The sequence below is a fragment of the Mustela putorius genome, unplaced genomic scaffold (assembly GCF_011764305.1).
Source record: "Mustela putorius furo isolate JIRA1106 unplaced genomic scaffold, ASM1176430v1.1 tig00000633_pilon_pilon_pilon, whole genome shotgun sequence".
Lineage (NCBI taxonomy): Eukaryota > Metazoa > Chordata > Mammalia > Carnivora > Mustelidae > Mustela > Mustela putorius.
Window position 1 is genome coordinate 239024 of NW_025421430.1, and position 72089 is coordinate 311112.

Genomic DNA, 72089 nt, shown 5'->3' on the forward strand with positions numbered 1-72089 from the left:
ACATACAAATGGCTAACACAGATGCATGAAAAACTGTTCATCATCATTAGCCTTCAGGGAGATTCAAATCAAAACCACACAGATACCACCTTCCACCAGGTAGAACCGCAAAAACTGACAAGGCAAGAAACAACCAGTGTTGGAGAAGTTGGGAGAAAGGAGAACCCTCTCATACTGCTGGTGGGAATGGAAGTTGGTACAGCCACTTTGGAAAATGGTGAAGAGGTTCCTCAAAAAATGAAAAATGAAGGATACGATATTTTACACCAGCGCTGAACCTGTTAAGAAAATTACATGTGGCCAAGTGATTCATGTTGGCTGGCTCAATTGTTCTCATGATACCTCATTTTTCTCTTCCTCCCCTTCATCCTCTTCAGCAGTAACTAGACAATCAAATATTTCATTTTATAAAGACATTCCAAGACTGGAAGGATGTAGAGTGAGTTCAATGAGTTTCAGGCGGAAGGAAAATGATGTGACAGCAACATGGAACCCCCATATCCTGGGGGACTGACAGGTTTGCAAGAGGGGTGGCCCATCACAGTATTAATCCTTTCAATACTGGGGATATTGAAGTGAGTACACATGAGCCTAAGTAATGTCTTTCTGCAACCTGGATGGGGTGCGGGGTTTCTGCCTCAGGGATTTAGAAGGCCAACAGTTGTTCAGGGTCTTTTAGAACTGAAGGATTAATCTGGATTGCTTGATTGACTCACTGACTTTATTTATGATAAGAAAATGTTGGTCACAGTTTCACGACATACAGAATTGAGACAGGCAGTCAATACCTAAACATCTGCTCTCCAGGGTTATGTTTTTAAAAGACTGGATGTGTAGAAAACAAATCTGACTTAGGTACCAGTCACAAGTCTTTAGCTCATGGGTTGCAGCCTGCCAATACACAGGGGCCATCTCTGGCTCACTGATATCACAGAACAGAAACAGATTCTGTTACAATGAAGATGTAATATTTCACCATGAAGGTTTTTTTTTTTCCAAACAAAGGTCACAAATTACTCAAACTCATAATTTATTCTGTTGTGCTTTGTAGCAAATGAAAAAAAAATATTTTAAAATGAAAGATTATTTTAGGAGTGATTTAGATGTTACGTTTTGTGCAATAAACAATTTACATCTTAGGGGATCACAAGAAAATATTGAAAGCCCAAACTCTGGAAGGATTCTGAATTTGAGTATTATAGATTATTATAGTGTTTATATGCCTAATCATATAGTGATAGTAAGATCTAGTCTTATATGTATAACAAAATTCAAAAATAATTTGTAATGCTACTACAACATTATATTAGACCTGAAACACTATTGAGGATATTCAAAGAAAAATGCAATCCCCTGGTTACTGACGGGAAACAGGTAAAGCCCATCAGTGAGGAAAAGCTTCAATTATAAGAGATGTCATATTAAGAATGTCATAAGGGGGGCGCCTGGGTGGCTCAGTTGTTATGCATCTGCCTTTGGCTCAGGTCATGATCCCAGAGTCCTGAAATCAAGCCCCACATTGGGCTCCCTGCTCTATGGGAAGCCTGCTTCTCCCTCTCCCACTCCCTCTGCCTGTGCTCTCTCTCTCTCTGTAAAAAAAAAAAAAAAAAAAAAAAAAAAAAAGAATGTCATAAGGGGAGCACCTGGGTGGCGTTAGAGCCTCTGCCTTAGGCTCAGGTCATGGGTTAGAGTCTCTGCCTTAGGCTCAGGTCATGATCCCAGGGGTCTGGGATTGAGCCCTGCATCGAGCTTTCTGCGGAGCAGGGAGCCTGCTTCCTCCTCTCTCTCTGCCTGCTTCTCTGCCTACTTGTGATCCCTGTCTGTCCAACTAATAAATGGAATCTTTAAAAAAAAAATGTCATAAGGGTGTGCCTGGGTGTTTCAGAGGATTAAGCACCTGCCTTCTGCTATGGGCATTTCTCAAGGTCCTGGGATCTAGCCATGCAGCAGGCTCCCTGCTCAGCAGAGTCTGCTTCTCCCTCTGCCTAACCCCCTCCATACATGCTCTCTCTTTCTCTGTCTCTCAGATTAATAAATAAAATCCTAAAAACAAAGAATTGGGTCATAAAGATAGATGATACATTAGTTGATTTTCTTAGCATGGAGAAGAAATAAGGCTATGTTAATTTATGAAATCAATAAATGGTTAAAAAAAGGATACCGTCAAAAGATTGCTTATATCCATACACTGCATGTTAACTAAGTAGAACTTAAATAAAAATTTGAAAAGAAAAAATAATTGCCCATATCCAGACATAAGAATATGGAGCAACTGCAGCATGTTTGGAAAAGAATGGAAGACATTTTTTTCTTCCCTCACAATGATTACGTCCACTTGCACCTTGCTCAGAAACTAACCTTAAGAGGGACATCATCTCCATTTAGGAGATGCAAACATGCATCTTTCATATTCCATATTTCAATATGCAAACTTTCAAAATTTCATACTTAGGATATATGATTTTTCCAAATTCAATGGACTTGGGAGATATTCTCAGGCCTTAGTCATAAACAGAAAATCTCCAATAAATACACTATAATTAAATGAAATCATATGGATGCATATAGATTACACTTCTTTTGTAATATGTCAAGGTGGCATGATAGTTTTAAATGGGTGAGAAACGTTAATAGAGATGTAAACAACAAATCCTGAAGGGACACAAAGTTGCACGCTCACCACAAGGTCTGTTTTTCTTTACAAGTCACAAAGGAACCTAAAAGTACGTGTGAGGCATGGAAAACTCAGGAAGAGCTATGAATATGATATCTGAATTAGAAATAAGCAACAAAGGAAAAGAAAAAAGTGGGAAGTGCATGAATTGGTCGATCTAAGCATCTATTTTAATATCTTCCACAAATAGCAGCAGCTTTTTTTCAAATGCTGATTCACAGATTTTGCTTAGTACAATCTTTCGCATATTGAGAAGTGGTCTTGACACTTTAAACAGAAGAAATCTCAGTGGAATCCTGCGAAAGAGCTCTTCCTGAACTCTTTAAACCAATTAAAAACTGCTGAAGATTGTTACCGACTCATGACAAAATTAGAAAACATGGCAAATCTCAGTTGAAAAGAGATAAGCAGGGGCACCTGCATGGATCAGGTCTTGATGTCAGGATCCTGGGATCGAGTCCCACGTTGGAGTCCCCACTCAGTGTTGAGTCACCTTCTCCCTCTGCCTCTGCCTCCCCCTCCTCACCACTGTACTTGCATAAAATCATTAAAAAAGAAAACAGAGAAAAGGAGATGAGGTAAAAGGCACGTTTTGAAGATATTATTGATGAGTTTCCTTCCAATGATCACGAGAAAGGATCAATAAAACAATTCCTGTTTTCCTTGTAAATTTAACCTTAAAAAAATGAAAGGTTTATGGAATCAGGGACCTGTCAAGTTTGCACTTGTTTTCCAACTACTGTAACATTGTTGGAAAAAAATAAACACTGAAAAGTAATAAAAGCATCAGTGCAGGACAGTCTGTGCTTTTACCTGGGGTACTGGGTCTAGCAGAACTCAGAGAGCAGGATCCCAGCTCCTCCTTCTAGAAGGTCCTGAAGGTCAATGGTTTTTGCATTCCTGGCCCAACCCAATGTAGCTCCAGTTTCTCTGAAGCTGAGTCACGATTTCTCCCCAGAAACAAGTCGGCATTGGTGAAAAACCAACCACAGTATTTCTGTTGCAGTGTCCCGTGACCTCTCAATCCAGAGACCCCTGAGTAAAATAGGGTCTTCAAATGTCCTCAGGGACAATGAGGACCAAACCCTGGGAAGAGCCCCAATATGTCATTGCCTGTACTTTCTCACCTACCAGCATGTTCTGGGGAAGCTCCCAGAGCCCCCTACTCAGCACTCAGCCAACAAGGCCGCTTCTCTGTCACACCTCAGGAGGCAGGAATTTACTGCAAAGGCCCCAGGGTCTCCCCAGGGCATCAGGTGAACTGGCTGGAAATACAGCTCTGGCTCTCTATCCTGGGGCAGTGAGAATGGAGCTGGACCCCATGACCTGGGAAAAAGGAGGGCTCTGCTGCAGAAGGGACTGGGAAAAAAGGGCCTAAAAGGGGACAGAAGCATACACACCCAAATCCTCCTGCTGCTGAGGAAGGGATGGGTCTCCTTTCGGGGACCTCTGCCCTGCCCATCCCTCAACAGGGAAACTGTGGGAGGACTGTAGGGCATCATGGGTCTTACCACAAACACTGCCACCATCAGCTCCACTAAAGGCCCCCCTGTGGTTGGGGGGCAGCTGGTTAGGTGAAAACCCTGCACAAAAGCTGGTTTAATGCAGGGCCTCCTCACCAGGCTCTCAGGGCCTCACAAGACACTTCATTCTCTGCTCACTGTCACAGTAGACCACTGCATAGGGACAGCCACCTGTCCTGCTGATCACTACCCCCCTAAACAAGCAGGTGCCATGTGCTCAAGAGGATCTGTCACCAGAGTTAATACAAACACCATCAGATCTAAATTCAACCTGGGCCCCCTCCCCAGAAAGTCCCTTGCAGTAGAAGTACCACGAAGGGTAATCTTGCTCTATCCTCCATTCCCCACTGCTGCCAGGGTGTTATCTGTGTGAAGGCTTCACCCTGTGCCCTCGAAGGAGAGGGACTGTAGGTCCCCCTGAAGGGAGATGCTGACACAGAGACAGAACCATGAACAGTTTATTGGGGAGATACCAGGAGAGACAAAGCACAGGGTACAGGATGGGCAGGGAAAGCATTCAGACCACCAGGAAGAAACATTCATATCTTGACTAGATATAAACTCATTGGAGCCTGGTTGTTGGAGGTCAAGGAAGTCTTCAGATTACAAAATGATTACCCTGTAAGGCAAGAGGATTTGGGTTAGTACAATGGGAACTTATGTTTTCCTAAATGCTCTCTGCCTTCCATACTGTATCTGAGGCCTTGGATGAACACTTGGGTGTGTGGCCACATCTGTGAGTCTGTATGTAATAGACAATAACTGTCCTCACATCTCACATAGAAATATCTGATTGTACCTGTTCTCTGAACTATATTTTACTACATTGTGGCTAGGACCTGACATTTAATAGAAAAAAGGGGGCTCTTTGCCTTGTCTTTAAAATGAGAATTGCCACTACCGGGGCTGAGGTATTACACTCTTAGTGTATTTTATGGACTTAAACAAACACTTTTTGATGCTCATTGGCATGGAGCTATTTTCATTTAAACAGTGAGAATGGTGAATGGTCAGAGCCCAGATTCTTTGCCAATTATTATTTTTTTTTTCTTTTTGAGACAGAGACAGAGAAAGCACAAACTTGTGAGCGAAGAGGGATGGGGGAGAAGGTGAGGGAGAGAGAGAATCCCAGATAGGCTCCACACTCAGCACCGAGCCCGAATTGGGCCTCAATCTCAAAAGCTCGAGATCATGATCTGAGCAGGAATCAAGATTCTGCTGCTTAACCCACTGAGTCGCCCAGGGGCCCCAGCAGGTTCTTTATGTACTTCAACTCCTATTGTTCTAGTGACCTCAGAATCCAGTATGTTCTCTCTATGACAGATTAAAATAAAAGCTGAGGCCCTGAGAAGGTCCCACTGAGAGCTGGTATTTGGACTGAGAAATCTGGAATACAGGCAAATCTGGACACTGGGACTGAAGTCCCAGAGAAGTGCACAGCTATAGGCAGGGTGGTGACGCAGATGCGGAGGCCTGGTGACAGGGCTCCAGCTAGGGCTGCTCCTGGCCAACCCTGACTCTCCCACTAACAGTCTGACTCGGGCTGAGGCCAGGGCGGCCACCATTCACTGGTTCTCCGTCTTGTCTTCATGTTTTCTCGCTGCTGGACTTAAAGTCAGCCAGACAAGAATCCCCAAAGGCCAAGTTAAATTTCCAAATCTCCACAACACTCTTTCACATGGTTCAGAATTTTCAGAAATTCAGGGAAACAACGCTCTTCACAGACTATGAGTGAAGGGATTCATGGCAAAAACGACATTCTGAGACAAATAACGGCGTGATCCACACTGTGTGAGTGAACACATGCTGCAGTCGGTGTGGACGGCATGGTGTCTTCACACTCACTCTCAAGCTGCTGGCCTGCCAGGAACGGCCTCACCCTCCCTGAGAGAAGCCCAGCCTCTCCCTGAGCACCTCGGGCCTTCTGGGCATCCACAACCTCCTGTTTCTGTGTGACTCAGGGCTCCCTCCCTTCTTTCTGGATACATCTCTAGTTCTTCCCTTATACAGAACACACGGTCTATGTCCTGTCATCAGTGTGTCCCTCCCTTCTCTCAGACACACACCTTCAATTCCTCACATTAAGGCCTCATCCCTCCCGGAGCACAGAGCATCATCTCCATACCATATGTGTGTGAAACCTGCTGTGCCCAGCATTCGGAGAAGGGCAGGTCTCTGCCACCACAAGGAACCTACAACCCTCTCAGTATGACTGGAAGACAAGGTCCATCAATTCTAAGTACAGAACAACCAGAAGAAAGTTACCATGTCTTTAGCAGTCTTCACTCCCTCATGCCACGAGAGGCCTGTGGGCAGCACCGCTGGTCCTTGTGGAGGACGCTCCAGCATCTGTATCTGACCCACACCATGGAAAAGACAGAAGCTTCTCCACCTGGAAGTGGAAGTGACTGAGCAACATTCCAGCAAACCCTCTACACCTGCCTCCGGCATCTGCCACTTTTTCTTTCATTCTCACCTCCCAGACCAGACAAGAGCATTATCCACAAGTTTCTAAGCTACAGAGGACAAGGGCAGACCCCTACGCTAATGAACAATGAAGGGACCACTTCCCTGTGTCAGGCGTTTATACAACTAAGGAAATGACAGCTTAAACCCTACACACTGCAGATGAAGTGAGAGGTGTTTCATCCCTCCCAGAACAACGTATGCGGATGCTGGATGTGTACGACGGAAGAGACAGATGTCTGCCATTGTGCAAGGGAGACACTTCCTTTCCAACAATGGCAACTGCCCACTGCTTAGTGTGCGCAAATAGCCAGGCACAAGCACGTGTGTCCTGAAGAACTTCAGAATCATACAGCGTCCCCAGCCTGGTTTCCCCTTGAATGTCAAGCCCTGAACACAAACTCTGCCTTTGCTCCACTGACACAACCAGAAGGTGATGATCTGGAAATAGACGCCTGTAAGCTCTGCATGAAGACTTGCCACTTTGAACGGGAAACGACACCACACACAGACCCCAGGATATACCCAACACACAGAGGTCAGGACACTGTGCTGCCCAGAGAGGAACAGGACTCCAGAAATGGGTACAACTGAAAACGCCCCAGCATTTACTTGGTTCTTCTCTGGGACCTTCTTGGGCATGGTGCTGCTATTGTCCCCTTGAGCTCCACAGGCTTCTGATTGGGACCGAAGGCCGAGAAGGGACAGAGGTGGTTTCAGACTGACCGATCACACAGGATTCAAGCCAACCCTCTACCCCTGCCCCAGCCTATTCCCCTCTCTCCTTCCGGAGGGTCCACTGTGTTTCTCACAGGACTCCCCGGACCCCTGTGGACGAAGGCGGGAACTGTCCATCACCCCCTCGCAGATACAACCACTCTTCCTGGGACATATGTTTCCAGAACTAATCTATAATGCTGGACAACTGGGGGTCTCCACATGTGAGACTGATGTGAAGGTTGTGCTTCGTCCAGCCCAGAGCCCAAAACATCGTGTCTGTGTAGTGCACCTGGGCAATGCTTCTATGTCTGTCCTCTGTGGAATGTCACTTTTCTGCTCCATAGTAGATGCCTGCTGCCCAGTTCTGTATGGTGAACCAGACAGTCCATGAGATGGACGTCAGACAAAGTGGAGGAATGTTACCATGTCCTCACTTGGGCTTATTGCTGCATTGCAAAGCCTTGTGGTACCACCTCTCCATCCTCTCCACCGACAGAAGTGGTTCAACTATGAATAAGCTCTATGACCCATGTCAATTCAGATCATCTCACCTTGTGGTGGAGGAACGAAGTGTGGCCGAGGCCCCCATGTCCACCACTGTGGAGGTGGATGAGGAGGAGGGAAGTCTGGTACATTCCACCCCATGTGGTAGGGCATACGGAGGAGCCCTGGGCAATGAGGGAACTCTCTCACACCTCTAGCAACCTGCAGAACAGACAAGAAAATATTTTAGCAAAACAGACAAAAGTTGCAACACCAAGAAAAGAAACCAAAAGAAAGAGCTCCCAGCATCCGGCTCCTTCTCCAATATCACCTTCCAGGAGAGCTGCATCATGCTAGAAACTTACATGTCCCTCCCAGCTGGGGCCAGTACAATGAGGGGGGAGACGGCAATGGCTGTTACAGGAATAGCCTGTCACCACACATCACTGCCCATGTTGGCCCACATTATCCAGCAAGAAGTAGTGTCTTCAAGATGAAAAAGGATCATTGCAAACTAAAGCAGCACATTCCAGACACGGAGGCATCGACATCCTGAACAATACTTCCTCTATCCTCCTCAGACACCAGAGAAGATTTTGCTTTGGGCAGAATAGAGAGAATGTGACGAAACTGAATGCCCTTTCTCCACAAATTTTCCAAGCCACTTGAGGGGAATCGTTGGCGTATAAGTCCCTGACTCTCCCCACGCTGCCCTGCTCCTGACAAAGGGGTCCTCTACTCTCTACAGTTTCTGTCCATGGCTACAAAGACACTTGAGGAATTAGGGCCTTGTGGTCTGACAGGGGCACTGGAAAAGTGTCGTCCGAGGGACATGATATCAAAAACCTTTATTTACACTGAGCAGCTGTGCTTGTCTTTTTTTTTTTTAAAGATTTTATTTATTTGACAGACAGAGATCAGAAGCAGGCAGAGAGAGAGAGAGGAAGGGAAGCAGGCTCTCTGCTGAGCAGAGAGTCTGATGTGGGGCTTGATCCCAGGACATAGGATCATGACCTGAGCCTAAGGAGAGGCTTTAATGCATTGAGCCACACGGGCATCCCCTGTGGTTGTCTGAAAACACAGTCATTTGGAAATTTCAACCTACTGAGTTCCAGAGTAATTTTGTACAATGGGAAATGAAGATGGGAAGGCCATATGAGAGAATTCACAAAAGGGTATATGCTTCCCAGTGGAAAACTCCACACGTGTGATGAGAAAAGAAATCAACTCTCACAGTAACTTAGGACCCAATGACCTGCTCCTGGAAACCCAGCTGAAGGGCTGGGAGGCAGTGATCATGCACGTAATCACTGATGTCCCCCTTCAGAACGTGTGACCCAGTGTGCGATTATGACAGTGCACATAAGAGCTTTGACACTTCAAAATACTTGTAGAAAGGGTCTTAAGTGGGCTGGTTCTGCAAGGCACGTTTTCCAGCAGAAGTAAAATGGAGATGACTTGTGAAACATGCCCTGAGAACATTGCAGACTGCAAAGGAGACAGTATAAAATGCAAGGAGAGTTTTCCCCAGTTTCCGTTTGTGAGGATTACCAGACCCATCTATCCCCAGCATGAGCACAACACCAGTGCACCTGAACGTAACCTAAAGGGAGTCAGGCTGGCCAGAGGACTTCACTGTGGCGGGAGGGGCCCTCCTCCCCCAGTTACTTCCCCAGAGTGCACTGTGGGCAGGCAGGGGTACACATCCGCACACACATCTTCCTCACCACCATGTTCCAATACTATAGCATCTGTGCCAGAACGGCTATCCGCCCCCTGGGTCTCACCTAGCACCTGGGGTGAAGAGATTCCATGGGGAAAACTACTGTCACCACATGTTAATATAGATCTGCACACCTCGACAGAGACAAGAGTGTGACACCAAGGATAATCAACTAAGGAAAAAACTCCATTCACGACAGGCCAGTATCTACAGCTGGGACCACACCACCCCCATCACAGCAAACAGAGCAGCTCCTTCTATACATTGAGAACAAACAAAATGATAGGTCCTGGAAAGCCTGTTGTCCACACGTGGAAGTGCATGTGCTTATGGGTCAACCGGAAGCCCACCAGCATCCCCCCTGAACAGCTCTGCTTCCCTCCCTGACAATGGGATCTCCTACACTCCACAAGGGCTGTCCATGGCCACAGACACCGCTGAGGAGATAGGAGTGTCCGGAGTCCTGCAGAGGACCTGGAAGGAAGAGTGCTTTCTGAGAGTAACAGTACCCCTTTGAGTGAGCGAGACCAGCTCTGTGGATCTACGTCCCCGACATTCGGACAGTCCTTAGCTCAGGCACAGAGCAAATGCCTAGTCTTTGGTGCTGAGACCCACTGATGGGCCGATTCGATACCCCCAAATGGGAACCAGTGTGTCTGGAGAGCACAGGCAATGCTCCCAAGATGGGTCGGGAGAGACCCTATGAGTTGGCACAGCCATCAGACCCCATCAGAACCCGCTCATGGAAGCACGAGTAAAACACGTGTGAGGTGTGGGCCTTGCAGAGAGTCACTGGGATTCCCTCTTCAGGGCTGCTGCTCCAGGGGGTGTTTTCTATGACACACCTGGCACCTGCCAGAGTTCATCATCATCTCACCCAGGGGCTAACTGGAGGGATTCCAGCTGTCGTCTTCATCCACTCAGAAGGGACGCACGGGAGGTCACAGCTCACCTTCCCCACAAACACTCAAGCTGCCCAAAGCATGTGGGGCAAGTGTGACGCGGTCCTGGCTTTTCCCATTTTCCATCTGAGGACCTCTGCAGATACCCTCCCAGGTTAGTCTCCTGACCCGAATACTAAAATAGCTCCAGCTCCCGCAGGAAAGCAAACCGCAAGGAGTCAGCCGGACTAGCTGACTTCACTGTGGGGTGAGATGTCACCCTCCTCGAGTTATGTACACATAAACATACACGCACGTCCACACACACACACACACATACACACACAGATGCATGAGGTGAGCATCCTACCATCACGTGTCTCAAAGCATCTACAGCTTTGGGAGGAAGCACAAAATTGAAGATCTCTAACGGAACAGGCGGAGGCTCCTGGGTGAACAGCGTGCACTCTGAAAGGGATGATCGCAGGACACACACCAAGGCCACAGGCTAGGACAGGGACCTGTCCACACTGCAATCCATTTCAGAAACGGACACAACTAAAAATGCCCAAGCACTTACCGTATGCATCTCTGGGTCGCTTTGAGGGCTAGTGCTGCTGTTCATCCTGGGAACCACTCTAGATGCTAGATCAGACAAAGGTCAGAGTTTTATATTGGTTTCGTGCCCTCCATGCCTTCCTCTCCCCATCTTGCACTCTTTCCCACACTTGGGTCCCTTATCAGAGGGTTTTCACCCGTGACTCAAGTGAGTCCTTTGCAACGAGAGACACCAGTCTCCTCTTGCCTGAGACACTCCAGGGCCCTGGTTCCAGTGTTTCTGTAAGTAACCCATCACGTGTAAACAGGTCGGGGTACAACTGGCTATCAACACTAAAATTGGGGTGCTCAACACACATCAGAAAAAAATCACTTTATCTTCATAGATTAAACACCTAAGTGAGAATAGCCTTGCGTGGGGACATCCACAAACCCTCAACATGAACAGCCCATGTTCTCTTCTCAGGCCACAGGTGAATGGTTCATTTGTCCATCCTGCATTTGGGACCTAGAATGCGTGACTGGCCAACAAATAAACATTTCAGGGAAGAAACAGACTTTGACATTTGTATAGTCACGAAAAAAGAAATCATAGACAGATTGAGCAATAAAGCTATGGCATTGCACCGATAACATGAGAGGAGTAAAATATATTTCATTGCTCAATATGGTCCTATAGATGACAAATAAAACAAAAATATAGAAACCTCCATAATGAGTAAATAAATGCCCTTTTTCACAAAAATAGTTTTTTTTTTTTTTGTCAAGGTTTGACCACTGAGTCAAGGTGGAAAGGGCGCTCGTCTCGCACCTTCTCAGGCTCAGCTCTTCCAAAGGGGGGGGGGTAGCAGGGGGAAGGTGTGGAGTGGCGTGAGCTCCACCTGTCACGGGGGCAAGTGTCCTGCTGCCTGGGGACATATAAGAAAAGCAACCTCCTGTCACCCCTTCAGACAACCTGCAGGCTGGAGGTGGACACACAGCAATCACCCACAGGAACAGGAAGGACACCGTGTGGTTTTCACAGCAGAAATCAGGCTGCTGCATTTCACATCGTGCTCCCTACCTTGCCACACAGGCTTCTGCGACTCAGGCCTTCCCGGCATCAGTTCCCGCCTCACGGATCCCACAGGCAGCATCTCCCTTTGCATCATGCGCAGTCTTGAACACAGAAAAAGAATGGACATCTCTAAGAATTACAACACCACGTCCTCTCCTAGGCAGTAAACAGCATAGCCGTCACCTCTCCAAACACCCGTAAAAACGCACGTCAAACTCTCACACCTGTATTTCAGGTAGGCGTTCTCCCTGCTCTGCTGCATCATCCTTGTTTCCCAATACCGAGCCTTCATCTGCGGCAGAAAAACACGCCCACCTTCAGTTGTGCCCGACTGTGCCGCAAACGAAGATGAGGAAAAGGAAAATACTTACCCAGTTAGCCAGAGCGTTCCTCTCTTGAACTGCGATCTGAAAAAGCCAACACACCAGAAACCCATGTTCAGGGCTCTAAGGGCCACGACCATCACCTGCAGGGGGCGCCAAGGGGTCAGTGTGTTGGACACAACTCCCATTACCTTGTGGTTGAAGGTGAGGTTAGACTCCTGCAGCTCTTCCCGCATTTCTTCCACTTCTTGTCTGTGAGGGGGATAATTGTTTTCTTCAGACAAAACCCAACACTGGGTGTGATTTTCAATCATCTGCCAATGTGGCCATCCTCCTCTTATCTGTCCCCTCATACAATTGATCCTGACACAGGAAACACTTTCACCTGACTATAATTGGACTGTGGGATCAAAGCTGTTCTTACAGCCTTTCCTTCATCATTTTTCTTTGCCTGCGGGATCAAAACCGACAAAACTTCCTTACCCGTTTTCAATCCTTCCCTCAGTTATCACATGACAAATGTCTTTTGTCATGAAGCTCTATTCTCCTTTAACTTCTATCCTCACTATGGTTCCCAGGTTTGCAAAGACCAGCACCATCAGATGCCACTACTGGGCTTATGGGAAAGACTCATCCTAGGACAAACTGTTTTCCTCCAAACACCACCTCAAGGACGCTGGTATGGAGCTAGTTTCCACAGTCAGGCCAACACTGGGGATCCGGATATGTTTAGTAACGTAATTGTTTTGTGCCTTATCTTTCTGTGTCAGTTAATTCGCTCTGGATACATCCTCTGAATTTTAGTGTATATTACTTAATTGAGTCCTCAAAATGTACAAAGATTAACAATCCAAAGGGAGGGAGGAGTCAAGATGGTCGAGAAACAGCAGGCTGAGATGACATCAGGTAGCAGGAGACGAGCTAAATAGCTTATCAAAACATTCCAAACACCTACAAATCCAACAGGAGATCGAAGAGAAAAAGAGCATCAATTTGAGAAACAGAAAATCGACTACTTTCTGAAAGGTAGGACCCACGGAGAAGTGAATCCAAAGCGACGGAAGAGAGACCCTGGGGGGAGGGTCCGGCTTCTGACAAGCAACAGAGCACAAAACCAGGACTTTTAAAAGCGGTGCGCACTGAGGGACGTCGCTCCAGAGGCTAAACCGGGCTGAAGCCCGTGCAGGGACAGCGTGCCCCCAGGTCCTGCAGGGTCACAGAAGGCCCGGGGGGGTGTCTGAGTGTCATAGAACACGCAGGTATTAGAGCAGGGAAGCCGGGAACAGAAAGAGAGCCAAGGAGTGACCTCTCAACTCAGCGTTACCTTGAACCGTAATCCATGGCACAGGATCTGGGGAAATCCCCCCAAAAGAGCTCAGCGACCTAAGGGTTTCGGAGACTCCAGGTGGAGCTGTGTGCCAGAGACAGAGACACTTGGTCACAGCCTGGGTGAGGTCTGAGCGCAGCCGGAGGAGGCCAGGGAGAGGGAAATGATGAGTGCTTTTCCCTGAGGGCGCACTGAGGAATGGGTCCCTGAGCTCTCAGCTCCTCCAGGCCAGAGATTGGGAGGCCACCACTTTCATTACTGATCTCTGGAACTCTACGGAAAGTGTTCAGGAAACAAAATCTCCTGAAAGCGACCCCAGCGGATTACTTAGCCTGGCCTCTGGAAAGGGTGGTGCAATTCTGCCTGGGGCAAAGAGACCTGCGGATCACTACAACAGGCCCCTCCGTGAGAAGACCAACAAGAAATCCAGTCAAGACCAAGTTCACTTACCAAGGAGAACAGCGGAATACCAGAGGAGGCGAAAGCAAACCATGAATTCACGGCTTTCTCCTCATGATACAAAGTTAATTTTTTTAACTTTACTTTTTTTATCTTCAGCTAATTTTTTTTAACTTTTACCGTATCTTCTTTTAACGTTTTTTAAACTAGTTTATCTTAACAATACTTTCCATTAAAAAAATCTTTTTTGAACCTTCATTATTATTGTTAATGTTATCCTTCATTGTATCTAACTTCAGTTTCTGTATACACGTAGGGTTTTTTCTTCTAAAAAATTTGGGGTACAACTTCTTCTAATAGATGAAACTACACCCTAAATCTACCACCGGGCTTGTTCTACTCTCCAGCCTGAGCAATTCTTCTCCACTTTCTTTTTCTTTATTCTCCCAACCAACTTACATATCAACTCTTTCTTTAGAAATTAAAAAAAAAAATTCTTTCCATCTTAATAGTCATATTCTGTCCTTTCACCTTTCATTGTGTTTACTCTTATATATGTTTTCCATTCTTTAAAATTTTGGGAGGTAATTTCTTGTAAGAGACAAAAATACACCCAAAATTAAGTGAATGACCCTGTTCTAGTCACCAGTCTAATATGTATATATAATTTTCTTTTTTATATTATTTCATTATTTGTATTCTTTTAAAATTTTTTTCCCAGAACTTCCTTTTACCCCCTTTCTCTCCCACCATGATTTGGGGTCTCTTCTGATTTGGCTCAAGCACACTTTCCTGGGGTCTTTGCCACCCTTTTAGTATTTTATTTGCTCCTTCAAATATTCTTATCTGGACAAAGTGACAAGGTGGAAAAACTCACCACAAAAAAAAGAACAAGAGGCAGTACCGAAGGCTAGGGACCTAATCAATATGGACATTGGCAATATGTTAGATCTAGAGTTCAAAATGACAATTCCCAAGGTTCTAGCCACGCTCTAAAGAGGCATGGAAGATATTAAAGAAACCCTATCTGGAGATATAAAAGCCCTTTCTGGATAAATAAAAGAACCACAGTTTAACCATGTTGAAATCAAAAAAGCTATTAAAGAGGTGCAATCAAAGATGGAGGCTCTTACTGCTAGGATAAATGAGGCAGAAGAAAGAATTAGTGATATAGAAGACCAAATAACAGAGAATAAAGAAGCTGAGCAAAAGAGAGACAAACAACTACAGGACCACTTGGGGAGTATTCCAGAGATAAGTGATACCATAAGACAAAACAACATTAGAATAACTGGGATTCCAGAAGGAGAAGAAGAGAGAGCAGAGCAGAAGGTCTATTGGAGAGAATTATTGGAGAGAATTTCCCTAATATGGCAAAGGGAGCAAGCATCAAAATCCAGGAGGTGTAGAGAACCCCCCTCGAAATCAATAAGAATAGGTCCACAACCTGTCATCTAATAGTAAAATTTACAAGTCTTAGCAACAAAGAGAAAATCCTGACAGCACCCCGGGACAAGAAGACTGTAACATACAATGGTAAAAATATTAGATTGGAAGCAAACGTATCCAAAGTGACCTGGCAGACCAGCAAGGAATGGCAAGATATATTCAGAGCAATAAACGAGAACAATATGCAGCCAAGAATACTATATCCAGCTAGACTATCATTGAAAATAGAAGGAGAGGTAAAAACATTCCAGGACAAACAAAAACTGAAAGAATTTGCAAACACCAAACCAGCTCTACAAAAAATATTGAAAGTAGTCCTCTAAGCAAAGAGAGAGCCTAAAAGTTGTAGATCAGAAAGGAACAGAGACAACATACAGTAACAGTCATCTTACAGGCAATACAAGGGCACTAAATTTATATCTCTCAATAGTTCCCCTGAATGTAAATGGGTTAAATGCCCCAATCAAAAGACACAGGGTATCAGAATGGATAAAAAAAAAAATACCCAACCATATGCTGCCTACAAGAAACTCATTTTAGACCCTAAGACACATCCAGATTTTTAAAGCGAGGGTGTGGAAAACAATTTACCATGCTAATGAAAATCAGAAGAAAACTGGAGTGGCAATCCTTCTATCAGATCAATTAGATTTTATGCCAAAAAGACTATAATAAAAGAGATGAGGAAGGACACTATATTATACTCAAAGGGTCTCTCCAACAAGAAGATCTAACAATTTTAAATATCTATGCCCCTGACATGGGAGCAGCCAACTATATAAACCAATTAATAACAAAATCAAAGAAAGACATCAACAATAATACAAGAAGAGTAGGGGACTTTAACACTCTCCTCACTGAAATGGACAGATCATGCAAGCGAAAGATGAACAAGGAAATAAATGCCTTAAATGACACACTGGACCATCACAGATGTATTCAGAACATTCCATCCCAAAGCAACAATACGTATTCTTCTCTAATGCACATGGAACATTCTCCAAAATAGATCACATTCTGGGTCATAAATCAGGCCTCAACCGGTATCAAAAGATTGCGATCATCCCCTGCATATTTTCAGACCACAAAGCTCTGAAGCTAGAACTCAATCACAAGAGGAAAGTTGGAAGGAACTCAAATGACAGAGAAAGGAAGCTAAAGAGCATCCTATTAAAGAATGGATGGGTCAACCAGGAAAATAAAGAAGAATTGAAAAAAAAATTCATGGAAACAAATGACAATGAAAACACAATGGTTCAAAATCTGTGGGACACAGCAAAGGCAGTGCTGAGAGGAAATATATAGCGATACAAGCCTTTCTCAAGAAATAAGAAAGGTCTCAAATACACAACCTAACCCTACACCTAAAGGAGCTGGAGAAAGAACACCAAAGAAAACCTAAACTCAGCAGGAGAAGAGAAATCATAAAGATCAGAGCAGAAATCAATGAAATAGAAACAAACAGGGGCGCCTGGGTGGCTCAGTGGGTTGGGCCTCTGCCTTCGGCTCAGGTCATGATCCCAGGGTCCCGGGATCGAGCCCCGCATCGGGCTCTCTGCTCAGCGGGAAGCCTGCTTCCTCCTCCTCCCTCTCTCTGCCTGCCTCTCTGCCTACTGCCTACTTGTGATCTCTCTCTCTGTCAAATAAATACTTAAAATCTTCAAAAAAAACAAACAAAACAAACAAATAAACAAAACAATAGAACAAATCAATGAAACTAGGAGCTGGTTCTCTGAAAGAATTAATAAGATTGATAAACCCCTGGCCACACCTATCAAAGGAAAAGAAAAAAAGGACCCAAATTAATAAAATCACAAATGAAAGAGGAGAAATCAAACCAACACCAAAGAAATACAAACAATTATAAGAACATATTATGAGCAACTCTCGCCAACAAATTTGACAATCTGGAAGAAGTGGGTGTACTAGTAGAGACAATATTATCTACCACAAGTGAGCCAGGAAGAAATAGAAAACCTTAACAGACCCATAACCAGTAGGGAGACTGAAATAGTCATCAAAAAATATCCAAACAAATAAAAGCCCAGGGCCAGATTGCTTCCCAGGGGAATTCTATCAAACATTTAAAGAAGAATTAATTCCTATTGTCCCGAAACTGTTCCAAAAAAAAACTGAAATGGTAGGAAACCTTCCAAACTCGTTTTATGAGGCCTGCATCACCTTGATCCCCAAACCAGACAAGGATCCCATCCAAAAAGAGAATTACAGATCAAGATCCTTGATGAACACAGATGCAAGAATTCTCACCAAAACACTAGCCAATAGGATCCAAGAGTACATTAAAAAACGATTATTCTCCACCACCAAGTGGGATTTATTCCAGGGCTGCAAGGTTGGTTCAACATCCGCAAATCAATTAATGTGATACAATACATTAAGAAAAGAACAAGAACCACATGATACTCTCAATAGATGCTGAAAAAGCATTGGACAAAGTATAGCATTCCTTCCTCATCAGAACACTTCAAAGTGTAGGGATAGAGAGCACATATCTCAATATTATCAAAGCCATCTATGGAAAACCCACTGCAAATATCATTCTCAATGGAGAAAAACTGAGAGCTTTTCCGCTAAGGTCAGGAACACGGCAGGGATGTCCATTATCACCACTGCTATTCAACATAGTACTAGAAGTCCACGCCTCAGCAATCAGACAACAAAAAGATATCAAAAACATCCAAATCGGCCAAAGAAAAAAAAAAAGTCAAACTCTCACTCTTTGCAGATGATATGATACTATATGTGGAAACCCCAAAAGACTTCACTCCAAATCTGCTAGAACTTGTACAGGAATTCAGTAAAGTGTCAGGATATAAAACCGATGCACAGAAATCAGTTGCATTGCTTTACACAACAACAAGACAAAAGGACGAAAATTAAGGAGTCAACCCCATTTACAACTGCACCAAAACCCACAAGATAATTAGGAATACAACTAAGCAAAGAGGCAAAGAATCTATACTAAGAAAACTCTAAAGTACTCATGAAAGAAATTGAGGAAGACACAAAGAAATGGAAAAAGGTTCCATGCACCTGGATTGGAAAAACAAATATTATGAAAATGTCTTTGCTACCTAAAGAAATTCACACATTTAATGCAATCCCTATCAAAATCCCCCATCCTTTTTTTTTTTTCAAAGAAATGGAACAAATAATCCTAAAATTTATATGGAACCAGAAAAAACCTCGAATAGCCAAAGCAATATTGAAAAAGAAAGCCAAAGTTGGTGGCATCACAATTCTGGAATTCAAGCTCTGCTACAAAGCTGTCATCATCAAGACAGAATGGTACTGGAACAAAAACTGACACATAGATCAATGGATCAGAAGAGAGAACCCAAAAAAAATACACCCTCAACTCTATGGTCAACTAATCTTCAACAAAGCAGGAAAGAACGTCCAATGTCCAAATGACAGTCTCTTCAACAAATGGTGTTGGGAAAATTGGACAGCCACATGCATTAAAATGAAACTGGACCATTTCCTTACACTACACAGGAAAATAGACTCAAAATGGACGAAGGACGTCAATGTGAGAAAGGAATCCATCAAAATCCTTGAGGAGAATACAGGCAACAACATCTTCAACCTCAACCACAGCAACTTCTTCCTAGAATCATCATCAAAAGGGAGGAAATCAAAGGCAAAAACAAACTATTGGAACTTCATCAAGACCAAAAGCTTCTGCACAGCAAAGGAAACAGTTAACAAAACCAAAAGACAACTGACAGAATGGGAGAAGATATTGGCAAACAACATATCAGATAAAGGGGTAGGATCCAAAATCTATAAAGAGCTTCGGAAACTCAACACCCAAAGAACAAATAATCCAATCAAGAAATGGCAGAGGACATGAACAGACATTTCTGCAAAGACATCCAGATGGCCAACAGACACATGAAAAATTGCTCCACATCACTCGGCATCAGGGAAATTCAAATCAAAACCACAATGAGATACCACCTCACACTAGTCAGAATGGCTAAGATTAACAAGTCAGGAAATGACAGATGCTGGCGAGGATGCATAGAAAAAGGAACACTCTTACACTTTTGGTGGAAATGTAAGCTGGTGCAACCAACTCTGGAAAACAGCATGGTGGTTTGTCAAAAAGCTGAAAATAGAGCTACCCTATGACCCAGAAATTGCACTACTGGCTATTTACCCTAATGATACAAACGTAGTGATCTGAAGGGCCACGTGTACCTGAATGTTTATAGCAGCAATGTCCACAATAGCCAAACTACGGAAAGGACCTAGATATCCATCAACAAATGAGTGGATAAAGAAGATGTGGTATATATATATACAGTGGAATACTATGAAGCCATCAAAAGAAATATCTTGCCATTTGCGACGACGTGCATGGAACTAGAGGGAATTATCCTTATCGAAAGAAGTCGACCGGATAAAGACAGCTATCATAGGGTCTCCCTGATATGAGGAAGTGGAGATGCAACGTGGGGGGTTGTGGGGTAGGAAAAGAATAAATGAAACAAGATGTCACAAAATAAACTGAGGGATGCTGGGGGGAAGGTTGTAGGGAGAGGATGGTGGGGTTATGGACACTGGGGAGGGTATGAGCTATGGTGAGAGCTGTGAAGTGTGTAAGCCTGGTGAATAACAGACCTGTACCCCTGGGGCTAAGAATACATCATAGGTTTATAAGAAAATTAAAAAATTTAAAAAAAAATCCAAAGGGAACTTTTCAGGAGCCAACAGTATGTAGTGTCTGAACTTACCTGTACTTCTCCATTTCTTCTTCAGTTACTTTCAGATATTTATCGGCAGCTAACAGCTCATTCTTAGTTGCATTCAATTCATACAGTTTCTCTTCTAGCTTCCTAAGATGGGAGAGATATATACATTGTCCAGTAGCCACGGTCCTGAATTTTTGCCATTTATTCTCTCTAGCACACTTGATGGCCTATGTTGGAATGTCCCTGCTAAAAGCACAGACTGACAACACAACAGGGAAATGAATGAAGGCCCCATTTAGGGTTGAAGAAACATCAAACTTTTGCTGCTGGCCAAGCTCCCTGCAATCGGGGCTGTCTTTTTACTTGTCTACTTTAATTCATTCACCATGTCACCAAATAATATTGCACTCTGTGCCCTCTTGGAATGCGTCTTTGGTTTGAGATGGTGAAGGCTCATTTCAATTCAAAGTGAAAAGCCAAGCCTGACGAGCTACACTCATTAGGATGAATAGGGGCCCATCATTAGGCTCTGTGGGGAGCCCTGATCCTCAGACCAAGGCTGTGCCCCCACATTCAGCCCAAAGGAACTTCCAGAATATGGCTTCACTGGTATGGAAACTCACTCCCACACATCTCTAGGCTTTAGAAGTACAACCCCTGGCCCCTTGTGAAAGATCCTGGTATAGGAAAAGGCCAATCTTAGTGCCGAAAATATGTTCTCATATAATCCATGTGAACTGTCACATACTCAGGGTGTTATCTCAGTGGAACATAGTTCAGATGTAAATCTGTCAACTCCAGTGACTCTACCTTTATTTAAAAAAAAAGATTTTATTTATTTATTTGAGAGAGAGAGATCTCAAGTATGCAGAGAGGTAGGCAGAGGGTGGGGGGGAAGCAGGCTGTCCACTGAGCAGAGAACCCAATGCTGGGCTCCCTCCCAGGGGGACCATGAACTCAGCCGAAAGCAGAGGCTCTAACCTACTGAACCACCCAGGCCCCCCAAGTCAACCTTCTTGACCAAAACCAGCTTCATGGATGGTGAAGGCAGCAAACGGTGATGCTTTAGAAAGTTTGGTCTGCTGGGCTGCCCTCAACTCTTTTGTTCATGGTGTTCATTCACAAGGTTTCAACAGGACACTTGTCAAGAATCTCATGCAGAAAGACTTAGGGACAGACAAAAGCTCTAGAAAGAGAAGGACAGGAGCATCTGCTTCTGGTCTCTCAACCATCCTTCAGCAAATGTCTTCTGGAGCGGCAGTCAGTGTGTGGCTCAGGGATATGGTGTTGAAGAGAGAAAGGTGGTCAGGACATTGGGCCTGCCCCAAGAAGGTCCTGAAGTACGTACATTAAAAGTAAGACTCCTTTCTTTGCCTGAATTGTGTTCTAACAGCAGAAATAAAAGTAATGAAATATTCTTATTATTAAAATTAATATTATTTCAAAGATTGATTTGAGAGAAGGAAAGAGTGAGGGGAGTGGGTCTTTACCAATGAACAGAACCCAAGTGCCTGTGAGAGAGAGTGGCCCCCACCCCCGATGTGGGAAGGAATAACACAAAGCTGAGTCTCCAGGGTAGACAGGGAACAGTTTTGCTTTTCCACATGAATGAGGGACTCCAACGTCCTTATCTCTCCTGAGAAATAAAAGGACACACTGGACAAGAGAGCAAACTTGTGAGTGAATGCACCCAATTTCTAAAGAGCACATGAAGAAACATGATAATCAGATGGAGAAGAAGGAAGCCTAGGAGAAAGCCAGCCTGGCAGTGGGAGCCAGTTTCCGGAGGACACACTAGTGAATTCTAGAACAGGCAAGTGAATACAAAGTAAATGAACAAGCAACCTTTTGGGGACAGTTTGGAATGCAACAAGTGAAGCTCTCATCCAGCCAGCAAAGATGAGACTTAGTGAAACTGCAGGCTTTGGTTGGGATCCAAGAGACATACACCTAGAAAATCGTGTGGAGGGGCACCAGGATGGCTCAGTAATTATCTGCTTAAAAGTATTTGGTACAGGTCATGATCCCAGGGTCCTGCAATAGAGCCCCACACTGGACTCCCTGTTCGGCAAGAAGCCTGCTTCTCCCTCTCACACTCCCCCTGCTTGTGTTCTCTCTCTCGCGGTGTCTCTTTCTGTCAAATAGATAAATAAAATCTCTTAAGAAAGAAAGAAAGAAAGAAAGAAAGAAAGAAAGAAAGAAAGAAAAAAAAAAGAAAATCAGGTGGTCAGGAAATACCCTGGCCTTCTAAGGTATTGGGCTGCAGCGAATGATCTCAGTTGTACACCAGATAAAGGGACCCAGTATTGCTGGAGCCCCAGCACACTTTCCACAAAGAAACTTTCCCTGTTTCTGCAGGAAGAGAATTCCATTTTTCTCTCCATGTTCTGGACCCAAGTCTCATACTGAACAAGAAATGGACCTAATGCAGGAGTGGTCAGAGCATGTGATGAGAGTTAAAATGTAGACTGATCCAGAGGGGATCCATGTATCAAAGTGATTAATGCTGGTACCTTCCCCCTTCTTCCCCAATGAATCACACAATAACATGTGGCAAGTCATTAGAACAGAAAGGAAAATTCAGGTTACACAAATCAAGACAGGAAGGGCAGGCACAATTCTACAGAATGCATTTGGCAAAAATACACAAAGATCCAATTCCAGAAGATCCAAATACTTGCCGCCACGAAAATTCATACAACAATATCTATGACAACACAGCAATAGCTTACTCTTCTGCAGTCAGTTTTCGGTTTTCAGAGAACTCCACCACCATATCCAATTTTTTCTTTAGCAGGTTCAATTCTGCTTCTTTAGAACTCAGGGCATTACACTGGTCTTCCAGGAATGTTTTCCTTTCTGTAAAGGATGAGTTTAATTTTCTATGTTTGTGCCATGACTTGAGAACTTGGTTTCAATGGGGAAAGGAGAAGGGCAAGGCTGTGAAGGCAGAAAGGCATTCTCTCCCTGCCCGATGCAAACTCATTGCCACCATATGGAGATTTCATCCCCCAAAACAAAGTACCTTTCAGTTCTTGGTTTTTTGATGTCAAGGCTCTCAACTCTTGATCCGCCAGTGCATCTTGGGCCTTTAAGACAGATTTGAGAAAAGACATATGAGGGCACCTAACAGGACAGGATCATGGAGGGCAACAAAGAAAGCCCTTGAGGCATAAATGGAATAAGGGGCAAGTAAAGAAACTAGTTCATGTCAAAAACCGCACAAATGGCTTTCTTAGAGGAACTGATATAAAATAATATTCTACTATACATATTGGGCTTGTTATCATCCTTCACTGCTCACGTATTTTGTGGGATTTTCTATGTAACTTGGAGGGCAGCGCTGAATGATGTGATGATTACCCAGCTGTGAAATAAACCATACTTCCTAGGCCTTGAAATTGCAAATCTCATCGGGGTGGTCCTAAGTGAAATCACAGTTCACGGTTCAGTAGAGGTTGCTGTTCCCAGATGCCCACGCTCTACTGCGCAAACAGCACAGGAGTACACTGCACTCACCTCACCCAAATAAACCAAAAGCCTCCCAAGCCACATTATAGTACAACTAACACCTAACTTTTACCACATCCACATTCTTAATATTCATTTCTCTCTAAGCTTGTAAGAGAGCCTGTTTACAATGAAGGGAGTCCTTCAAATTTTCATTAATCTCTTCCACCTTTTTGATGTTCTCCTTCAAGAAAACATATTGAATGAGTAACAGTGATTCATTCCTTGGGGCACCTGGGTTGCACCTGGGTGGCCCAGTCTGTGGAGTGTCTGACTCCTGCTTTCGTTTGCCTCAAGTCCTGATCTCAGGGTCATGGGATTGATCCCCGCATCAGGCGAAACACTCGGCACGGTGTCAGCTTGGCATTCTCTCTCTGTCTCCTTCAGACCCCCTCCCCTCACTCTTTCCTTCTCTCAAATCAATCTTTGAAATAATAATAATTTTAATAATAATAATATTTTATTACTTTTATTTCTGCTGTTAGAACACAATTCAGGCAAAGAAAGGAGTCTTACTTTTAATTTACGTACTCCAGCAAGGGAACGCTTATGTTCTCTCTTCGTTTCTGCTTGCTTCTTTGCTTCCCTGGCCTACAAAAAATATGAAAAAGAATCAGAAGTCCAAAATAGCATGTTAAAGAAACGTATATTTGTGCCTCTCCTTTTGTGACAAAGAAAGAGGCTGTACTCTACATTTGTGAAGCTTCTCTTACTCAAGGACCATTTCTGGGTTGCATGATATAGATCGATAGAATGAACTACCAGAGGGTAAGTAACCAATATGAAATCACAAAAAAATATTTGAAAGGGCACACATACCTTCTCCTCCCAACTCGCTATGTTTTTTTCAAGATCCCTGTTTTCGTTTTTAAGGTTATTAATCTTCATCTTGATTTGGTCTAAAGTAACTGAAAGGAGAAAAAAGAATTTTAAGATAATTAGCAAAAACAGCGACATTGAATAATCCCAATATATTAGCACCAGAGTACATTCTCTGACACTTGGGTGTCACTAACTTGCTAGCATTCCCATTGTGCCTGAAGGAAGCATGTTGTAGCAGCATTTGAAACCTAAGACATTCTATATCAGTGAGATTCCTACTTAAAATGTTTTTCAAACATAAAAAAAGAAACAATCGAAAGCTTTCTCATTTTTCTCCCACCTGTAAGCACCATTCTTGGAAAATTCAAACCTTGCATATGCTAATGTCATCGCCAGAGATGTGACCGAAAAATCAAGCATCCTAGCAACTAACATCTCTCTCCTCCAGTGATTCAGATAGATACAAAAGCAGGTCCCTGCAAACAACACATAATGAGCAAAACTATACATTGTTCCTGCTCAGTGGATCGTCCACTTCCAGGTCCTACTTGGAATTCCACACAAGGAAAGCTCAAGATGTCAGGTGAGTGACAACTCACAGGCCTTCAGAAACTTTCTGCTGCTCCCAGATCGCCTTTCATGGACCCCAGGCTGGGGGCTCTGGAGGACCAGTTCTCTGCTATAAACACATTTGGGTACAATCTCCACGTTACAGAGAGTCTTTGGAGGCCCTGGATAATGCACAAGCCTGAGAAGACAAGCTTTTTTCATCACAACAGGAGAATGTTACCCTCCACCCTTAAAGGAAAACAACACTCATGAGGAGACTGATGGCAGCTGCATAACACTTGTAAGGTCTAGAACACAGACTCCTCTAAGAGCCACTTAATTTTCTCATCGTGGGGCACCTGGGTGGCTCAGTTGGTTAAGGGTCTGCCTTCTGCTGGGATCAGGATCCTGGGTCCTGGGATCACATCCCACATCCAACTCTCTGCTCAGCAAGGACCTGCTTCTCCCTCTCTGTCTGCCTCCCACTCTGCCAGCTTGTGCTCTCTCTCTATATATATCTAGTGAATAAACAGAATCTCTTAAAAAATAATTCTCTCATCTTGCCTCAAAGTGCAAACTTCTCTTCTCCTGACCCACTGTGAGTGCTCTCCTGCTCTGAGACCTCTCTTCTCACCAGAACCACTTCCACACTCACAACAACGAACAATGACATTCAATGGTTTCCTAAGTGCCAGGTGGCCACCCAGGCCGTCAACAGCCAGCACCATGGAATCACCACAATCCATGATCCCCACATTATCCCCGCTGGCACAGGCTTTATTCCATTCATTCTCCCCTGGCAGGCAACGACCCCTCCACTTCAGACTTAAAACCACAGTTTACTTCTCTCCTGTAACACACGCTCTGTATGGCGATATCTACCTTCTTCCCTATGTGTAGCCATTTTGCTAGACTCAGAGAGTTTTCTCCTCTTGACATTTCACCAAGAGCCAGCTCATGGTGAAGTACTCACTCCAGACCTCACGGTGTCATCATCACTTGCCTCCTAAACATGTCTCTGCAAAATTATACCTTGTATTCTCCCTAGTCCCACGAAGAGTTCCTTCTCCTGGTCTCTTAGAGATGGCAACTCCCTCCACACTGTCACTTAGACTCCACATGGGGAAGAGAAGCATTTTCAAGACTTAAGTCAGTGAGACATCAGAAGTCACCATATTTATCCCTCATCAAATTAAACACACATCAAATACGGGTACTGAGAATTTTTGGCAAAGAAAACTGAAGCCCCAAATCTTACCTTCGTATTGTCGAGGCTTTATCTAAGAGAGGAAGAAACAAAGATAAGCTGGATGACAAAACATATTATGAGTAATAATCTATAGTACAGATAGTACCACAATAATAATCCAAAGATATTACAACAATCACTTTGCTTAGCAGCATGAATTCACAGGATTAAAAAGGAAGATAAAATTAGAATTTCTGATGAAGTCATCATGGTTTACAATCAATTTATTTGTGATCTTATTTGTCAAATAAATAAATAAAAGCAAAAGAATTTCTGAAGTCATCATGGTTTACAATCAATTTATGATAAAGAGCACAAGTTGTGTTTAACTTATTTTTGCCCCCAAATTCTATTCACATAGTAGTCAATGAATGTTCAACCTCTTCAATTTTGACAAGGGATCATGCAGACATTGAAAAGATATCCTTTAATTCATTATTTCCCTAGCTATTTTTTATGTTAGTCACCACACAGTCTGTCATTAGTTTTTGTTTTCTTGTTTTTTTTATTTTTTATTTATTTTCAGCCTAACAGTATTCTTTGTTTTTGTACCACACCCAGTGCTCCATGCAATCCATGCCCTCTCTAATACCCACCACCTGGTTTCCCCAACCTCCCAACCCCAAGACTTAAAACCCCTCAGATTGTTTTTCAGAGTCCATAATCTCTCATAGTTCACCTCCCCTTCCAATTTCCCCCAACTCCCTTCTCCTAACTCCCCATGTCCACCATGCTCCACCAATAAGTGAAACCATATGATAACTGACTCAGCATTATTTCACTCAGCATAATCTCCTCCAGTCCCATCCATGTTGCTAAAAAAGCTGGGTATTCGTCCGTTCTGATGGAGGCACAATACTCCATAGTGTATATGAACCACATCTTCCTTATCCATTCGTCCGTTGAAGGGCATCTTGGTTCTTTCCACAGTTTGGCAACTGTGGCCATTGCTGCTATAAACACTGGGGTACAGATGGCCCTTCTTATCACTACATCTGTATCTTTGGGGTAAATATCCAGTAGTGCAATGGCAGGTCATAGAGAAGCTCTATTTTTAATTTCTTAAGGAATGTCCACACTGTTCTCTAATGAGGCTGCACCAACTTGCATTCCCACCAACAATGGAAGAGGGTTCCCCTTTCTCCACATCCCCTCCAACACATATTGTTTCCCGTTTGGTTAATTTTGGCCATATCTCAATGTAGTTTTAATTTGAATCTCCCTGAGGGCTAGTGATGATGAACATTTTTTCATGTGTCTGATAGCCCATTTGTATGACTTCATTGGAGAAGTGTATGTTCATACCTTCTGCCATTTTTTTTTGATATGATTATCTATTTTTGTGTGTGTTGAGTTTGAGGTGTTCTTTGTAGATCCTGGATATCAACCTTTTGTCTGTACTGTCATTTGCAAATATCTTCTCCCATTCCGTGTGTTGTCTCTGTGTTTTATTGACTGCTTCCTTTGCTCTGCAGAAGCTTTTGATTTTGCTGAAGTCCCAAGTTTATTTTGGCTTTTGTTTCCTTTGCCTTTGGGGACATATCTTGAAAGGAGTTGCTGTGGCTGATATCGAAGAGATTACTGCCTATGTTCTCTTCTAGGATTCGGATGGATTCCTGTCTCACGTTGAGGTCATTTATCCATTTTGAGTTTATATTTGTGTATGGTATAAGAGAATGGTCGAGTTTCATTCTTCTACATATAGCTGCCCAGTTTTCCCAGCACCATTTATTGAAGAGACTGTCTTTTTTCCACCGTATATTTTTTCCTGCTTTGTCAAAGATTATTTGCCCATAGAGTTGAGGGTCAATATCGCCGCTTTCTACTGTTTCACTGTATATGTGTCTGTTTGTATGCCAGTACCATGCTGTCTTGGTGATCACAGCTTTGTAGTAAAGCTTGAAATCAGGTAACGTGATGCCCCACATTTTATTTTTGTTTTTCAACATTTCCTTAGCGATTCAGGGTCTCTTCTGATTCGATATAAATTTTTGGATAATTTGCTCCAGGTATTTGAAGAATACTGGTGAAATTTTGATTGGAATGGCATTAAAAGTATAGATTGCTCTAGGCAGTATAGACATTTTAACAATGTTTATTCTTCTGATCCAAGAGCATGGAATGGTCTTCCATCTTTGTGTGTCTTCTTCAATTTCTTTCTTGAGTGTTCTGTAGTTCTCGAGTACAGATCCTTTACCTCTTTGATTAGGTTTATTCCCAGGTATCTTATGGTTCTTGGTGATATTGTAGATAGAATCAGTTCTCTAATTTCCCTTTCTGTATTTTCATTGTTAGTATATAAGAAATCCACTGATTTCTGTACATTGACTTTGTATCCTGCCACATTACTGAATGGCTGTATGAGTTCTAGTAGTTTGGGGGTGGGGTCTTTTGGGTTTTCCATATAAAGAATCATGTCATCCGCAAAGAGAGAGAGTTTTACTTCTTCATTGCCAAATTGGATACCTTTTATTTCTCTTTGTTGTCTGATTACTGTTGCTAGGACTTCTAATACTATGTTGAACAAGAGTGGTGAGAGTGGGCAACCTTGTCGTGTTCCTGATCTCAACGGGAAGGCTGCAAGCTTTTTCCCATTGAGGATGATATTTGCTGTGGGTCTTTCATAGATAGATTTGATGAAGTTCAGGAATGTTCCCTCTATCCCTATACTTTGAAGCGTTTTAATGCATCGGATGCTAGATTTTGTCAAATGCTTTTTCTGCATCGATTGAGAGGACCATGTGGTTCTTCTCTCTTCTCATACTAATTTGTTCTATCACATTGATTGATTTGCAAATGTTGAACCATCCTTGTAGCTAAGGGATGAACCCCACCTGGTCATAGTGGATAATATTTTTAATAAGCTGTTGGATCCTGTTTGCTAAGATCTTGCTGAGAATCTTAGCATCCATATTCATCAGTGATATTGATCTGAAATTCTCCTTTTTGGTAGCGTCTTTGCCTGGTTTGGGAATCAGGGTAATGCTGGCTTCATGGAAAGAATCTGGAAGTTTTCCTTCTGCTTCAATTGTTTGAAACAGTTTCAGGAGAATAGGTGTTATTTCTTCCTTGAAAGTTTGGTAGAGTTCCCCTGGGAATCCGTCAGGACCTGGACTCTTGTTTTTGGGAGATTTTTGATCACTACTCCAATCTCATTACTAGACATCGGTCTATTCTGGTTGTTGAATTCTTCCTGGTTCAATTTTGGGAGTTTATAGTTTTCCAGGAATGCATCCATTTCATCTAGGTTGCTAAGCATATTGGCATATAAACTGTTGATAATAACTTCTGATGATTGTTTCTCCTGCCTTGGTGTTTATTGTGATCTCTCCCTTTTCATTCATAATTTTATGAATTTCAGCTTTCTCTCTTTTCTTTTGGGTTAGTGTGACCAATGGTTTGTCGATCTTATTGATTCTTCCAAAAACCAGCTTCTAGTTTCATTGATACGTTCTACTGTATCTCTGGTTTCTACCTCATTGATCTCAGCTCTAATCTTGATGATTTCCGTTTTATGTGTGGAGTTGGTTTGATTTGTTGTTGAGTCTTCAGTTCTTTAAGGTGTAGAGACAGCTGCTGTGTTCGGGAATTTTCAATTTTTTTGATGGAGACTTGGGTGGCTATGTATTTCCCCCTTAGTACCACCTTTGCTGTATCCCATAGGTTTTGGACCAAAGTGTCTTCATTCTCATTCGTTTCCATGAATTGTTTCAGTTCTTCTTTGATCTCCTGGTTGATCCAAGCATTCTTAAGCAGGGTGGTCTTTAGCTTCCAGTTATTTGAGTTCCTTCGGAACTTTTCCTTGTGATTGAGCTTTAGTTTCAAAGCATTGTGATCTGAGAATATGCAGGGAATCATCTAAGTCTTTTGGTATCAGTTGAGTCCTGATTTGTGACCAAGTATGTGGTTTATTCTTGAGAAGGTTCCACGTGCACTTGAGGAGAATGAGTATTCTGTTGTTTTAGGGTGGAATGTTCTGTATATATCTATGAGGTCCATCTGGTCCAATGTGTCATTCAATGCTCTTGTTTCTTTATTGATTTTCTGTTTCGATGATCTGTCTATTTCTGAGAGAGGCGGGTTAAGATCTCCTACTGTTAATGTATTCATATCAATATGACTCTTTATCTTGATTAACAGTTTTCTTGTGTAATTGGCTGCTCCCATATTGGGGGGGGCATAGATTTACAATTGTTAGATCATCTTGGTGGTTAGTTCTTTTAAGGATTATGTAGTGTCCTTAGGTATCTCTGACTACAGTCTTTAGTTTAAAATCTCATTTATCTGATATGAGAATTGCTACCCATCCTTCTTTTGAGGCCCATTGGCATGAAAGATGCTTCTCCATCCCTTCACTTTCAGACTGGGTGCATCTTTAGGTTCAAAATGGGTCTCTTGTAGACAACATATGGATGGGTCCTATAGTTTTATCTAATCTGCAACCCTTTGCCATTTTATGGGAGCATTTAGGCCATTTTCATTGAGAGTGATATTGATAGATATGTTTTTATTGACATCGTGCTACCTTTTAAGGCTTTCTTCCTGTAGATTGTCTCTATATTTCTGTTCAATACTATTCTTAGGAATTTTCCTCTTTTATAGAACTCCCCCCTTAAGATTTCCTGCAGCGTTGGCTTGGTGGTTGCATAATCTTTTAAGCCTTGCCGGTTTTGAAATCTCTTTATCTCTCCATCCATTTTGAATGTCAGTCTTGCTGGATAAAGTATTCTTGGCTGCATATTATTCTCATTTAGTGCCCTGAATATCTTGCCAGCCCTTTATGGCTTGCCAGGTCTCTGTGGACAGGTCTAATACTATTCTCATGGGCTTTCCTCTGTAAGTAAGGAGCCTCTTAGTGCTAGCGGCATTCAAGAGATTATACCTACAATTATGATTCCTCAATTTGACTATCAGGTGTCTTGATGTTTTTCTGGAATCTATAATCTTGGGTAGAGAACATTTGGCCTCTAGTACATGAATGCTGGTTCCATTCACTAGATTGGGAAATTTTCATGAAGGACTTGTTCCACTATATCCTCTAGACATCTTTCTTTCTCCTCCCCTTCAGGAATTCCAATAATTCTGACGTTGGAACGTTTCATGGCATCATTTATTTCCCTGATTCTGTTTTTGTGGTTTCTATTCTGTTTGTTCCAGGCTTCCTCTTGATATTTCTCTCTATCTGTTTGTTTTCCAGATCACTAATTCTATCTTCTGTCTCAGTTACCCTAGGTTTTAGAAAATTTATATTAGATTGGAACTCACTGAGAGCATTGTGAACATCAGCCCTGGTAACTTTTAACTCTGCCCTAACATTGTGAACATCCTGTCTGCTCCCTTTCAGCACGGCCCTAATCAATTCCGTTTGGTCATCCATGGCTTTCTCCAACCTATCTATTGCCTGGATAAATGTTAACCTGAATTCTCTTTTCGACATATTGTCTATGTTGATAGCCCTTAGCTCTGTTGTGGAAAGTCCATCCTCTGTATTTTTCTCTGTTGGGATTCCTCCTCCTAGTAATTTTGGTGAGAGATGACTGAACAGATGTAGCTGGATATATCGACCGTGGTGCTGTCAGGGTGCACTCTGTAACACTTCTGAGCAATCAGGATTCCCCACCAAAATGAGAGAAAAAAGACAAGAAAAAAAGAAAAAAATAGGAGATAGAGAGAGACAGGAAAGAAAGGGAAGATGAAAGAGAAGGTTCAGCCCAAATGCGCCCCAAGGAAAGAATTATGAGGCATACAAACAAAAGACAAACAGAAAGACTGATAAAAGTATATAACAAGAGAAAAATATGTAAATATATGCAAATACATGAATAACCTTGTTGAAAAGAACCCCAAGTGTAAGATTTATATACTATCAGGACAAACACAAAAACACAGAAACACTGGTGGAAGAAAAAGATGGGAGAGTGGTTATAAATTCTCTGTGTGGGCAAGGAAGGTTGTTTTGATCCTTGCTGGATGTAATTGATATCTTTGTTAAAGGACTCAACTTTCCTAGGATAAAGGGATTAAAAATGGTTTACCTCTAGGGGTAGTATTGATTGGGGAATGGGGATTTCTTTGAAGTTTAACTCTATATGAATATTAGAAAATAAAAATAAAAAAGGAATAAACTCAGCTAAACTAAAAATTTTAAAAATTCAAAAAATAGAAGTGCAAAAGAGAAACACGTGTGTATGCAACAAAAAGTTTAGGTTGGAAATTTATTATGGAATTTCATGTGCTGGACAGCTCTCTGTGATGGTAAATCGGTTAAACAATTATCTATATACAAAAAATGAGCCAGAATAGTGGGAACACATTAAAAATAAAAGTTTTCCTATGAAGTAGTGGTGGTGTTTCTCTTGTAGTCTTTTTTTTTTTTTTTTTTTTTTCCTGGTTTGTTTTCTTGGGGAGGTGCCTGCCACGTTGGTTTTCAGTCAGTAATATTCCCTGAGTTAAGTCCTCCAGTCCCTGTCTAGGGGGTGGGCTCTGAGGAAACCGGTTTTTTCAGGCTTTTGTTCTCTGGAGCTTTTTATGTTTCTTCACCTTTTACCCCCCTCTCGCCTTAACCTCTTTTGATGGTTTTTGTAAGTTTAGAGGAAAGCAAACTGTACCCTGACCTCCCTCTCAGAGAGAAGCCTCAGTCTGTTCTGTGGGTGTTGCAGAGCCCATATAAACTTCCCCTTGGCTGCTGGCAGAGTAGGTTCTGAGTCACGGTTCCTGGGGATGCAGGATCTTCTGCTTGTACCCAAAAGCATGGCAGCGGCGTCTGTCTGGGATCTCCAGAAGGCCAGAGAGGTCCTAAGCATGGATCGCACACTGAGATTTTCCCGCTGCTCCAGGCTGGGAGTGCCTAGTCTTTCTAGGTCTAAGAGCACCTGGCTTGCATGCACCTCTTTTGGGGGAGGCTGTGGGTCGCTTGCACGTCTCAGGCTCTGAGAACGGGTGCAGGTCCAAAAGCACCAGGCTGGGCCTTCGAGCACCTCTCTCCTGGGAGAGTTTGGGGTGCCTTTGTTAGGCTCTGAAACAATGGCGCATATCAAAGAGCGCTGGCTGGGCCTTTGTACCTCTCTCAGGGGAGGATGAGGGACATGCACATTAGAGGCTCTGTAGCAGGGCTCACACATTCTGCCATCCTGTGTGGCTCCCATCCCCTTACAGGAGCCAGAACCCACGCAATCTCGGGTTTGCTGGCGGCTCTGGGACCAAGATCTGGTTTCTTTGTCACACTCTGGCTCAGATGCAGGGGAGGCTGTCCTGGGACCGAGGACTTAAGCCCCTACCCTAGCTGCCTGGATTCCAACAATTTACCCCCCACGTTCCTTTGCTCTTTTGGAGTGCTTTCAACCAGTCTCCAAGTTAATGCTGGTCCCCAGACACTGGGCACGCTCGCTCGTATTAGGGTATTACTTTCCAACTGGTCAGCTCTGGTGGCTCTCTCCCCCTTTTGTTTATCTTGCAATATCAGTCTGCCTTTCCCACTACGCTTTACCTGCCCATTGGCGTCTTCTGCCCCTGCTGAGATCCAGATGTGTAAAATTCTGATCTCATGCTGATTTCATAGGTGATCAGAGTTCTGTGGTAGGTAATCAGCTCGCTCTAGAGTACAGGTTGAAAAGGTGCCTCTTCCTACTTTCGGGCACCATCTTTTCCCTTCTGTCATTAGTTTTTGATGTAGTGTTCCAGGATACACTGTTTGTGTATAACACCCAGTGCTCCATGAAATCGGTACCCTCCTTATTACCCATCACCAGGCTCCTCATACCCCTCTCCTCTAAAACCCTCAGTTTGCTTCCCAGAGTCCATAGTCTCTCATGGTTCATCTCCCCCTCTGACTCTTCCACCCCCCCCGATTCATTTTTCCCTTCCTTCTCCCAATATTCCCTATGCTATTCCTTATGTTCCACAAATAAGTGAAACCAAAGGATAATTGACTTTATCCACTGGACTTATTTCACTTAGTATATTTCCCTCACATTTTTGCAACCCAGTATCTGCACTGAAGTACAGAATTTGGGATTATTTTAAAATACTGAAAGAAAGAAAATGGAAGGAAGGAGGAAAGAAGGCAGGCAGGCAGGCACGGGAGCAAAGGCTGTGTCAAGGATATGCCACCTCTTTCCTTCTCTACAAAGCTATCTTTAAACCTTACAAAGAGTTGGCTGTTTGCTGAATTCACACACAGTTATGACATATCAGGTGCTATGCAGTTTCCCAGACTGTTTAAATGCAGTGTCATCAAAAAGAAGTAAAAGCCATCAGATGAGATAAAGAGTGGCCCCATTATGAGAAGAAGCATAAGCCATGACAGAAATGACAGCTGATGGTTCCAAAAAGGGAAGTGAGGCAATTCAGATTTGAGTCACCCTCATGTTATTATAGCTCAACAACATCTAGGCAAGACCTCACTTTGACACCATTAACATATTTCCTGTTTTAAAAGGTTTACAGGATGATGAGAGGCTGGGGCCAACCTGCAAATCTTGCCAGGATATTGGAATATCACCATGCTATCAATAAACCAGTCATAGTATGTTGTTGGGGAGAGTGCATCAGGGGAGGGAAATCAGAAAGCCATGGTTATTCCTTTGATTTCACATGTTGATTAGGAACCTCTGAGCTCCTGTGGCCTATGTCACCAGCCCCATGGGCAGGGGAAGTGGAAAGGTCGATGGCTACACCAAATATATAATATTTTTCTTTTCTCTTTGAAGGGAAGTTTTCTCCATTGTGAGGGAGAGGGGGAATAGTCCCACGGAGAAAGAAACTCAAAAGAGTTCTTTCTTCTTACAAAGGTCTGCCCTCAAATGAAACTATGTCTCCAGAGTCTAAATGGGGGTTTTCCCAAAGACTCAGCCACAGAGGTGAGGGAAATCCTCAACTCCAGTGCCATCTCCTCCCTGTCTCACCGGCGAGGACCTCAGTCTAACTCCGAGCCAGAGAAGCAGAAAACCTCACCCTAACTCCCACTTACCTCCCTTCCTTCAGCAGGACACAGTATCTAGCTTTCAACACAACCCTACAAGGCATGCTGCAGGTAAAAACCATGACAGCAAGCACGAGAATCACACTTCCTGTGGCAGAAGTGATGGGGAGAGCAGGCTGGACTTTCAAGTCTCTTTGATGTAAGATACTGGGTCTAAGGGAAAAGTGCACAAGAGGAAGAAGAGATGGTAAATGTGGGCAGAGATAGGAAGCCCTAAGATTGTAACATGTTGTCTAGAAAGACAACAACACCATTATAAAAATCAAGAGTGCTTGCGCTGGCTTCATGAAGAGACTCAAAATAAACCAGAGGAAAGAATCATTGACAGGAAAGAAACTTCCAAAAGAGAAACACAAAGACAAAAATTACACAGACAACACAGAAAACCCAAGACTGATAGGTCATTACAAAATGTGTAACACACACATAACAGGAATACCTATTCCTATAGGAGAGTGGACGGAGAGCTATTTGAAGGAATAATGACAGAGGATTGTCTGAAATTAATGGAGTTACCTAATCAAGATCCAGGAAAATCAAAACATTGAAAGAAGGATAAATACCAAAACACACACACACACAAACAATAAACCAAAACCACCAATGTTTCCTAATCTAGAATATTCAGCTACAGATCATTAAAGACAAATAAATTGTTCTGGAAATCTGGAGCAGGGATTGGGAGTGGGTGGGGAAGGGGAGAGGTGAGCAGTAACACCTTACTCCAGAGAAAAGGATAAGAACGACATCACACTTCTTTTCAGAATCCATGCCATCAAGAAGGATGAAGTGTTTATACTGTTTAAAGGAACATCGAGCTAGAAATCTGTGGCCAGTGAAATGGTCCTTCAACACACACCACACAGTAAGGAAACCCATCAGGAATAATGGCGGGCATTATTTCAATGATGAAGGGGTCAATTCTCCAAAAAGACACAACAATTTCTAATGCGTATGCATCAACAACAGAGTGTCAGAGCACATGAAACAGAAACTGAGAATACTGCTGGTGGGAAGAGATGAATCCATTCCTACAGCTGGAGAATTCAAAATCCTCTTATCCCTCATTGACAGACCCAGAGATGCAGAAGATCCATGAGAACACAGGTGAACTGACCAGCATCACCCATCCACCCCATCCACTATCATCGGCAGAATACTTCATTCAACAATGAGGTATAGACATTCTGCTCGGGCTGACATGAAACAGTCACTAAGAGAGCCAAAATTCGGGGCCATACAACACATGTGAACCACCAAAGGAATCGAAATCACTATGCTCTCAGACCCCAGTTGACTTAAACTAGAGATCGAGAACAGAAAGATAGCTGGAGAAATGACCAGAGAGAGAGAGAGATTCAACAGCCCACTTCTAAAGAAGACATGGGTGGAAGGGCAGGTGGGTGGAGGGATGGGTGAAGGAGGTGAGGGAAAGAAGAGCGCACTTCTTCTGCTGAGCACTGAGAAATGTACAGAATTGCGGAGTCATGTTGTACACCTGAAAGTCACATTACACGGTTTGCCAATTATGCTTGAACTTAAAAAAAGAACATATGGATCAAGAAGGCACTTCAATAGAAATTTAAAACTACATCAATCTAGGTGATAATCAAAATTGACATATTAGAGGGAAATTTGTAGTACTGAATGGACATAAAAATGTCCAGGGACTCTAACATTTTTTGCTTATTTATGAGTGAAAGTACAGAAGGTACATTAATATACTTACAGCGAGGATGGTTCTCCAGAGGTATATGAGAAAGGCACAAGTTCCCAAGAAGGCAGTTAAAATGAGAAGCTTCCACAGAACTTCAATCCCATGAGGGCCAAGACAGAAAGGATCAGGCAAGGAAAGGACAAGCTGAAATACCATTTGAGACAATGAGGAATCTCAAAGACTTTTACTGTGTATCTGTCACAAAAAATCAACTTTACAAACCCTCAGTCAGCCTCCAGGAGGTGAGCATACCTCTTAACTAGCTCCTCCTGGAGGAGAAGGAGCACAGAGGCATTTCCAAGGAGCTGGGGCAAACTTTTGGCAGTGATGATGAGTGTGTTTACCAACTTACCATGATGATGGCTTCCTTGTTGCTTCCCTATGTCTAATATCAACAAAAAGTATTCTTTGAAAAGATGTTGTGATCATATATACATTATGACACACTAAAGCTGCAGGCAAAATCTAATAGACAAATCTTAAGAGATTTTATTTTATCTACAAGCACATTGCAACTGTTTTTTCTATAGCTAACAGAACTTGAGAATTTATAAGCCAACATAAAATAAACAAGGTAAGTCAATGTAAACTTAGAATAGGTAAGGAGTCAGTGACTTCTATTGTATATCCATGGAGGACCTGGAAAAACTCCTTTGGACCATTTCCAAAAAAACTACACCCAAAATTTAAGGACGAATGAGGGAAAAAGCATGAATAGAATTTGTACTAGAGGTACAAATGAGCACATTATATGGACACATGTTTATAGATCAGGACATAAGTGAGAGAGACAGGAGGCTGCTGTGTAATATTACGACATGTGATTATTGCCCAATAAAAATAAATCAGAGTTACTGATTAGTTTCTGAAAACATTGATGTTTTCTTTCAATGCTCACTCTGATTCTGAATCGCAAACCCAGATGTCAGATTTCTGAAGTACATAAGCAGGTGATCATGTATGTTCTAAGCATATCTGTGAGGGTTAGTATCTCCAAAAAGCCAATGGAAGCAATTCATGTTCCTATTTCTTGGTACTGTAAGTAAATCATGCAAGAGCAACTTAAAATTTAACTTTCTAAACAGGGAAAATATTAACGAATGTATTTATTTATTTGAAAGAGAGATGGGAAAAGGCAGAGGGAGACTGAGTAGCTGAGTGGCAGCTGAGCAGGGAGCCCAACCAATCCCAGCACCCTGGCATCATGACCCAAGCCTAAGGCAGACACTTAACTGCCTGAACCACCCCAGGTGCCTGTGAATTCTAATACAAAATTCCTGGATACAAACACCGAGGCTAGGAACACATCATTTTACAAAAACTACACTTAGAAGTATTTCAGGAGAAAAGACACTAACAATGCAATTCATACTAATTCACACCCAAGCTTGAATTTTGTGCAAACACACCTCTCTAGAAAGGAGCTACTGAAATCTAAAACATTTTCCTCTTCAGCCCTCACAGCTGAGGTCAGGAAAATGTGTGCTGGTGGGAAACGTACACTGCCTTTAATAGCCACTGTCTGGAAGAGAGCAGTAGCTGTCAGCACAATGGTTGGTCATGGGGATCAAATGCACAAAAGACAGAGGCTGTCTTGTCAGGAATGTAAAACACGCCCAGCTGTGGGCACACAGTACATCTGGCAGCTGTCTGGATGCTGATATCAGTAGCTGAGTCTTAACTAGAGGACAGCCAGTGGGGCCAAAAACTCTAGGTTCTCCGACAGTGGCCATGAGCAGGTGGAGGTGGGAAATGCAACACCAGTTCATTTAGGCAAGAGTTCAGAGATGAGGAAAGGTGAGAAAGGTGAACTGATCCATGACATGCAGCCCAGGTAGAGGGGAATGATTCCAATCCAGACGACCAAGAAATTCCCTCTTCTGAAGACTCCAATGAAACAGAATGGGGTCTACTTTGACTAGAGGTCTTCATGTGGGATGGGTCTGCCTCAATACAAGCATCCTTCTTGACTACTGACACTTCCAGATCCCTCTTTCATAATCTGGTGCAAGCGGATCTAAAGTAGTCTACTTATTTCCAGGGGTGTTCCCTAACTGTTGGCTGACTCTCTCTCTTTCTCCTGGGGGTACAGGGTTTACTTTTTCATGACAGAGTGAAATATTCATGCTGGGAACCACGTATTTCTTTATATTTGGACAATCCTAAGGACATCCAGAACTTTCTTATTTTGGGAAAATCAACACACTGCACATACTTGGTCAAAGAAAGGACAACAACTCATTCACTTCCTAATCACATCACTCCTAGTGATTTTCCTGTGACATATATCCCAGCAGGTTGTGGTCTATTAGTGTCTTCTGGGATTCTCAGGTCTCCATGGACCTGGTGGGACACACAGTCCCTGGGGACAGCCTCCAACCAAGAAGCAGAGCAAAAAGGATATTTCACTTCTTAACACTCTAGTCCCAACACCAATGCTTAAGATACCCAGGGATGTCAAAACTTTACAAATATAAACAATGCGCTGACACAAAAACAAACTAAACAGAAGCTGGACCCTGAATTTACCAGGCTTGCAGTAGGATCTTCACCAGGATCCCAGGGGACAATCTAGCACCCCTAGCTCCTACTAAATTAGAGTTCCTGACATTTTTGAAGACAATTTTAAAGAGATATAATGTACATATCACACAAGCCCCCTATTTAGGACAAAGAGCTCAATGGCTTTTCCTATCTTCACAAATCCTTCCTCCTGACACTATAAACCTGGTGCCTTCAGGTTTCCATCCTACCAAAGCTGTGCTTCTTGGACCCAGCAGCACAGACAGGACCCGAAACATGAGGGAAATGGCTGTGGCCTCAACACCTTCAGGTTGACCCTGAAACCTGCCCTGTGGTGCCCAGTCATCAGGAAGAACTCTCGTTTCTGAAGTTACCTTCAAGAACCCCATGAAAAAGCTGTGATTAAATAACCCAGTCGGAAGGAAGAAACCACTAGCAGCTTATGGGCACCCAAGTAGCTCAGTCAGATACGTGACCAAGTCTTGGTTTGGATCAAGTCATGATCTCATGGTCCTGAGGTTGAGGCCCACTTTGGGCTCTGTGCTCACTGCACAGCTGGTTTGGGATTTTCTCTTTCCCACCCTCTCTGCCCCCTACACATGAGCCCTTTTTCTCTATTCCTCAAATAAATCATATCAGAAGAAGAAGAAGAAGAAGAAGAAGAAGAAGAAGAAGAGGAGGAGGAGGAGGAGGAGGAGGAGGAGGAGAAGGAGAAGGAGGAAAAGAAGAAGAAGAAGGAGAAGAAGGAAGACATGAGTGAAGTGTCACATTTACTCACATTTGGGTTTGGGGAACTGGGACACTGGAGCAAGACAAGCCAGAAGAGTAGCCTTTGCACCATCATGTCCTGGTCCTTTTTAGGGGCACTGTGGGCCCAGGGAGGAAGTGGAGATGGTTGCGGGGCAGGGGAGGGTGGGGTGGGGGTGTTCGGAAGGGGTGGGGAGGGGCAGGGTGGTAATTAGGGAGGGGAATAGGGAAGAAATAGAGGGTAGGATGGGGAAGGTGTTGGTCAGGAGGAGGGGTCAGGGACAGTGTCAGGCGGTGTCAGGGTCAGATTAAGTACTCAAGGGGAAGTAGCACGGTTCAGAAAAGTTAGGAGGTCAGCAGGTTAGTAAAGGACAAGGTCAGCAGGACACATTAGCAGGTCAAGTGAACTCTCAGGAGCAGTTGGTGTGGAGAATCCATCCTCCACCAAGCCTTCCCGGGTTTGAACGTTTCCTTAGCAACCTAGAAACATTCTAATCTCTCCACCAATCCCCTGCCGTTGCCCCTAGTAGCTCAACATAAATGCCACAGGTGACCTCATTGGTACAAAGCCCCTTCCCACCTGATACCCCAACACATGCCATCGCAACGACAGATCCTCTCTGGATCTTTAGCCATCCTTCTTGTTTACTTCCTCCAACCCAGGTCCCTGTTCCCTCGTCTGGGCACTCTCTCCTTCCCTTCAAACTCCCGTCTGAGAGCCACTGGCTGAACAATGTAGAAAGGAAAGGAGAACCAAACTGCAATAACAAGCAAGTACACAACCAGAGTAGGAGGTTCGAGCCTCTCTCAGCAACTCAACCCAGACAGAACATCCACAAGATGTAAATCTTAATGGCAAACCATCTGAATCCCATAGCTGTCTCCATACATCTGTCCACATCCACATCCACTGATTTTAGGCACATAGGAGACCATTACAAAAATACGCCCAATTTACTTTAGCCATAAGGGAAATTTCAATTTTGTTTCAGATGCATCAATTCAGGCAACTACAGAGCATCTTGTGGTAATATAATGTGCTAGAAATCACTGATAAAAAGTGAACTAGAAATTCCCATATGTTTAGAAATTGAGAAGTACCTCTATCATGGGAACAGGAGTAAAGAAATAGAAAAAAGAGGGGCTCATGGTGGCTCAGGTCATGATCAGGTCCTATGATCAAGCCCCACATCGGGCTCCGTGCTCAGGAGGGAGCCTGCTTTCCCCTCACTCTCTGCCTGCCTCTCTGCCAACTTGTGATCTCTCTGTGTGTGTCAAATAAGTAAATAAAATCTTAAATAAAAAAAGAAATAGAAAAGGAAAAGAGCAACACTGGAACTGAATGATACGAGGATGATACAATTGAAATCAAATATGTCTTCTGGGCTGGAATATCCTCCGGTATTAGTCTGAGAAGACTTCATGGTCTCAAAATCATCCCCAATTGGCTGAGACATTGGAACACCTCCGACAGAGTCACTTCTCTTTGTGACCCTCCTATGCACTAGCTTCGGCTTTACATGAGGAAACTTTACAGGGAAACAGTCCAATCAGACTCTCATGTCATCTTCTGGGACCTCCAGGAATGAGAGCATTTTAAGAGAAGACTTTCACCAGCTTCTCCCCTGGCGGATCTAGGATAACACCCAGAGAGCCGGCAGCTCCATCTGTGCTGGGTAGGGACAGCCAAGCATGTGGGCAGGGCCAGGGACCCAGGAGACTAGACAAACCCCTTGTTATCCTCTCTCCTGGGGCCTGTCCTGAGCTGAACTTCCTAAACTGTGTCTCCCTAGGACTCTCAAATGTTTCCTCAACTCCTTCTGGCCCAAGACAGCTGATTTCCAGTGCTCTACAAACCACCACTTTATTATTGTGTAAATTTCTTGTAAACAGGAACCACTCTAGTACTGCTTAAATAGTACAACAGCTTGTTCTTTCTAATTAACGTATAATATAGTTTTTGTTTCAGGGGTAGTCTGTGATTCATCAGTCGCACAGAGTTCAAGCACTCACCAAAGCACATACCCTCTCCAATGCCCATTCTCCAGCCACCCCATCCTTCCCACCCACTTCCACTCCTGCCACCCTCAGTTACAACAATATCCTAAACATACACATACAGAAACCATAAAAAATAAGCCAACAACAAAACAAGGATAACAAAACAATGTATTCAATTCTGCTTAGATGCCGCTGTCCACCTCAAGAACCCCAGAGTTGGGCTGCTCTGGTTGTAGAAGACCAGCTTTGGAAGGGGTGGAGTCAGACTAGCCCAAAAGGGAACAGGAGAGAGGCCCAACCTGTAAGGGGGCCAGGGACTTCCATGGAAGATGGCCAGAGTCACCTTGATTAGAACTGGAATCGGGAGCAGGGAAAGAAGCAGGGAATAGAGTTTGGGGGCCTCAAATAGGTGAGATCAGTCATGGAGTTGATGAGGGGTCCCCAAAGCCAGTGTCAGTCTCCCATCTATGAAACCCTTTGTGGCCCCTGGAGACAATCCAGGAGCCTAGAGTTTGAGATCCAGCTGTCCTGCTTACCTGCTGTTTGGCCTGGTGCTCATTTCCTTCACTGAACCGGGAGTGTCCATGCCCATGTCCATAACTGTGTGGAGGACCAGAAGAAGTCACATGTTGAGAACACGCAGACATTGATGTCATCACCGCCAGGGGCTCAGTGTCTCTGGAGATCCAGTGCCTCATGTCTCACCCCTGTTAATGGCAGCCCAGGTGACAACCACAGGTCCCTCCTGTTTCAGGCCTGTGCTATGCCCTGCCCTTTGCCGACATCAGCATTCCGGCACCAGATGGCAGGAAGACCCCATGAACTGTGGGGTGAGCTCTGGGCCCCTGGCAAGACTGAGAGATTCCTGGACTATGGGAAAGGTGATCAAGTGAGGGATTATACAGGACTGGGCAACTGAGCTCCGGGGCACCCTGAAAGGAATGGGGGATTGGGCACCTGTGGAAAGGGCTGGAGGCATCTTACAAGATTCCTGGGTCCCCACAGGGCAGATCCCTCCTACACTCCTGCTGGTGCTGGCAGGGATCTGGAAGCACCAGCAGCACCAGCAGCAGAAGTCGCAGCAGATCAATGGGATGCTGGATGGACCTGGGAAGAATGGTCTGGCAGGTAAGTAAAATCACCAGGCTGGGATGCCCTTGGCCTCCTCCTCCTTCCCCAGCCACCTCTCAACCTCTGACTCTGACTTCACCTTCCAGAAGGGCATGGGAAAGCCAAGCAGAGGTGGACACCCGCGGCCAAGGAAGGGTCCCTCCCCAGAGCTCTGTGTCCTTGTTTCTGAACAGACAGAAGGAGTCACCCGGGGCCCCTGGAACAGGGAGGGAGAATCTGGCCCCAGAGCCCTCTCTGATGGGGCCTGGGGAGAATCCTGGAGGGACAGAATGTAGCACTGCTTCGTAGTCTAAAAAGTCTATGTTTATTAAGGAAATGGAAAAAACAAGTTGCCAGTTGAGCCTCTGGAAGAGAACAGGACCAGTTTCCATTCTTCCAATTTCTACTCTTTGCCTGGATAATTACTTCACCTCTCCAAACTTCTGTGTCCTTCTCTGTGATGTGGGGACAGCATGGATTCATTCCTCAGGGCATGGATGCAAAGATTCATCGAGATCCGTCATACAAATCTAGTTTAAACTGATACTTATACCTATCACTATCATCATTTTTTCTTAAAGATTGAACTTGTTTTTCTCAACATTATGCTAAATAAACTTTTAGATTTACTTTCTTCAAAAGATTTTATTATTTGAGAGACAGTGAGCACAAGTCGTGGGCAGACGCAGAGGGAGAGGGAGAGGCAGCCTCATCTCTGAGCAGGGCTCAGTCTCAGGACAATGAGATCAGGATGCCAGGTAAAGGCAGATGCTTAACTGACTGAGCCACCCAGTCATGGAGGGGTCCTGAGAAAGAGCCCCCAGGGCTGCAGCAGTGGGAACAGCCCCAATCCCGATCCCTAGTGGGAGAGATACATCCCCAGTGCCAGGATATCCTCCAGCCCCGGGAACTCCATCTTAACAATGCCTGCCTCCCCCAACCCCGGGTGACCCCAGAGTCCAGCCAGTGCGAGTCCCTGCCTGCCCCCAGCCCTTCCTCCCATTCCACTCCCTCTGCTCCATGCAGGTACCTAGTCAGGCTCTTCTTGTGGCCCATGGTCAAGGATGGGCTGTACCCCCGCCCACCCCCCAAAAGCCGAAACCAGCACTGCTTGGAGGAGTAACGCCATAGGTGGAGTCCTCGTGGTCCGCCCCTCTCCCTTCACAGCCCAGGACCTCAGCCCTACCTAGGCCACTGGGCCTTGAGCACCCTTAAGTGCCGCCACTGCCTCCGCCACTGCCCCTTGAGCTTCCACAGCTGCCAGTCTCCTGAGACCACCTCCCACCTGCGCTGCCTCTACTGAGTGCATGTCATGGAGTGTGTGCTCCTTGGGGGCATGCGGGCCTCTTGGTGACCTAGTGGCCCAGCGAGGTGGAGCGTGTGATTCCGGCAAGTGGCGATGGGCTCCAGGCCCTGCAAGTCTGCCTTAAGGGGCTGTAGTGGGGACCCAGTCCCGAAGCCGTTCCCAGGGATGCAGTTCCCCACACTGAGGCTTGCAACTGCCAATGCTGCTTGCTATGCCTCCAGGCTTGGAGTGCCCTGGGAGCCAGTGGGCCTCTTTCTTTTGGCCCCAGTTCCCCTGCTCCCTTCTGCTCTTCTGCCACTAGGAGCTTTGGAGCAGCCTCTCCTAAAGTCCTGGCCTCTTTCCCATACCCCAGGCCGAAGCCCCTTCCCAGGCTCCTGAAGCAGGAGAGAACTGTGCTGACAAAATAAAGACAGCAATGCATACCCTGGAAAGCTAAATCCACACGTGACAACACAGAGACCAAAGGCTTAATTACACGTGCTCCATCAGACCCTGTCCAGACACCAGTGCCCTGTGTGGGGGGGCAGTCATTCACAATCTCTCTCCTGCCTGGGACTACTGATTTTAATGATGGCATGGCATGTTATTTTGAGGAATTGTGTAATTTTCTGAATGAGTCAAGTGACAAACAGTACAGTCAGCAGTGTTCTACTACATATTCTCAGCCCATTTTCAGGGCTCAGAGGGTTAAGCATCCCCCTCCCGACTCTGGCTCACTTCATGATCTCAGGGTCCTGGGATGGAGCCTTCAGTCTGGCTCCTGGCTCAGTGCAGAGTGTACCTGACATTCTTACTCTCTCCCTCTACCCTCCCCATGCCCCGGATGGAGACTCTCAAATAAATAAATATCCTTAAAAGGATAAATAAACCTTTAAAAGAAACAAAAAAACAAAAACAAGAACAAAACCCTCCTTACCTAAAAAGGAAGGAGGGAACCATGGGGGCGAAGACGCCACCCACAAATAGGCCCTCCTGAAAGAGCCAACGAGAAAGTGAGAGCCAAAGGACTGCAGCACACGTAATTTAGGTGTCGGAGGCAGGCCCCCGACCAGGGCGGCCTCCGCCATTAAAAGATGGCGCCTGGCTAGTTGCCAGGTTAGGATTGCCTCATGAGACTAAGCAGAATGCCCAAAGAGGAAGTAAACAGCATTGGTTGCTAGCAAAGTTGTTCGTTTAGGTGTGCAGCCTGATTCGCTCCCTCCTGTACCCTGCTCGCTGACTGGTCAGGTAAGCGTATATAAGTGTGTAGACTTGCGGAAATAAAGAAAGAAGATACATCTGAACTGGGGCTTCTTGTCCTTGCAGGTCGAGGGCGATAAATGGCGCCGGCACCTGGGAACTAAATAAAGGAATCTTGCAAGGTAATTCGCAGGAAAGTGGGGAGTAAAGTTCCGCAGGTCAGCGGGGACATTAGCCACGTTCAAAAGTGGGAATTCCACGGTAAAGCGGGAAGTAAATGTCGACTGAAGCATATGCGTGTAAACAGTTGATGTGTTAGTTACTGTCTTTAACATCCGCGTCTGTTGTCTGTGTGTTCATAATGGGATCTGAAGTATCTAAAGTGTGGTTGGAAGAGTCTTTAAAAGACCTGCTGAAAGCCAATGGAACTTCACTAAAAGCAAAAACTGCTCGGGCCTTTTTGAATACAGTGGAAAAGGCGGCTCCATGGTTCCTAGATGAAGGCTTGCTAAACATACCTCAATGGGACCACTTAGGGGAGGATTTGAAGAAACAGGACAATAAAACGCCTTTGCCACCCGGGTCCCTGGCAATATGGACCTTAGTCCGGGGATGACTGGTGGGGCCTAAACCCAAATATTAATCAGCTCTACAAGAGGGAGCATTGGCATTGGAGGAAGTGAAAGAGGAGCGGTCTTCTCGTGCCTCAGAGGGGGGGTAGTTAGTTAGTGAAGAGGAAGAAGAAATGTCAGGGGAGGAGTTAGGCCGTAAAATGCATTGCAACTTTGAACAGTTGAAACTATCGACTCCAGCGACGCCTAGTGCCCCTCCGCCATATAATCCTATGGCGTGCCAAGGAGCTTGTAGCTGCTGCACCACATGTGGTAGTGGCAGGGTTTCGAGCTGGAGAGATCATGACCTGGCCTCTGCCTTTCCAGTTTTAGAGGACCAAAACAACCAGCGGTATCATCAGCCTCTTGATTTTAAACTAGTTAAGCAATTAAAGGAAGCAGTCATGCAGTATGGCCCTCAGGCAGCCTTTACGGTATCTTTGTTGGAGACCATAGCAGGAATGAACTTAGTCCCTGGAGACTGGGGTAACCTAGCCTGCGCAACCTTGTCGGGAGGGCAATATCTAGTATGAAAACAGCCTGGCAAGAATACTCAGAGGACACTGCCCGCCGTAATGCAGCGGCTGGAAATCCTCAGTGGGACCTAGAAATGTTAATGGGAATAGGACCGTACATGGGAAAGCAGGCCCAAATACAATACAACCCTGCGGTGTATCTGTAAATAGCCCCGGCGGCCACTAAAGCATGGAAGACAATTCAAGGCAGTGGGGATTTACAGGGTCAGCTGTCTAAGGTAATACAAGGACCAAATGAAGCATATGCTGATTTGGTAGCCAGGCTGATGCAAACAGCTGGTCGAATATTTGGGGAGGTAGAGGCAGCCATGCCATTGATGAAACAACTGGCTTATGAGCAAGCTAATAAATGGTGTAAAGAAGCCATCAGACCTTGGAAAAGCAAAGACTTGAGTACATATATTAAAGTTTGCAGGGATATCAACGACAGTGTTATTCAAGGGCAGGTTATGGCTGCAGCTATCACTCAAGGTTTACAAGGATTTCAGGGAGCTCAACAATATAAACATAGGGGTACTCCTGGAGTTTGCTATTACTGCAAGGAGCCAGGACACCTTAAGCGTGAGTGCCCCGAGAGAAAGGTGTCCTATCAAGAGCCTAAAAAAAACAGGTATCTGCCCAAGATGTGGGAAGGGTGCCCACTGGGCATATGAATGTCGCTCAATAAGGGATATACAAGGAAACTCTCTGCCTCCAAGAGGGTCAAAAAATGGGAAGGGGCGCCCCACACCCCAGGGCCCTCAAATGTATGGGGTGCTCCAACAGGTGGCTCGCTCGCATTATCCGCCGACGAGCCAAGGCGAGCCACAACAGGGAGTGCAGGATTGGACATCCGTGCCACCACCAGACTCATACTGACTCCAGAGATAGGGACCCAGGTAGTCGAATCAGATTTTAAGGGTCCATTACCTGAGGACACCGTGGGCCTCTTGCTAGGACGGAGCTCCATGGCGTTATCAGGACTCTTTGTTCACCCCGGAGTTATAGATGCTGATTATAAAGGAACGGTGAAAATCCTGGTATCCTCCCCACGTGGAATTACAGCTATTAGTCCAGGTGATAAGATAGCTCAAATCCTGGTATTGCCTAGTTGTCACAAGCTTTTTGGAAGCCATGAGGTTATGCGGGGACAGAAAGGGTTCTGTTTATCTGGAGTTCCTCTAGCATGCGTCACGCTAGGCATGGAAAATAGACGCTTTTACTCTTTTTGGATAAGAGACAAGAAATTCATGGGCTTATTGAACACTGGAGCAGATTGCAGTATCATCAATGAAGCTGATTGGTCTAAGGATTGGCCTGTGCAAAAGGCTGATCAAACACTTCGAGTATTAGGGATTGCTCATAGACCCATGTGCAGTGCAGCTACACTGCCATGGAAGGATGATGAAGGCCACCATGGACTTGTGCAGCCATGTGTCCTTAAGATTCCCATTTCATTGTGGGGACGGGATGTCTTGGCCCAAATGAACCGGAAGTTGACTCCAGAATTATTCTATATTGAGGAAGCTCAAGCCTTAATGACTAAGTCTGGTTATCCTGGAACGGGAGGCCTAGGAAAACAGCTGCAGGGCACCCCTGAACCTATTCCCTTGACTAATTACTTCTCTCAAAGAATAGGTGGGCCGGGGCTGGGTTTTTCTTAGGGGCCACTGAACCTCTAAAAATTCAATGGAAAAACAGTAAACCCGTGTGGGTTCCTCAGTGGCCCCTGCCTAAAGAAAAATGTGAAGCTGCCCACACGTTAGTAAAAGAGCAACTTGCCGCCGGGCATATTCGGCCCTCCACATCACCATGGAATATGCCTATTTTTGTGATTAAGAACAAGTCGGGGAAATAGCGATTGTTACATGACTTATGAGCGGTTAATGAAAAGATGGTGGCCATGGGAGCAGTACAGCTGGGGGCTGCCTTTAGTCTCAGCCCTGCCCTCTGGTTGGCCCTCTGTGGTAATCGATATTAAAGACTGTTTCTTTTCCATCCCATTGCACCCCGAGAACACCCAATGTTTTGCTTTCACAGTACCTACCATTAATCATTCTTGTCTGGACCAACACTATGAGTGGGTGGTATTGCCTCAGGGCATGGCCAACAGCCCTACAATGTGCCAATTATATGTGGACCAAGCCCTAAAGGAGGTTAGAACACAATTTCCCCCGCTCATTGTGTATCATTACATGGATGATATTTTGCTGTGCCATAAAAAAGAACAATATATTGAGAAGGCCCTTTCCTTTCTTTTCAAACATTTTGAGAAATTCAGATTACACATAGCACCAGAAGAGGTCCAAATGACGCCCATTAAATAATATTTGGGAACTAGGTTAGAGAATACTAAAGTCAGAGCTTTAAAGATAACCCTGCGGACGGATCACCTAAACACGTTAAATGATTTTCAAAAATTGTTAAGAGATATCAATTGGATGAGGCCCTATCTAAAACTCACTGATCAGGAATTGTCACCCTTATTTGAGACACTTAAAGGAGACCCTAACCTCACCTCTCCTTGTCAGTTGACTGAGGGGGCAAAAGAAGCCATCAGTCTGATCCAGAAAAGGCTAGAAGCTGCTCAGATAGTAGGAACGACTACTCCAAACCTTTGCTATTTTGTGTCCTTGCCGAAAAACGAGCTCCCACTGCAGTTTTTTGGCAATCTGGCCCCATATCATGGGTTAGTTTGACCCACTCTCCAGGGAAGGTCTTGCCCTGGTACCCAAGTGCCATTGCACAAATTATACTTAAAGGGATTAAACTTAGTATAGCAGCATTTGGTAAACAAACAGATACTATAATATCACCATATACGCAGGAACAAATAAAGTGCCTAGCAGCCTGTGATGATGACTGAGCCATTTTGATAACTATAACGTGCACTCAATTTGATAGCCACTACCCATCACATCCATGGCTACAGTTCAGTTTATCCAATCCAATCATATACCCTAGGATCACTCACCATAAACCCCTCAGTAATGTAAGGCTTATATTCACTGATGGATCTAAGCAAGGAGTAGGAGCTATAGTTACCAAAGAAGAGAGTTGGACCTTCCTATTTCAAAGCTCCTCTCCCCAAGAAACCGAGCTGCTCACAGTGATAAAAGCATTTCAAATGTTTCATCAAGAATCCTTCAACCTTTTATCAGATAGTAGATATGTGGTGCAAGCTGTCTCTATCATTGAAAATGTGGGTTCTATTAATGCCAGGTCTACTATCTCTGAGGCATTACAAGAAATCCAAACATTAGTTTGGGACAGGAAGGCTCCATTTTATATTGGCCACATATGAGCTCATACAACCTTACCAGGCCCCCTGACAAAAAGTAATCGGTTAGCAGACTCCTTAACCAGAGGAGAATTTGTCTTTGCCATTGAGGACCCAGTGCAACAGGCGAGACATTATCATAAGCTGTTCCATGTGAATGCTTTAACTCTTTGCCTCAAATTTAACATAATAAAAGCACAGGCATGGGACATAGTAGTCTCCTGCAGAAATTGCGTGACCTTACTACCTGCACCCGTCCTTGGGGGTTAATCCTAAGGGTTTGTTACCTAATCATATATGGCAAATGGATGTCACACATGTTTCAGAATTTGGAAAGTTAAGATATGTTCATGTCTCTGTAGATACCTGCTCTGGAATAATTTTCACCTCAGTGCATATGGGGGGAAAAATCCAGAGATGTTATCGCCCATTGCCTACAGGCTTTCATGGCATGGGGAAAGCCACGCCAGTTAAAGACAGATAATGGCCCAGCCTATACCTCAAAACCCTTTAAAGCCTTCCTACAACAACTTGACATTCATTTGATATATGGAATACCCTATAACCCACAAGGACAGAGTGTTGTGGAGTGTGCACATCTTACAATAAAAAATGCGCTTTATAAACAAAAAGGGGGAATAGGGGACACCTTCAGATCCCCTAAAGATAAGCTCAACGCCATTCTCTTTATTTTGAATTTTTCAATGTTGGACCAAATGGGTAAATCAGCTGCAGACAAACATGGAAGTGATGCTGCTGCTCCCCCTAAGCCTTTAGTACTTTGGAAGGACATCCTCACAGGAAAGTGCAATGGAGCAGATCCAGTGTTAGTTTGGAGTAGGGGGTCTGTATGTGTTTTTCCACAGGAAAAGGAGGCTCCAATTTGGATCCCAGAGCAGCTGGTGCGTGCAGCCTTGCCTCCGAACACCAGTCATGATGCTGAAGATGCTGATGATAACTCTGGGGATGCTACACCTCCTGTGGCTGACTCAAGCCAGAAAGCTGTGGGCAGTGGTTAAAGCATGGCCATATCCTTTACCAGTGACTAACTCTTCTCTCATATTCCCTCCTCTTCCTTTGATGCATGGCAGGTCTGTAACTTGCTAGGAGCATGTACTGATATCTCAGCAGTGTCCATGTTAAATGGCAAATTCCTCAACTGTTTTATAAACAAAATAACTCTAGTACCTTTGAGGCAACAGTTAATGTGTCTTGTCCCAATAATATTACTTATCAGCCCATTCCCATATGCGTCTCTCCACCATTCCTTTTCCTTGTAACAAATGCTACCGAGCTGAATGATATGTTAATTGCACTAAGAATTGCTATCTTTCCCAGTGCTGGAATGTAACGGCCTTCAAGCTGGCTGTGATTATACGTATCCCTACCCATGTTCCTATCCCAGTTTCCATTCCAGAGGACAAGTTACCGGTGGTGCTATCCAGAAAGAAGAGAGATTTTGGTATCACAGCCGCTGTTGTGACAGCACTGGCTATATCTACAGCAGCTGCCACGGCAGCAGCAGTCTCACTTGCTACAACTATACCCACTGCAGAAGTTGTGAACACCCCTGCAGAAGGAACGGCGGCTGTCCTTCAAACAGTCTCAGATCAATGCACATCTGCAAGCAGGAATCCCGATAGTCAACCAGAGAGTGGATTTGGTTCAAGAACAAGTGGACATATTGGGGGCCCTATTGGGACTGGGATGTATAGCACCCGTCCCGGCAATTTGTGTAACTCCCATAGCCTATACTAATATGAGTGACTTACAGAATGTCTCCTGACAGCTCTCCCAATACTTGCGGGGGAATTAGTCCGCAGAATTCCAAAACTACACTCAGCACCTGTACTAGGCATAACAAGGATAAAGAACACCAGAGATGAGCTGGCAACCCTCCCAGAGATAATCAAAACATTGCAAGATGTGTTAACCTTTATGAAACAAGCGGCTAGCGTAATTTGTCTGATGATAATCCTCATAGTGGGCTTGATTCTGCTAGTAAGGAAACTGCAAATTTGGAGGCGACAGCAACATAGGCAATGGCAAGCCATGGTGCAGGACTTGTTAGCCATCGAGGCTGGAACATCCCACCAAGTGTGGCTAAGTATGCTGGATCGGTAGTCAACGACGGGTAAGATTGGTGGGGGAAATATACCAACCTAAGACAGGACGCAGATCATTGATATCTGCCGTCTGATGATGGGTAAGGATATTCCGCGCCACTGACAACCTAAGACAGGCACAATCCCTGCCATAATAGAAAAAAGGGGAGATGTCGGAGGCAGGCCCCTGGCCAGGGCGGCCTCCGCCATTAAAAGATGGCGCCTGGCTAGTTGCCAGGTTAGGATTGCCTCATGAGACTAAGCAGAATGCCCAAAGAGGAAGTAAACAGCATTGGTTGCTAGCAAAGTTGTTCGTTTAGGTGTGCAGCCTGATTCACTCCCTCCTGTACCCTGCTCGCTGACTGGTCAGGTAAGCGTATATAAGTGTATAGACTTGCAGAAATAAAGAGAGAGAAGATACATCTGAACTGGGGCTTCTTGTCGTCCTTGCGGGTTGAGGGCGATATTTAGGGATCCACTATTACCTGAAGTTCTACTGAACTGAGTTAGTGCTGACAACTTCCTCAAGTAGCTGCCGTTTACCAAAAGAGCTTGTAATAATCTTGGAATTTCTTCAGCATTGACAGAAGCACAGGAGAAACCTATGCCACATGAGGAATGCACTCCAACCTCCCATCCCAGTAACTGACAGGATACACTGACAAGTTAGCTGGCCTGGTCTCAGGATGTGGCAGGCAACTAAGGAAAGGTTGACTAGCCTGTCCACGAAGGTTCCACCTTTAATTCTCCCCAACCCCAGGAGCTAAATGGCAGAGTCTTCAGAAATAACCTACAGAAGTAAATACCCCTTGCCCCCAAAAGAAAGGAGCGTGCACGCTGCCCCAAAAGGCAAAGGGGTACCTTAACTACTGTCTAGAACGAAGTTCTCATCACTGTGTAGTTTCACATTCTGCTCTGATATCTCAAAACACTTGCCACTGGCCACAATTATTTCACTTTTCTGTTTACTTGCTGAATTTCTCATCTTCTCCACAGTATTCCAAACGCAATGAGAACAAGGACATTGTCTGTTTTTCCACCACTAGACACCAGAGCCCATTTCGTGGTATGCTCCAGAAAAACCTGTCAAATAAGAACAACTACCCAGGTAATTTACTGGAAGGTTACCAAGTAGACAGAAGATCAAGTCAGTATCAATAAATCACTAAGTCCAATGTAATAGCAAATAAAAACAAAATTATCACCGTTTTGGGATAAGGGCGATCTTAGAAGCCAAAAGGTTGGGTAAATTAGATGGCTCAGAAGACATGTAGTTTTTCCATGTATTTCATGGAGAAGATTTATTAACGACAAACATTACAGTAAAACCCATGTGCCCTAAGGAGCAAAACCACTGTGGTGGATGACCCCAACCACAGGGAAGAAGCCCTGCTCTACTCCAGGTTAGCTACACCCCAGCCCTGTTTTCTGGGAGTTGTTCTTTTATTTTTTTTTTTTTCAATCTGAAACTCATTACCTCAGGGAGATGCACTTTTGAGGCAAGATTCGAACTTTCATGTCTCGCTAAGGATGAATGTTTACCTCGAAAACTTCTAAAGTACTTCATGACTATCCAAGGGCTATTGAGTTGTTAGGCTACCTGAATTTGAGGAGAGAAATGTCCAAACTTACAACTTCAAAAAATGAGGGAGCTCCAGAAGAAAGGAAATGTTTTACAAACAAAACAGTGTACCATCTTTTCATTCAATATCCTGAGTACCAACTTTTTTTCCTTTTAAGACATAATTTTATGACACATCTAAAGTAAATTCCTCACTTCTCCCTGCAAAAGCTCTACAAACTTCTCAAGGAGATGGTGTGCAAATAAACTCGTGTTGACCCTAGTATCCCAATAAAATTGGGCACTGAAAAATATAAAAGTTCTAAATCCATGGGAATTACCCAACAGCAAATTTTACCAACGTTCTAGTGAGTGTCACATAAGCGGTAGCTGCGGGTTCAAATGCGGCACTATGATCAAAGAGGCACTAATCATTTCCTGCTGCAGCAGTAGCTTGGCCATCTCTACTTCCAAAAAAGACATGATTGGATTCAGAGAAGCAGCAAGACTGAAGCAAAGTACATCGAATCTAAAACCGAGTCTAAGAAGTTACTCTGCTCAACACTCAAGAATGTCCACTTCACAAAAGGGTTAAATAAAGTTATTCATTTGCAGGGGTAGCTCATCCTAAAAGCCGATGGCATCATCCTTCATGACACTGGCAAACCCTACTTTATCCGTCTCCTCTTATCACAGAGGAAAGGGACAGATTTTCCTCCCCACCCACAGCCACCTTCAATATACACCACTTTATTTCCTATGTTGAAAGGCTTAGGGTAGAGTTCTCTCATCATGGTGAGGAGGCAACCTTCCTGGCAGGGAGCTGCAGACCCCTCCAGGCTCTTAAGTTGTATCACAGAACAAACAGGAGACAACCACAGGATAGGATGGAAATCTTCCCAAACTGGTTTGTGGTGATGCTTGCACAAGTCTTTAAAACAACTGAAATTCAATGAATCGTGCATACTCCAACAATCGTGTGTTGGAGTATGCAACACATAAAGTACACCTGGCAATAACAATGAAAAGTTGGCAGGGGTCTTGTAGAAATTGATTCCTTTTTTCAGAAGAAATGGGAAGGAAAAGGAGGCATTCGAATTGACTCCCCTAGCCAGACTGCTCTCATCTCCCACACAGCACCTTATTTATACCTGTCTCCGAGGCTGTAAAACTTGATTCTGCTCATCCTAGTGCCTTTCTAATCAACTCCTTCCCCACCCCTCACCAATATCTTGACCAGTACCTTTCCCCTCCTAGGAATTTCATAAATGCTCTTTGGGGAAGTTATTATTCTCCTCACCCAATTAAGTGACACCTGTTCTATCCTCAAAGGGTAAATACAGTTCTGTGTCCTACTGGACCTACCACTCATCAAACTCTGACTTCCTTCCTAGACTTGGTCGATTATGGCAATAAACACCAAAATGATGAACAAACTCCAAAATGACCATGGGTTAGACCACCGGAGAGGCTGATGTCATAATACGAATATGAAATAAGCTCAGAGCTATAAAACCTAACTTCTACATGAGCCAACAGGTTAACGAATCCCTTTTAAGATTTTTTTAAAGATTATTTATTTATTAATTTGACACAGAGAGAGCTCACAAGTAGGCAGAGAGGCAGGCAGAGAGAGAGGAAGGGAAGCAGGCCCCCTGCTGAGCAGAGAGCCCCATGTGGGACTCGATCCCAGGACCCTGAGATTGTGACCTGAGCCGAAGGCAGTGGCTTAACCCACTGAGCCACCCAGGTGCACCCCTTTTAAGATATTTAAAGGTTGTTCTAAAATCCCAAATTCTTACCTTCTCCTCAGCATCCAAACCCAACAAGTTTTCTACTGTCATCAATACCAATATGCAAGACAGAAAGTATGAAATATTTGCAGTACCAAAAAAGAATTACAAGAAAAAGACCCAGGAAGATCACAGAGCAGTAACTAGGATGGCAGGGAAATTAACCAACTGTTTCTATACCTCATGACTCCTGGATGAAGACCTGTTGAAAGTCCCCTTCCCACAGGAATCCCATTTCTAGCCTAAGAAAGCCCAAATGGGGTCTGCTTTCCAATTAAAGATGGCTTCAAGAATGTTTCTCCAAAGCCTAAACACTGACAATAACCACGGGGTGAAAAAATAATGAATACTGTTATGCTGAAAATAAAGAAATTAATTTAAAAAAAGATGAAACAAAAAGGCCACAGAAAGTTGGTGCCACATTTAAGAGTGTTAAGTCCTCTGATCTTGGAAATCTGTGTTCAAATCCCACTCAAGCAGAGACCTCAAAAAATTACACAAAAACCCTTGGGCTCCTGGGTGGCTCAGTGGGTTGAGCCGCTGCCTTCGGCTCTGGCGTGATCTCAGGGTCCTGGGATCGAGTCCCACGTCGGGCTCTCTGCTCAGCAGGGAGCCTGCTTCCCTCTCTCTCTCTGCCTGCCTCTCCATCTACTTGTGATTTCTCTCTGTCAAATAAATAAATAAAATCTTTAAAAAAAAATTACACAAAAACCCTTAAAGAGAAGAGAGAAGTACCCTTTCCTAAAACAGTCTGACTTCAGTAATCTCCTAGATTCATTAAAAATCGGAATGTCACTCTCAACATCTGTAACTCTGGAACAAACTTTGAACATTTCTATGGCTTTTAAAATCAAAACCTCTCATGTGCTTTCAAAATTTGGTAAATCAGATTTTTTTGTAAGAAACATGTAGAAACTGAAATGCATTTCATTAGAAGATAATTATTCCCTGCAATACATCAGTATAAACTTGAATTTGGTTTTGGTCTTCACTGGTAAATTTCTCAAGTTCTTAGGCGTTTCCTAGCCATTTACTTGAACATCATCTAAGGGAACACTCAAAGCAGTACCACAATAAAGAGGTTTGGCCTCAGCAGGATTCTACACGAAAAAAAAAAAAAAAAAAACAGGTCACATAAATTAATCACAATCACACTGCTTTAAATAACATTTCTAAACTTTCATGCCATTTGATGGAACTCCCTGTTTCGGAGAGCGAAACAAAATCTATTCAACTCCCATTAAGTGCTTTTTCTTTTCTTTTCTTTTTTTTAAAAAAGATTTTATTTATCTGACAGACAGAGATCACAAGTAGGCAGAGAGGCAGGCAGAGAGAGAGGAGGAAGCTGGCTCCCTGCTAAGCAGAGAGCCCAATGCAGGGATGGATCCCAGGACCCCAGGACCATGACCCCAGCTGTGCAAGGTAGCATGGTCCAGGCCCAGCTGTTGCGGGGTGCCAGTGGGGGCATCCTGTCCACTCCCCAATCCCTGTTTCGGTCCCTAGAAAGAGTGGGTGGGTGGTGGGCCAAGCCATGGTTCCAGCCCAGGAATCCTAGGATATTGCTATGGCTCACCAGCACCTGTGTTTTTGCTGTTTCTCCCCACTTTTCTCCTGCTCCAGGTCCCCACTCCTAACTCCTCCTAAAGCCAAAAGGATCAGCAAAACTGCCACAGACAAAGGCTTTTGGGATTGGAGCATCTCCACTTTCAGAAGCTGCGCTGAAGCCTTAAAAGGCAGTATCTGCAATGTGAGGTAAGCCACCTCCACCAGATACTTGAAGATCTGGGTTAGCTTTGGCAGAAGGGCTTTTGTTGCTTAAGGTGTGGGAGAGGGTGGAGCGCTATCCTTGAGGCCCTCTTTCCAACTTTGTGATGATGATGGCTTTTTTTTGCATTTGGGGGGTGGTTGATGTGTGGTTTTGGTTGTGTCTATTTTGTGTGTATTTCCCCACCACAGCCTCTCCCTGTCCCTGGCCCACAGCAAGCCCCCAGCCCTCCCTCCCTTCCACCCCCTGAGCTCTGAGCAGGTACCTGGTCAGTGATATGCTGTACCCGCACCCACCCACCCCCACCCCAAGCGGGAAGTGGAACTGCTGGGAGGAAAAACGCAGTCCCCCTCCCTTCCCCGAGCCCTTCAATGGCCCAACCTCAGCTGGACCTCAGCCCCTGGGACTCAAGCTCCCAGGCCACCTCCGCTTGCACCACTGCAGCTGCCAGTCTCCCTGCCAGTCTCCCTCCAACCTGCACCGCCTTCTCCAAGTGACTGATGAGGGGCAGGGCCAGGCGCTGCACTGAGGCATGCAGTGGCGTGGCATGGCACGGCCTGGTGTGCTGTGACATGTGCCAAGCTGTCGGTGCCCCTGCCTGGGTGGGTGTGCTAGCTTGGGGAGCGGGGGACTTCTGGTGATCCTGGGGTCTGGCGAGGTGGAGCCTGGGAGCCCCACAAGCAGTGATGGGCACTGGACCCCTCGTGTGTCCCTTACGGGGCTGCATTTTCAGTGCCTGAGTTTTGTGATCATGGGTCTTTTAAGTATGAGTTTGCCTGAGTATGTATGACTTTTGTGATTATGTCAAATTTATTCCTAAATCATTTAAGGTTTGATGTTTTTTGTAACTGGGATTGTTCTTAATCTCTTAATCTCATTTTTGCCCTGCTCAATTTTGGTGAATAAGATTACAACTTGTCTTGAGTACTGATCCTGCATCGTGGAACTATGCTGGACATACTGAGGTCTAATGGCAATTTTGCGGATTAATTTTGTTCTACAGAAGAATTCTACAGAAGAATTTTTTTCTATAGTATCTTATGAAAAAAAAAAGACATTTTCACTTCTTCCACTCTTATTCATACTCCTATTATTCCGTTTTCTCTTGCTAAATACCCAAGACAGAATTTCCAATAAAATGTTGAATAAAAGTGGCAATTGCAGGCTTTTTTCCTTGTTCCTGACCTTAGGAAGGAACCATCTAGCCTTTTTACTATTAAATATGTAAGTGTGGGTTTTCATATACAGCTTTTTATTACGTTAAGAAAATTCTCTTTTATTCAGTTGACAGATTATTATCACCAAATGGTGTTGACATTTAACCACTTTTTTCTTCTGTATTTATGGAGGTAATCATGTGGTTTACCCTTTAATAATTTAATATGGTATATTAATTACAGTGATGAAATATACTTTTATTTATTTATTTATTTAAAAGAGAGAGAGAGAGAGAGAGAGAGAGAGAGACAATGAGTGAGGGAACACAAGCAGGGGAAGTTGGAGAGGGAGAAATAGGCCCTCTGCCGAGCTGGGAGCTTTATGAAGGGCTTGATGATCCCAAGACCCTGGGATCATGACCTGAGCTGAAGGCAGATGCCCAATGACTGGGCAACCCAGGTGCCCCTAAATATCACATTTTGAGCAAACTTTGCATATCTGAGATAAATCCTCTTTGGCCATAGCATTTTATGAGTTGCTGAATTCAGTTTACAACCATTAGTATTGAAGACTTTTGTGTCTACAGTTCTAAGAGATATTGGTCTATAATTTCATTTTCTTGTGGTATCTTTACCTGGTTTTGGGATCTGGCTAATACGGACTCTCACAGAATGAATGCGAAGTGTTCTCTCCACTTCTACTTTTTGAATAATTTTTGAATCTTCCTTAAATGTTTTCACAGAATTCACCAATGTGCCATATGGTCCCAGATTTTTCTTTATGGAAAGTTTTTGGATTACCTGTTCGATTATTTTACTTGTTTAAGTTCCATTCAGATTGTCTACTTTGGGGTTAAGATTAAGGAATTTGAGTCTTTCTAGGAACCTGCCAAATTTCTTTAGTTTTCTAATTTATTAGCATGCAATTGTTCCTCATATTGCAACTTAATTCTTTTTATTTCTATAAGGCTAATAGGAATGCCTCTCTTTCATTCCAGATTTTTTCAAAATTTGGTATTTTTATCTTATTTTTGGTAAGAATAGCCAAAAAATTGTCAATTGCTCATCTCTTTAAAGAATCAGCTTTTGGGGCACCTGGGTAGCTCAGTGGGTTATAGCCTCTGCCTTTGGCTCAGGTCATGATCTCAGGGTCCTGGGATCAAGCCCCTGATTAGACTCTCTGCTCAGCAGGGAGCCTGCTTCCCTTCCTCTCCTCTCTGCCTGCCTCCTGCCTACTTGTGATCTATCTCTGTCAAACAAAAATAAAATAAAATCTTTTTTTTTTTTTTTAAAGAATTAGCTTGGGCGCCTGGGTGGCTCAGTGGGTTAAAGCCTCTGCCTTCAGCTCAGGTCATGATCCCAGGGTCCTGGGATCGAGCCCCGCATCGGGCTCTCCACTTCTTGGGAGAGCCTGCTTCCTCCTCTCTCTCTGCCTTCCTCTCTCTCTGCCTACTTGTGATCTCTGTCTGTGAAATAAAAAAAAAAAAAAGAAAAAAGAATTAGCTTTTGTATATATTGATTTTCTCTGTTGTGTCTTATTTCATTTATATCTGATCTCATCTTTCAAAATTTCTTTCCTTTTGCTTGCCTTCTAACTCATTCTTCCTTTATCTTGCTTTTATTTTTATTTCTTTATTTGAGAGACTGAAAGAGTGAGTGAGAAGAGAAGAGCAGAGGGACAAAAGTCCTCAGTGAGTACAGAGCCCAACACGGGGCTCGACCCCACAACCCCGAGATCATGACCTGAGCCAAAACCAAGAATTGGTCACCTAACCAACTGAGCCACCTCTAAGCCCCTAATTTGTTTTTCATTTTGTCATTTCTTAAGATGATAGGTTATGAAAGTAACACTTTCTTCCTTTTTAAATATATGTTTACAATCCTAAGTTTCCCTCAAAAAAAAAAAAAACTTAACTGTATCCCATAAGACTTTGTATTTTATATTTTCACTTTCAAGAGATGAGCAAGTGACCGATTTTTGGCTTTCATTCATCTCAAGGTATTTTCTAACTTCTACGATGATTTCTTTTTTGACTCATGTCTTATTTAGGAGTGTGTTATTTATTTTCCACATACTTGTGAATTTTCTGTTTCCTTTTGTAAACCACTTTTATTTTATTGCATGGAGTTAGAGACCATACATTGAGTGACTTTAGTTCTTCAACATGTATACTATATTTATAGGTCTTTTGGTTTTTCAGACTGGATAATCTCAATTGATCTCTATTTATATTCCCTGATTATTTCATCTATTACTACCACTGAGCTCATCTGGAGAATATTTTGTTTCAGTTATAATGCAACTTTCATTTCATTCTAATTTTATTTTTATTATATTCTTGATTTGGTGTGGCACCATTCTTGTACTTCCTGTGTATTCTTTTTTTTTAAGAGTTTATTTATTTATTTGACAGACAGAGATTACAAGTAGGCAGAGAGGCAGGCAGAAAGAGAGAGAGGAGGAAGCAGGTTCCCTGCTGAGCAGAGAGCCCAGTGCTGGGCTAGATCCCAGGACCCTGGGATCATGACCTGAGCCAAAGGCAGAGGCTTTAACCCACTAAGCCACCCAGGCACCCCAGTGTATTCTTTAAACATGGTTTTTCTTCAGTTCTTTAACATATGGATACAGAAGAATGACAGTTTTTGTCCACATCTTTATCCATTCAACCTATATCCATTCAACTCCGCCGCTCCCATCTGCGTTGCTGCCATCTGCGCCACAGCCGCCACTTGAGTCTTCAACACCGCTTGTGCAGCCGACGCAGTCTGCGCCGTCGCCGCTATGTGCTCCACCGCTGCTACCGCCGCCGCCGCTGCCGCTTGAGCCTTGGACGCCTAAGCGGTCGCCGCTGGTGCAGCCCAGCTGTCTGCGCCAGTGCTGCTTGCACCGCTAACACCGTCGTCTGTGTAGCCGCCCCTTCCGCCGTCAAAACTGCCTGCGCCGCCGCCGATGCCGCTTGTTCCGTCGAAGCCACCACCGTCTGCACCGCCGCTTGCGCCGCCGAAGCCGCAGTCTGCACCGTCGCTGCTACCGCCGCCGCTGAAGCCGCTGCCGTCTGCCCCGTCGCCATTGTGCGCCGAGGCCGCTTGCACCCTTGACGCCGTCGTCGGAGCCGTTGCTGGTTCCGCCGCTGAAATCGTCTGCGCCGCCACCGACGCCGCTTGTGCCGCCGCTGAAGCCGCTGCCACTGCTATCCCCGCCGACGCCAACGCTTATGCCGCTGCCGCCACCGCTTGAGCCCCGGAGGCCTTCGGAGCCGAAGCCGCTTGTGCAGCTACGCCCCTTGGTGACATCGAAGCCACTGTCTGCGGCGTCACTGCTTCCGCCGCCGCTTCCGCCGCCGCCACCATCTGCGCCACCAGCGGCGTCAGCCCCCATAGCGGCGATGCCGCAGCTGGGGCATCGGCGGCCTAAGCGGCGTCTGAGGCGGTGCAGAGGGCGTTGGCCGGAGAAGAGGCGGCGGCGTCGCCAAACACGCGGGGACGGCGTTGGCGTCGGCGGCGCAAGCGGTCTGGGCTGTACAAGCGGCGTCGGGATTCACGTGGCGGCGGCCGTGCAGACGGCGGCGGCGAAGCGTCGGCGGTGGCGGCAGAGTCGGTAACAGCGGCGGTGCAGACAGCGGCGTTGGCGGCGGTGCCAATGGCGGTGGTTTGGTCGCGGCGGCATTGTCGGCGGCGGCGGCGGAAGCAGCGGCGGCGCATACGACTGCGTTGGCGGTTCAGGAGGCCTCCGGGCAGACAGCGGGGGCGGTGCACAAGGCGGCGGCTTCGGCGGCGGCGGCAGAGTCGGCGGCGGCGGCGGTGCAGACAGCGGGGTCGACGGTGCAAGCGGGGCGGTGCAGAGGGCGGTGGCTTCCGCGGCACAGGCGGCATCGGCGGCGGCGCAGGCGGTGTCTGCGGCGGAAGCGGCGGAGGTGCAAGCGGCGTGGGCGCAGACAGCGTCCGCTACACAAGTGGCAACGTCTTAGGCGTCGAGGACTCAAGAGGCGACGGCGGCGGCAGCATAAGCGGTGTTGGCGGCGGCACAGACGACAGAGTGGGCCGTGCAAGCGGCATTGGCGCAGACAGCTGGGCTGCATAAGCGGCAACCGCTTGGGCGTTTTCAGCTCCAGCAGCGGCAGCGGCGGCGTGGGCGGTGGTAGCAGCGGTGGAGCAGACAGCGGCCTCGGTGCAGACTCGTCGGCTGCACAAGCGGTGTTGGCGACTCAAGCGGCGGCTGCGGCGCAGATGACAGCAACGCAGATGGCGGCGGCGAAGCGGCGGCGGGGGCCACGGAAGCGGCGGCAGCGGCAGCTCGAGCGTGGGCCAGCAACTGAGGAAGGGCAGAGGTAGGGTTGAGGACTGGCGCCGAGAAGGGAGGGGCAGGTTTGGGAGGAATTCCTGGATGGCATTTCTCCTTCCAGTGGCGCCACTTTGGGCTTTGGTGCGGGGGAGCATGCGGGGGTAGAGCCCACCCTTGTCCTTGCGGGATAAGGAGAGCCCGACCAGGTACCTGCTCTGAGCTGAGAGGGTGGAAGGGGAGGGAGGGCTGGGGGCGAGAGGGGGCTGGCGACGACCAGTCTCCGTGGCTACTCAGGGCCGAGGGAGGCGCGCGCTGCTAAAATGGAGATCCTCGGGGCTGGGGGAGTCTGTGGGGTCAGCGGGCGCGGTCGCTCCCGCGAGCGGCTGGCGGCTCTGGTGCAGCAGCCCTGGCGCTGGCTCCTCAGCGGCCCTCCGACGCCGCCACCGCCAAGGCCATTCCTCCCAGGCAAAGGGAGATTTACCCAGGTGAGGAGGGAGGGAGGGCGCCAGCCTGGGAGGGGAGAGTGAAGGAGCCGGCCCACTCCCGGCCACTGGCCTCTCGCTGCCTCTGCGTGCCCCGTCCAGATCCAGCCAGAGTCTCCTCTGCTGCCCCCGCCCCCAGCCCCACGCTGCAGTCCACAAGTCAGCCTGCTCCCCGCGCCCACCACGGCCTCTCTTGGGCCGCTGCCATCTCCGAAGCCTGTTCGAGGTAGCATGGTCTGGGGCCTGAGGTTGCGGGGTGCCCTTGGGGACGCCCGATGCACTCCCCGGTCCCTGCTTCGGTCCCTGAAAAGGGTGGGTGGGTGGTCTCCGAGCCAAGTTTGCAGCACTGGATGCCTGGGAAATTGTGAGGGCTCACCAGTGCCTGCGTTTTGCTGTTTCTCCTATTTAACTGGATCCCTGTCTCTTCCCTCCCCTTTCCCCCACTCCTCACTCCTCAGAAGGCCAGAAAGACCAGGGAACCTGCTGCAGAGAAAGGCTTTTGGGGTTAGAGCATCTGCACCTTCAGAAGCTGTGCTGAAGCCTTGATAGGCAGCCTCTGCCATGTGAGGGATAGGCACCTCCACCAGGTACCTGAAGATCTGGGTTAGCTTTGGTGGGTGGACTTTTGTTGCTTAAGGTGTGGGAGAGGGTGGAGGGCTCTCCTTGAGGTCCTCTTTCCAACTTGTTGAGGATGGCTTTATTGTATTTGCAGGTGGTTGATGTGTGGTTTTGGTTGTGTGTATTTCTTGTTCAGTGCAAAGGGGTCCTATTCACAGCATGACTTGAGGGAGTACATTTGTCCAAGTTTTTGTCTCATTTCTAAGGGGCTGGATTGGTTTGACACTTGTGTCCATTGGGTTATTGGTATGGATGGGCTCAAAAAGAGAGGAAGGGATTTTTCTGTGGATTGGAGGAGTTTAGACGTTTTCTTTTGACCATGTGTAGAGTGGTTTTAATTTGCCTGTCCTGAATTACGTTTCTTCTCCTGAGCGATTTGGTGGTGGAGGTACAGTTATGCTGGTTGTTGTGCTTTTCCTGTTTTGAGCGGCAAATGTGTGTTCTTTTCTTGTGTTTGGAGAAAAACGTTGGGGTTGGATAAAGAAAGTGTAATTTTTTGGAAAGCTGAACTGTCAGTTTGTGTTTGTTTGTTTTCTGATGATCACTGCAGTGGGGTGATGGGTGTCTTTCTAGACAGCGTTAAGGTACACATTTGTCTTTTTGGGCAGCACACAATCTCCTCTCTCTTGGGGCAAGGGATAGTTAATTCTGTAGGTTATTACTGTAGGCTTTGCCATTTAGCTCATTGGGTTGGGGATAATGTAAAGTTGAGACCTTTGTGTAGAGGCTAGTCTGCTTTTCCTTAGTTGCCTGCCATTTTCTGAGGCCAGGCCAGCTAACTTGTCAGTATATGCTGTCAGTTGCTGGGACGGGAGGTTTCAGTGACATAGGTTCATCCTGTGCTTCAGTCAATGCTGAAGAAATTCCAAGATGAATAAAAACAATTTTGGTAGGGACGCCTGGGTGGCACAGTGGGTTAAGCCACTGCTTTCGGCTCAGGTCATGATCCTGGGGTCCTGGGATGGAGTCCCGCATCGGGCTCCTGGCTCGGCGGGGAGCCTGCCTCTCTCTCCACCTCTGCCTGCCTCTCTGCCTGCTTGTGTGCTTTTTCTCTCTCTTTATGACCAAAAAATCCAAAACCAAAACCAAAAACAAAACTATTTTGGTGAATGGCAGCTGGGTGAGGAAGTTGTCAACACTAACTCAGTTCGTTAGAACTTCAGGTAATAGTGGATCCCTGGATGTCTCCTCTGCAGTCTGAACTGAAACATGCTGTATTCTTTGGCTCTCAGTTTCTCTATGGCTCTGTCACCTGGGCCCCTTTGGTTGTGTTGTCTTCCTCCCCATGGGGAAGTTCTCTTCTTCTTTTTAAGGGAAGGGGTTTTTTGTTTGTTTGTTTTTAAGGCCTATTTATTATCTTAAATATGCTTGTTTCCTTGAGAGAGTCTCTGTGGGGGCAGGGGAGGGCAGAGGGACAGAGAGAGAATGTCAAGTACACTCTGCACTGAGCCAGGAGCCAGACTGAGGGCTCCATCCCAGGACCCTGAGATCATGACCTGAGCCAGAGTCAGGAGTTGGATGCTTAGCCCATGGAGCCACCCAGGCACCCCTTTAAGTCAACTTTTTGAACCTCAGCATATATACAGAGAAGTGCACAGATCATAAGCCAAAAGCTTGAGGAACCTCCACAAGGGGAACACACCATGCGACTTTACACCCAGGATCCCAGAGTCTGTGATAACCCTCTTGAGGGTCACTTCTGCCACGGTTCTTGACTGCCGTTGCTGGGGAGCTGTTGTGCATGTTCCTGAATTTGGTGTACGTGGAGTCATCCAGTTGGATGCACTCCTGGGCCTGCCTTACGGAGAGTCATCCGTGTTTGAGTGTGTGGTGGTGAGTTGACCAGTGCAGTGCTGCTGTTTCATCCTCAGACTATTTTAGAGCTCCACTCTGCTTGTAGACCCTTAGACATTCTAGAAATAGGATAGCTCCTTGGTGCCTTTTAATTACCTGCATTAAAACAGGTAATTTTTTAATGAACAAAAGGTGTTCATTTGAACACAGGTGTCTTCTTTCAGCTGTAGTGTAAGGATCAAGCCTGGTGTGTGGAACTTTTCTACAGCCCATAAACAGAGAAAGCTTTTGCCTCCTCAGTTGTAGAGTTCTATCAGTCACTGCTCTTTCAAGTCATTGGTGAAGTGGATAGAAAATGCCTGCTTTCAGGGACCCGAACGGATGTTGAAAAGGTGAGACAAAAAAGGTCTTCAGTGGTGGGAGGCGCACCCTTGGAATAAGTGAGTCCATGGGAGACATAGTTGGTCTGTGTGGGTACATGGGGAAAGGCTTTACTGAATCTGGGATTTATGATTCTTGGAGGTCATTTGTTGGGCAGGCCAATACACGTTAGTTTTTTGTTCCCTCCTCCATCCTTTTTCAGCTCTTCCTTCACTTCAGAGGTCATCCACACCTTTCCACTTCTTCCCACAGGCTGGTAACTCCCATTTACTGTATAATAACCATCACCAGCCTTATGCGTCCGGGCCCGAGGCAGGCAAATCCAACTCTCTCTGCTTGGTCCACTGGCAGTTTTCATGCCTTTTCTTTTATTTCTTTCTTTCGTTTTTTTTCTTTTCTTTTTAAAGATTTTGTTCATTTATTTGACAGAGATCACATGTAGACAGAGAGGCAGGCAGAGAGAGAGAGAGAGAGGAGGAAGCAGGCTCCCCGCTGAGCAGAGAGCCTGATGTGGGGCTAGATTCCAGGACCCTGGGATCATGCCCTGCACCCAAGGCAGAGGCTTTAACCCACTGAGCCACCCAGGTGCCCCTCTCGTTGCCTTTGAAATAAAGTCCAAATGCCAAGCATCACGAGGGGCTCCTGATTCAGTTCTTTTGTGTTCCTTTAGGATTTCTGCAAGCAGACTGCCACCAATCCCCATCTGCCCTCCACATATAGGGGTCTGTGTTTCCTGCCAACTGCTTTTGTCTTGGGCTTGGACCATGGGACCTCATTTCCATACCTTCACACCTTCTCTTCCTCTGGATTTTCTCTGAAATGCTTTACCTTGCTTCTGTGTCCTGCCTCACTACCATTTGGACTCCTAGATGTCTCGGGAAGCCTTTTCATCAATCCAGTCAGGTGTAGCTCATCTTTGTAACACTCGAGTTGTATTTTTATTGGCTTACCTCACCCTCCAAATCATGTACAATTCGTTTAACACTTGAACAGAAGTTTTATTGGATCACCTATTACATTTTACCATTTTTGAGGGTAGGACCTTTTGAAAAAACAAACAAAACAGAACAAAGAAACCTAATGATTTTGAGGGGGGGGTGGGGACAGAGGGAGAGAGAAAGTTTTTAAGCAGTCTTCATGCAGACTCTGAGCCCCACATGGGGCTCCGTCTGATGACCCTGAGATCCTGAGCGTCTGACCCTTAACTGATTTGAGTCCTGTCAAAGAAGAATTGTCAGTAAAGACACTGCAAGAAACCTGCAGTGTTAGTCAGAAATCAGGAATAGTGGAAATCATAAGGGTAAACAAGGGAAATTTTAATTTTTCAACAGGATTAGATAATGCTCTCTTTTCCCTCCCTTTCTCAGTTTAGAAAAACTATTTAAGTGATCCTTTGGTTGAGAAAAGAAACTGGTAGAAGGGATACGTTAAAAAAAATAATCTTACTTAAATCTTCATATTAAGAGCATTCGCAATACATTTTAAGATGAAGTTACTTTGCGGGGGACAGGAAATTAAAGGGGATGTAGGCTGCCAGTATTATCAGCCTGTATTGGATCTTCAAATCTGTCGAGTACTTGGTGGTTAGTCAGGGAGAAAAACAAAAGAAAACCAAACATAAACCTGATGACTGCTTTCTGAGAAGAGATGAGATTTCCTATGTACGGTAGAAGGTTTATACACTGTTCATTCTTTTCTAGAAGTAAAAGTTGTCGAATATCATAAGTCTGCCAGAATATTCGAGGTTTCAAGAAATAAAAATTCAGCTTAAAACGACCTTCAGTCAAAACCAAACCGTTCTGTGGTCTTGGGGTGCCTGGGTGGCTCAGTTGGTTAAGCATCTGCCTTTGGCTCACGACAGGATCCTGAGGTCCTGGGATTGAGCCCCACGTCGGGCTCCCTGCTCAGAAGGTCTTACTTGGAGGGAAATGGGGCACTTACCCAGGTGGATAGGAGGTAGCTACCGTAGTAACACCTGCTTGTAACCAGGTTAATACCCATGTGTTCACTTCGAATTTCAAACTTTAATAAGCATGAAGGTTGGAACTCGGTTTATCTGGTACTACCAAAGCCTCTTTTGAATTTTTATCCCGCGAAGGAGAGAGATTATCAGCACATTGGTCAAATTTAAAAAATAAGTGATGTATTTGTAGGGTATGTTCCTGTATCATTCCATATATTCCTGATTCTCCTTTCTTTTGGTTGTGAAGGTGGTAATACATGCTTGGATGGAATTAGGGGACAAAACAACATGAAGGTCACTTTTATGCTGCCCATGCAGAATTACTTTTATTTGACCAATTTATTTGTTTATTCCCTGGACCACAAATATTTGCATAATTATAGTTTTCCTGCTGCTGTTTAATATGCTAGTTCATTGAATTTTGAACGTGCTATAGGTTGTAGTTCCATGTAGAAATGGGGGTATCAGGCAGTGTATGATACAAAACTAATTGAGTCTCTGGTTTGAAAGACATCAGTTCTGACCTGTTGGTTCTCTGTGGTTCATTTTGGGGTTTTTCTCTCTAAGGAAATTTTTTTGTGATCACTTCATAGTTTTAGGGATTCCTTTTTGTAGGAAATAAAGCTAACATCCAGTTTCCAGTTTTCTTTTTGTTTTGTTTTGTTTTGCTTTGGGGGAGAATGAAAATATGTCTCTGGATTCTTAGGATCTGTGGCATGATTAACTTTGCTGAAGTCTTTCATGAAAAGAAAAAGTATGGAAGACAATCGAGATTTAATGTTTTTCTACTAAATTTGTTTAACATTGTGGAGCTCCAACGTTCCTATGTATCGGAATCCCCTGGAATGCTTGTTGAAACACATTGCTTGATTTCTGGCTCTACCCACCACCTTCTGGGTTTTTTTATGAAGTAGGTCTGGGGTAGGGCCTGTGAATTTGCATTTATTTCTTAGAAGTTACTAGGTGATGTTAGTGCTGCTAGTGCTGGTCTAGAGAGCGCTATTGGGAACTATTGGTTAGATGACCTTAAATGCGAAAGAGAGGCCAGCCATGTTTCTTAATGAAACTGGAGATAGTTTTATTGTTACAGAAAATTGACATCTTGGTATTTCACAGGGAATTTAAGAGAAGTGATATGCATTCACGTTTTAGTTAATTAATTAATTAATTAAAATGATTTTATTTGTCGGGGGAGGTGGGGGAGAATGAGGAAGCACAAGCAAGGAGAGAGGCAGGCAGAGGCAGAATCAGGCTCCCTGCTAAGCGGGAAGCTCCATGCGGGACTTGATCCCAGGACCCTGGGATCATGACGGGAGCTGAAGTCAGTTGCTTAAGTGCCTGAACCACCAAGGCTTCGCTGCATTCATTTTTTTTCACTTAGAGCTGGAATTAGATGCGGTTTCTTAATAAAGACATTGTGTGTAGTAGAAGAGCACTTATCAATTGGGGAACCATATCCACTAAATTTTTATTGTCCACATTGAAAAGTCAGATATTGTCTTGGGCTATTAATATGTGTTGGATTAGTTTTAAAGGATGTTTCTTTTTAACATATGTTTGAGCCAAGTTTGATAGTCAGTAAACTAACCTTTCAATAGAATATTGGCCAAAGAATATGAATAGGTAGTTAAAGAATGACAAATTAAGTCCAGCAACATGAGAAATATATACCTTCTATTACTTCAATACAAAACAATCTTTTTGGGAAGTCAAATTTTAAAGACTACAAAATTGTTAGTGCATCTAGTAAGAAGTGGACATTGTAACAGCCTTGGTGGCTAAGGTAAGCTGCTTTACATTTTCTGAAGGCCAGTTGGTAGCAATTCCTTTAAAAATATTTGTAGCTTGTGACCCAGCATTTGCACTAGGAATTAGTGTTCTCTGCATATACATTTTCTGTGTAAATTTATTTGTTACATCGTTGTTACAACAAAAAATAGGTTCCTGGCCAATATACTCATTAAATGTTGGTAGTATGCTTCATGAGGGGGAGGTCTTTTGCTAAGATCACAAGGGTCTGTGGCCCAAAAAGTAGAGTTTGATAGTAATTCTTGCTGCAAGTTAAAAACAACCAAACAGGGCGCCTGGGTGGCTCAGTTGGTTGGACGACTGCCTTCAGCTCAGGTCATGATCCTGGAGTCCCGGGATCGAGTCCCACATCAGGCTCCCAGCTCCATGGGGAGTCTGCTTCTCTCTCTGACCTTCTCCTCGCTCATGTGCTCTCTCTCACTGTCTCTCTCTCAAGTAAATAAATAAAATCTTAAGAAAAAAAAATGTTTAAAAAACAAAAAAAAAAACTTAAAAAAAAAAATAAAAATAAAAACAACCAAACAAAACAGTCTACATAGAGGTGAGGGAATTGATACAAAACTGTGTAATAGTTACAAATATTTTGCAGGTCTTAAAAATGTCAACTTTACTTTTTGTATGGTAAAACTGGAAATAACCCAAATGTCCTTCTGTAGAGGAGTGGCACATCCATACCAGATGGAATACTTCTCAGCAATTAAGAAGGAACAAACTCTGGATGCATGCAACAACTAGTGTGGATTTCAAGGGCATGATGCTGAATGAAAAAAAGCCAGTCTGTACAGGTCACACACTGTAGGCAACCATTCACGTTTTTGTTATCACAAAGTTAGATTAGCAGTCACCAAAGGGTTAGGGCTGGTGAGGTTGGGGGTGCGGTGGGTGGTTGTGACTGGAAAGGGTTACCAAGAGGGAACGTTTTTGTGTTGATGAAATCTGATCTTGACTGTGGTGGTTGTTACCTGAATCTACACATGTGATAAGGTGACCTAAAATGGTACACATGTGTTCCAATGTCAGTTTCCTGGTTTTCATGTACTGTAATCCAGAGGATGCAACCCTGTCTGGGAAATGGGGTGCAAATTATATGGGACTTGATACTGTTTTTGCAACACCCTGTGGTTCTGTAGTTATTTCAAATTAAAATGTGAAGTTTTATAAAGAATATATAATAAAAGGAAGTGTTCCTAGGGAAGTGGGCAGTAAGGATCCCATGTGTTGGAATGTCACATAGACCATGATGGGTTTCAGTCTTTACTGTTTCACATCAGTGTCTTCTCCAAATGACATAAAGCTATGAAATTGGGTAATTTCCCCTTGCCAAACATTTCCCATGGGTTAAAAATTGCAGGGCAGCCACACAACTTTTAGAGTATAGGATGGCACAATATCCTAGTCCATTCACCGGGCACCCATCTGTAGCCTAGGATGTGATGGGGAAGAAGAGGGATGCTGGCACCCCTCCAGGGCCTTTTATGGCAGGAATGCATTCCCGAGAAGGTAGAATGGTGATCAATAGCGAGGTCTTGAGGGACACCTTCTTGAGGGTGGCTTTTGACATATGGGCAGCTCTGACATATCCTGTGTGGGACGCCACCCAGGCATCAGGGGGGATTTGGTAATGGACCTTCGTTCCTTTTCTGGGAGGATGGCCTTAGTAGGCTTCTTCAGTCCCAAGGACTCTACCATGGGATTCTTTTGAACGCACTGGAAATAATTTGGATTGCAAAACTTAGGAGAGGACTGAGCTCCTGTAACACTGCATGGCCTCAGTGGGATCTATCAGTTAGATCTCCTGTGCAGGAAAAGGGGTGAATGAGCCTAGGGTGCCTTCATTGTTCATGCCTAGGCCATCATTGCTCTACACTAGGACCCCGACCTAAGGGCGTTTTGCAGAATGTGTTTGCCTGAACGAGTGAGCTAGTCAACTCCCTCCTGACATATTGGGTGATAATTACGTCAATAAGCCTTCTAGT

The 72089-nt window shown here is 44.8% G+C and overlaps 1 protein-coding gene across 5 annotated transcripts; it reads right to left on the reverse strand.

Moving 5' to 3' along the window:
- Nucleotides 1–4632: 4632 nt before the first annotated feature.
- Nucleotides 4633–43056, reverse strand: LOC123392850 (transport and Golgi organization protein 1 homolog). Of its 5 annotated transcripts, none has more exons than XM_045082929.1 (15): nt 42939–43056; nt 37144–37275; nt 26444–26465; nt 24634–24722; nt 24331–24405; nt 23330–23393; nt 23037–23163; nt 20347–20448; nt 12600–12660; nt 12457–12492; nt 12310–12377; nt 12092–12186; nt 11051–11115; nt 7935–8088; nt 4633–4816 (listed from the first exon to the last, which is right to left on the reverse strand). In XM_045082929.1, exons 1-15 carry the CDS (start codon nt 43047–43049, stop codon nt 4812–4814), a joined length of 1206 nt encoding a protein of 401 aa, XP_044938864.1. In that variant the 5' UTR covers nt 43050–43056; the 3' UTR covers nt 4633–4811. The 5 variants fall into 5 exon arrangements, with proteins under 5 accessions (XP_044938864.1, XP_044938865.1, XP_044938868.1 ...); XM_045082930.1 differs by lacking the exon at nt 42939–43056 and adding an exon at nt 40433–40559; XM_045082933.1 differs by lacking the exon at nt 42939–43056 and adding an exon at nt 26218–26298 and having other exon boundaries at nt 37144–37196.
- Between the last annotated feature and the right edge of the window lie 29033 nt (nt 43057–72089).

Coding starts and splice junctions, on each gene's coding strand:
- LOC123392850 (XM_045082929.1), bottom strand. CDS start 43,049: ATGTCTGCGTGTTCTCAACATGTGACTTCTTCTGGTCCTCCACACAGT. Junction 23,394..24,330: donor CTGGAGTACGTAAATTAAAA/GTAAGACTCCTT, acceptor TCTGTCTTAAAG/GCCCAAGATGCACTGGCGGA. Junction 23,164..23,329: donor AAAAAACCAAGAACTGAAAG/GTACTTTGTTTT, acceptor CATCCTTTACAG/AAAGGAAAACATTCCTGGAA.